This window comes from Drosophila grimshawi, unplaced genomic scaffold (genome assembly GCF_018153295.1).
Source record: "Drosophila grimshawi isolate 15287-2541.00 unplaced genomic scaffold, ASM1815329v1 contig_184, whole genome shotgun sequence".
NCBI classification, from domain to species: Eukaryota; Metazoa; Arthropoda; class Insecta; order Diptera; family Drosophilidae; genus Drosophila; species Drosophila grimshawi.
Genome location: NW_025062956.1, coordinates 550106 through 611053, shown reverse-complemented (window position 1 = coordinate 611053; position 60948 = coordinate 550106). Strand labels below are relative to the sequence as shown.

The 60948-nt window shown below is 38.5% G+C and overlaps 7 protein-coding genes across 7 annotated transcripts in view; 4 read left to right on the top strand and 3 right to left on the bottom strand.

Moving 5' to 3' along the window:
• Positions 1-338: 338 nt before the first annotated feature.
• On the bottom strand, positions 339-2173 carry LOC6559439. Its single transcript, XM_001987817.2, has 3 exons — positions 2139-2173; positions 1831-1918; positions 339-1588 (listed from the first exon to the last, which is right to left on the bottom strand). The coding sequence occupies exons 2-3, from the start codon at positions 1868-1870 to the stop codon at positions 588-590; spliced, it is 1041 nt and encodes a 346-aa protein (XP_001987853.1). The 5' UTR covers positions 1871-1918; positions 2139-2173; the 3' UTR covers positions 339-587.
• A 13917-nt stretch (positions 2174-16090) lies between these two features.
• On the bottom strand, positions 16091-16792 carry LOC116805017. The gene is made up of 3 exons (XM_032734661.1): positions 16696-16792; positions 16423-16641; positions 16091-16366 (listed from the first exon to the last, which is right to left on the bottom strand). The coding sequence occupies exons 1-3, from the start codon at positions 16775-16777 to the stop codon at positions 16227-16229; spliced, it is 441 nt and encodes a 146-aa protein (XP_032590552.1). The 5' UTR covers positions 16778-16792; the 3' UTR covers positions 16091-16226.
• Positions 16793-16947: 155 nt separating this feature from the next.
• Positions 16948-18614, bottom strand: LOC116805006. Its single transcript, XM_032734553.2, has 5 exons — positions 18502-18614; positions 18189-18440; positions 17588-18067; positions 17275-17526; positions 16948-17185 (listed from the first exon to the last, which is right to left on the bottom strand). The coding sequence occupies exons 3-5, from the start codon at positions 17676-17678 to the stop codon at positions 17016-17018; spliced, it is 513 nt and encodes a 170-aa protein (XP_032590444.1). The 5' UTR covers positions 17679-18067; positions 18189-18440; positions 18502-18614; the 3' UTR covers positions 16948-17015.
• Positions 18615-27015: 8401 nt separating this feature from the next.
• On the top strand, positions 27016-27746 carry LOC116805039. Its single transcript, XM_032734767.1, has 3 exons — positions 27016-27121; positions 27189-27437; positions 27505-27746. The coding sequence occupies exons 1-3, from the start codon at positions 27034-27036 to the stop codon at positions 27669-27671; spliced, it is 504 nt and encodes a 167-aa protein (XP_032590658.1). The 5' UTR covers positions 27016-27033; the 3' UTR covers positions 27672-27746.
• A 586-nt stretch (positions 27747-28332) lies between these two features.
• LOC116805034 lies at positions 28333-29289 on the top strand. The gene is made up of 3 exons (XM_032734728.1): positions 28333-28440; positions 28494-28736; positions 28794-29289. Exons 1-3 carry the CDS (start codon positions 28353-28355, stop codon positions 28925-28927), a joined length of 465 nt encoding a protein of 154 aa, XP_032590619.1. The 5' UTR covers positions 28333-28352; the 3' UTR covers positions 28928-29289.
• A 9157-nt stretch (positions 29290-38446) lies between these two features.
• LOC116805019 lies at positions 38447-39830 on the top strand. The gene is made up of 3 exons (XM_032734674.2): positions 38447-38930; positions 39050-39265; positions 39332-39830. Exons 1-3 carry the CDS (start codon positions 38822-38824, stop codon positions 39559-39561), a joined length of 555 nt encoding a protein of 184 aa, XP_032590565.1. The 5' UTR covers positions 38447-38821; the 3' UTR covers positions 39562-39830.
• Positions 39831-54027: 14197 nt separating this feature from the next.
• Positions 54028-60948, top strand: part of LOC6559391 (5-hydroxytryptamine receptor 2B) — a 7442-nt gene continuing 521 nt past the window's right edge. The window contains exons 1-8 of the mRNA XM_001987815.2: positions 54028-54656; positions 57222-57355; positions 57697-57806; positions 57872-58061; positions 58135-58272; positions 59061-59402; positions 59565-60020; positions 60546-60948. The exon at positions 60546-60948 is cut by the window's right edge and continues 521 nt beyond it. Of these exons, the coding sequence (XP_001987851.3) occupies positions 54263-54656; positions 57222-57355; positions 57697-57806; positions 57872-58061; positions 58135-58272; positions 59061-59402; positions 59565-60020; positions 60546-60644 (1863 nt within the window). The 5' untranslated portion in view covers positions 54028-54262 and the 3' untranslated portion in view covers positions 60645-60948. The remainder of the gene's footprint in view (positions 54657-57221; positions 57356-57696; positions 57807-57871; positions 58062-58134; positions 58273-59060; positions 59403-59564; positions 60021-60545) is intronic.

Genomic DNA, 60948 nt, shown 5'->3' with positions numbered 1-60948 from the left:
CTGGAGGTAACTTTGACTTCGGTCCTCTGAATTACTACTGCACTTTGGATAAATTTATAATCAATACTAACTCAATCGCTAGCCATGAATGTTAAGTATAAGTTTACAATGTTAATAAATAATTTACGAGTTTATGCTTCAACGGAACATTTAAATTGCAAGTTTATTGAATTTTGACGCGCCAAAGCGAAACTAAAATGCAACGAACTCCATGAGAACGTCATGCATAACGTTCCCGCTGTACTTTTATTAAATTAAATTCTTAAGCTTTCCAAAATAAATATTCGATCATTTTCGAAATTGGAAATTTCTTATAGCCTTGAATGAAAAGCAGCAAATAATTTTAACTTTTTTTTTAAAATATATTTTAGTTCCTTACACCGCTAAAACCACTTTTTTTGATTAACGGTCGGTGTTGAACTTGAAACCCAAAAACAAACATACATATTGTTGAGCAACAGTGAATAAAGAAATATGAATACCTATCTACAATTTTGCTATCATTTTTCTACAAGCCAAAGTATTTAACTGCTTCTCTAAGAATCCCCTTATATAATGTCCTACACTTCTTCAGTTGTTATTGGTGATTAGATAATATGACACTCGTTTACCAGGACGACATCATCGTCAATGCTTTCACCGTTACTAGTGGCATGATGCTCATGGTGTATGGGGCAGCTGAGAATAAGTTCATTCTCCTTACGACTTGAAAGTTGCTCAACAGACTCCTTCAGCTTTTCCTCCTTAGTGAGCTCTGCACTTGTTTTCTTTCCCATCAGCGATTCACCCTTATCTGAATCCTTATCGCTGAGCTCGATCTCACGTTCACGATCAAATATATCGTGGTTGTTGCGCAACGCATTATCCACAGCGCCGTCGAGGAACTGATAGATCGGTGCATCCATTCGATTACGTTGCACTGACGAGGAGTCTACCATGTCCACATTCAAGTTAGGCTGTAGCATCTGTTGCAACATATACAGAAAGGGCGGCAGCGCCAGCGACGATTTGTGCTTATGATAATGCTTGGGTTTGCTCATTCCACGAATTTGTGCACTTGGATTGGAATCCGCGTTGAGGACCAACACACCACCCATATCGCCAGCTGCATTTCCATAGTTTATGTCATGTTGCATGCTCTCAATTACTACACCGGGTGCCATCAGCTGAAACTCCTTAAGCTCCTGCTTGCCATCTGGCGAGACCAGCTTGTTGAAGTACACATATGGTGGTGCGGCATTTGAAGCGTCAGCATTGTGGTGGTGCACATGATGAGCGCTCTTGGGCTCTTCGCGACGCTTGCAGCGCTGCATACGTCCCCCCGTCAAATATTCACTGGGCTGAAAATCATCCAGCAGCTGCAGCTTTTTCTCAGCAACTGCATCTGCTGCAGCATTTGTGGCTGTGGCAACGTCAGTTTCAGTTTTGTCCGTAGTCTTGACTTGTGGCTTAGCGGCGCCAGCAAATGCCGTCAAGGAAACCAACGGCAACCCGGTGTTGTTGCTACTGTTGTTAGTTACATTGGCCAGGCTATCGGAGCGTTTGATGCGCAATGTTTCTCCAGGCTCAGGCAGCAAAAAGCAGCCAACTAAACGGATGAAATAGACAATAGAGTCTTTGTATTTTAAAATAAAAACAACCACTTCTGCATATCACTCTGATCTGAATATGGAAGTGAAAGTAATCAACACTCTGAAGTCAATGACTATAGGATTTCGAATGCAAGGCTTACTGAGTATTGGCAGAAAACAAATAAAACAATTTGCAGTCATACAGACAGACAAAAGGAGAGCACTCACTATTCAAGTATAAATAAATTGGCATACTTACAGCATATCAGGAGCAAAAGATTGGTCAATATCTTGATCATGATTGCGGCTTCAGAACGTTGATGGCTTGAATGAAATAAGTTAAAGGGCTTCAGGTGTGGAAGAAAATAAATGTGAGTAATTTATCAAAATATTTTCGCATGTTATATTCACCAACAATTTAATTTGTACAATCAAACTATTTTATATAGCTCAAAAACTTTTACTTATTATATTCTCTTAGTATTTCTACATTTTTTTGACCGTTTGAATATTTATTACAATAAAATGCGTGTTGGTTTTTTAAAAATATTTTTCTATCTAACTTACATTTATGTGATGTGCGCGTCACGAAGCCCGTACGTAGAATGATTTGTTTTAGTTTGAAAAGCTTCGTTTTGACAGAGTGCTTTAGAGGAGGTCCAAAGCCTGCTGTGGAAAACTACTCAAATGATTTTTTGTTGGAAATCACGTACAATTTTTTTTTTCGGCACTTTCCATTTCCATTTATAATTCTGCATATGGGTGGCAATATGTAGAAGAGTCAATAGCCACACACGAACACCCACACTAGACACATGGGGCGACCTATTCAAGTGCTGTGAATGGCAGCAGATAAAAATACAACAGCAACAAAAGAATAACAATTCCGCAAATTTTTTTTTGTGTTTTATTTAAGTTTTTCTTTCTGTGCGGCACAAAACAAAACCAAAAAATCGAAAATGTACTATAAAAAAGTTTAGCTTATAAATTTCCAATCAATTTTTGTGCAAAAATCAAACAATAACACGCACAAGTGCCTCACTCATATATTCATAAGCGCACATACTCACTGTAATGTGTATGTATACTGTGCTGTGTATGTGTATGTACCTATTACTTGATTACTAAATATTAGCAGCAAAATTGGAAAATTCTCAGCGATGCGCAAAAGTGCAAACACACAAAACGAAATGCGATACATTTGCCAAATGGCTGAAGCATTTACCAACAAACATTCATATACATACACACACACACATACACATACGCACGCACATACTATATGCCTGCATAACTTATATGGGTACCACACACATTGCCACATCCGTTGGCAACTAATTTTTTGTTAGCGCCGCCCTTAGCGTCTGGCATTAATAATGTAAAGTGCGTGCCTCAAATGTAAATTTTCCAACGCTTGCGATTTCATAAACTTGCGACATTGACGCACAACAAACTTTGCTGTCGAGGCACAGGTGAGATTGCACCAATTGAAATGAGATGAGTTCAGGTGTTGGAAGACGTGGAGGCGGAAGCACTCTGCTTATCAGCTTAAATGTAAATGCCAAGCGATTGGCAGGGGAACTCTCAACTCGCAACTCCAACTTGCCGCCACCATTGGAATTGCAAACGGAATTAAAGCGTCTGTTTCTACTACTGCTCCCAAAGCTCGTTCTCGTTCTGCTGCTTCTGCTTCAGCTGCTGCTGCTGTTACTGTTGCTGTTGCCATTTGCTGCTGCACTGGGATTTGCACATTGTTTACCCGCACGCAACTGCTTATCTGCAAGTTTTGTTGTTGGCGTGTATTTAATATAAGTCGATTGCAGGATTTGCGTACGACAAGCGGTTTAAATATTTAATATGTTCCCAACTTCTGCCTCTATGTATGTTGGGCTTATTTTATGAACAACTCAAACGGTTCAGCAAACCGTTTAATAACCGAATCAAATGTAATAAATGTAATTTAATGTACAATGAAAAACTTTGTTCACTCACACATTTTTAAGCATTTTAGATTGGTACAACATAATGATAGGCGTAAGGCTGGTTTACAAAAATACCACGAAAGCTTAAGAGTAACAAATATAATCAACGAGAGTCTAAAAGTATCGATTAAGCATTTGATTTGAGCAGAAAGAGAGAACAAGAGAACGGATCTGAATAGGCCAGAGGAGAAGATATATAATATATACAATTTTACATTTACATAATAAATATTTTCAGTTATTAAATTTAGTTCTTGTTAATATACATACATGTATATTTTGAGCACATCTTTTGGCTAGTTGTTTACCGAACAACCCAAATAAAAGTGTATTATTGGCCAAACACACTTCAAAGGGGCATCATCAGCTCTTAAGCCAGTGTTTCGAACTCGTTGTCGTTATTTATTAAAGCGACCCATGTTCTCAGTGTGAAGTGAGCATGTGTAGGTTGATTAGGTCCACTAGCGCCTTGAGCCGATTTTGCACGTCGACATGCCAAAGTGGTACACAAAGAGTTGGCCAATAATTGGACGAACTGTCTGAAAGGCAATGCATGATTTGTGGCCGCCAGACAGGATTTGCGGCTGAGGATTTCGTGCGCCTTTGATCTGATGGTTGGCAGGTGGAGCTGCTTACAGCAAAACATTTAATAATACCTTTAGTTAGTTTCACACACCCGCACTCATACACACGACAATTGTGATGCGTATTTCTGCGAACTCTCATTAGTTGATTCATTAATATTCCAATTGTTGATACAAACTTTTGGCTTAGTGACTTTAATTAATAGCAGCCTTTCGCCTCTTAAGTCCTTGATGCGTTGCAGGATCCGGGGCGAGTTGTGTGCCTCGTCCTTTCCGTGTGCAGCCGCCGTAAACTTAATTAAATGTGCAAGCGAGGCGACGCTCTGAGCAGAATGAACCAGCAATAAGCAAGGTTTGAAGTTGGACTTTTCTCTCTACCTGGCATGTGAGAACGACCAACCAGCAACAAAATAACAGCTAAGAGACGGTAGACGAATGACAGCCGGTTGAAATTTGATGAACCATGTTTTAATACCAAAAAACAAAAAAACTATAAATAAAAAAAATAGCAATGGGGAATATGATTGCAAGTGCTTAGATATATGCAGCTGATAGAACTTACCATAAAACTCGCGATTTGCGGTTCAGCGATTACTTTGGTTCTGTGTTTTATTTTTATGGTTAGTTGTTGAGAGTTTACAACCAGTAGCCAGCCACTAAAGGTTGCATATTCAGCTTATGCTAATACTGTGAACATACAGCGAGTTCCAAGCTCGCTCATGAAAATGACTGTCAGTCAAATTGCAAAATGAATATGCAGCTGAAGTATTTTTCAGTTTCGAGTGAGTGGCTTTAGTCGTTCACTCGATTCAAAATGTGGTTTACGCTGATGTATTTAATTTAGGCCATGTGTCCGAGTCTGTTGCTGAGTTAGTTAGCAGAAAATGCAGCTGACCACATTGTGTGAGACTGTGTCTCATTTGATTGGCGACCACGCCCATGACACGCTGGGGCTTAAATCAATTTCAGTTTGCCGCCTTTCGGCTGCCATTGATTTATGGCCATGTGCGGCAAAACTTTACCGAATTATATTTCAATTTCGGCGGAAACAGGAGATGCCAATAACAACGACAATGGGAGGGGGTGAGGGGGCGTGGCAGCAAAGACGTTAGAAACTTTCTGACAATTGACTTAAAAAGTTTTCAAGCCTGCCAAAAATTGAGTGCTTTTGTATACAAATAGGTCGAAATCGGAATGAAAGTGGGGCACACATACGTATAGGAGGTTTTGTGGCTGAAGATCTGATTGGAAGCAGTTTCGCATTTATAAGGCCATCACAATCGTGAAATGTTGACTGCGTCGAGAACGCGGCGGAAGTAAACACATAAAACGGAAATGAAAATTCAATTATTTCGTTCCGATTTGTTCAACGTTTGTATTTTTTTATTTTTTATATTTTGTTTTTGGCTTGTGGCGAATGTCATGCAAAAAGTTGGTTAAATGAAGTTAAGCCAGTAAACGCATTTGGCCCACTGGCATCGCGAACACGTTCATTGAATATGCAGCCAGGCAACATGTCCAACGAACTTTAACCAAATTTCATTTCAGTTGAAATTTTTTCGTTGTGTATTTTTTTTTTTTTTTTTTGCTGTTTAAAAACAGCAACATTTTTGACATCTGTCCCAGGCAGGCGCTCGAACGGGTTCAGCTGTAACAGTTACAAACCGAATTTAACTGCAATTTTTCACAGTCGCTTCAAAAGCAATTACCTCTTATATATATTGAGAGCCTGAAGAAACCATTTCCAGACTTGGCTCTCAAGCTTGAGCTGATTAGCTTCAGTGGTTTACATGGAACTGAGTGTAAGGCAACTCAATATTCCGGCCGATAATCAAGGCCGATGTCAAGCTACCTACTTGGCTGTATCGCCATCTTATCTGGGCAGCAGTTCAGTCAGAGTTAGTGTGTAGCATATACATATGGGTATAAATAGATGCTTGCATCGAAAATGGCGTTGAAATGTTGTTGCAAATAAAATGCTGCTTGCTAACATTTCTTCTCCTTATGCACGCATATCCAGAGCGACATCCCAGCATCCCATTGCAACTCATCCATATCCACATGCCAGACTTTGTCTTTTGTGTGGCATTCTGACGACTGTCAGTTACAGCTGCCAGGCGCGCTTGTGGAAAAAAGCAGATTGTTGTGTAAATTCAACAGAAAAATAAAAATCTTCGGCCACGTCGAATATTTAATACCCGTTCAGACCACGTGCATCCGCTGATATCTAAATTTCGCTACACATTTAAAAAGATAAACGATTATTTCTATGAAGGCTATATCTTATGGGTATCCGATGTTCGGATATCTTGTTAAATAAAAATGTTTCTCATGCAAAAATTAGATTTTCGATTAATTATTCGTTTGGCAACTATATATACTATAATATAGTGATCCAATTTAACCGGCTCCAACAATAAGCTTTAAAACTGATGACTTATAGTCTATTGTCTCTTTAGATGCGTTACAAATTTCAGGATAAAATTGTAATGCCCAAATACCCAAGGTGCTTCCGAGATGGCCGTTCGCTTTGCGACGCTTGTCACTGTGCTCCGTTGCCACGCACGATGCAGATGCTGTAGTTCCAGTCGTCACATTGGCGTATACTCCTTGTGGCACTTGACAAACGTTAATTTTGCTTGACGCACAGGTGATAAATAAATGTCCAGTTAGAAGTGAACTTTAAAGTATACGAACATCTCGTCGTAAAACAAATCTTTAATGACTTTAAAATTGTGTCTGCTTGTCACAAAATGGCCAACTATAAATTGCATTGTTAGACAGGCCAACACTTGAATAATATTCATTTACATTTAAGATGTTATTCAATTTATTGCATTTTAATATGATTTTATAAAGTGTTCAAGTAGCTGTCTAGCCAAATTGCAGTCCATTGCATAACTCAGCCCGGTCATAAACTAAAATATGGCACAGATAGTCAGGCTAGACGAGCTGGCAAGCCGTAACAGTGTCTTCAGCATCGACTCCAGTGCTGTTGTGGTCCCTGCTATGAGTGGGAGCACAACAGGCAACAGACAGTTACTGCTTGGCCATTTGTATGGCGTTATACTAGCATAAAAGCGTGCCTTCTCTCTGGGGGTATATGTGTGTAAGGGTGTGTGCTGATAGCAACCGAAATTGCCACAATTTGCGGCTGTGTACAATTTTGGCCACGCATCAATCTGTGCGCATGTTAACCAAAAAACCATTACAAACAAGCCAATGTCACAGATATATGTTGTTAGAGTTAGCGCGTTAAGGAGAACTACAGAGAGAGAGAGAGAGAGAGAGAGAGAGAGAGAGAGAGAGAGGGAGAGAGAGTGCGAGTGCGCGGGTGGGAAAGCGGACGACACGTGCTGCATAGTATTTCCGTTTCCGGTTGCGCTTTTGTGCTTGAAGATGCCAAGTGCCTAATTTTATTTAATGTGTGCATTTTCCATTAGGCGAGTGGACATTACACGTTGTGTATGCGCAATCATTGTTATCTAAGCAACAGAGACGCCAAATTTTTAGGAGTGGTGCAACCCAATTTAATATTTGAAAAGAGCGAGCGAAAAAGGGTGGGGGAGGGGGAGGGGGAGGTGGAGGTGGAGTAAGACAAAGACGCAAACATTTCTGAAGATTGTTGGTTAGTTTGGCATTCGGCTGTCTTTGACTGGAAACTTAATTAACATTTGATTGATTAAGGTCACATACACAATCACACTTACGCAAACTCACACACACACACACACACACACACTCACGTGACTGCCGTATTTTGTGTGTGTGTGAATTATTGTCTGCATGCAAATGAAAATTTTCAATGCCAGCGGCGTATTTTCTATCCTGATTGTTTAAGCGGTTGTGTGTGTGTGCGTGTTCCAAATTTTAATTAGTATTATAAATTATTGCCAACGGTGTTGCATTAAAAAGTGTGTGAATTCAGTTGCTTCACACACAAGCACACTCACGCACACACACACACATAAATAGTAATTAAACTTGCCCAGACAAACTGGGCGTGGCGCAGTCCCAAATCGATGGAAGCTAATGTCTCATTCCATTCACTCGCTCTATGCAAATATTTCGTTTAAATTTGCATAAAAATCACAAATTTAGTGGAATTGTCATTGACTTGATTGGGCCAATTGAATTGGGCACTGCTTGAAAAGCAGCAGGCAGCAGACTTTGCTCAACTGTTGCTAAGCTACTTAGCAATGGTAGCAACCCCTTCCCATCAAGCCGCCATTTCAACTTTTATCATGTGAGCAGAAAATTGCATTTTTCTTATCACTTCTGCTGCCCATTCAATTGGCGAATGCCAAATGGCAAAGCTATCTGCAAAATATATCAGCAAAGATATCGGCAAGGAAAGAAGGACGGGGGAGCGGAAGCGGGTGCTGGTGCGTGAGCGGGCATGCTTACAAAGGACTAAAAGTGATTTGAGTTTAGTGCATTGAGCACTCGACTGAGATGAAATAACCTTTGGCAACCAATTTAGTCAGTTGCAACAACATTTACCCAAGATGTCACAGAGGGGAAGTTCGCATTGAAATTGAAGCCCAATTTCAATCATCATTTGACGCACTTTATCATATGTATTAAAAATTTATTGATATACGCCAAAAGAGCTATAAAATACTTCAACACAAGAGAGAGCGAAGCAAATACCCCAAATCCCGAAACCCAAAAAAAAGCTAAATTGTAAAGCTAAAACCGAAAGTGAACGTGGAGAAGAAGGAAAAGAAGGAAAGGCGGCGGCAGCCATGGAGAAAATTCAATAAATTGCTTCGCTCGACATAAAATAATGTTGCATTATAGACTCGACCGCCACAGGCAGCATAGCTAAAAAAAAAACCGCCAAATGTTGCCCTGGGGAGCGCGTTACAATGTCGAGCCAAGGATGGCACCAATCAAGCAACAAAAACAACAACAACAAAAATAAGGGACAGACGACAGATACTACGTGTGGTATACTCCAACTGCAATACCCCACCTCCAAAGCACCACTCATGCCTTCGTCTGTCCATCCAAGCAGCCTTTGGTAAGGATTTTCTTTCTATTTTGAGTTTTATTTTTATTTTTTTATAGTAATTCAAATTTAGCTGGGCAGACGAAACAATGACAATCGAAATGGCAATGAAACAGCCAATGCTTGTGGTTTGGTGGGCCGTAATAGGGGAGCGGGTGTGTGTGCACTCGCGGGCCGAGCATCGATTTCTATTTATGTTTTATGGGACGTAAAATGATTGGGCCCCAGAACGGAAGGCGACAATCGACACGAGCCAAAAGACAATGATGTTGCAAAGCGACATCCAAATGCGTATCGAAGTGCAGAAAAATGGCCAACTCAGAATGATCGAGTTAGGGGAAACCCTGTCGAAGATTTTAGCAGTGGGAATTTTAATTTGTCTATAACAACGAAATTTGGTTACTTTTCTTAATCTTGTTTTTTTTTAGGTACATAAGATTGGATTTTGAACAATGTTCTTTTTATTCTCCTCCAAGTCTGTTCACAAGGAGTTAAGGAAACAATTGGGATATTAAATAAATTCGAAAGAAAATATGAATCATTTTCTTTACAGTTATTTTTGTCTTCTCAATTTGTAATAATGGGTATTTAAAGTCTTGATTATTTTCAACTTTAAATTTGTTGTAAAATTATATACCCTCTTCATGCAACTTATAGGGTATACCATGGTGTGGCACGCATCTAAAAACGTCAGATAAAGGCGTGCAATGGGTGGAACCAACGTGGCCGATATCAGCAAATCGTTTGCGACGTTCATTTTGAGGCACGCGGAGCTGCTGTGTAAATTACAGCTTCCGTTCTTTCCCTCTCCATCTCTCTCTCTCTCTCTCTCTCTCTCTCTCTCTCTCTCTCACACTCGCATGCTACAAATAACAGCCGTCTCACTCCATCTTTGGCTTTTTATTTATGTGTTTGGGTTTTGGCTGCCTTTTGTTACTGTTCGCATATCTTGAAAAGTTGGCGTGTGTTGTTGTCACGCCGGCTATCATCTTAACTTGATGTGGTGTTAAGTATTGTTGTTGTTGTTGTACTTGAAATGATGAACTGACAGCTGCTGTGCGCTTGAGTGTGTGAGTGTCTGCGTGTGTGTGAATAATGGCTAGCTTCAAGTGGTAAACGAGCTCTTTAAGTTGCCACTGCTTGTGTCGCCTAGCAAATAGTCGCACAGATTCAAAGTTGTCCATATCTTAACCAGAAAAATTACAGAGAAAAAATAAAATATTTTAAATGTGATTTTAGTTTAGTTCGCTTCGTCATATTTAGAGTTTTTACAATTTTGAATTGAAAATAAATTAAGTCCATCCAGTCCAATCCTGCCAGAAAGTTTCTGCGAGCTGTCTAATGTCTTAAGCTGAGTTCATTAAATTCATTGTTCCGCTTGTATATAATTGAGATTCCCCAAACTTTGCACCAAATTTCGCACATAAATTTCAATGGCGGCAAGTTCATCGATCAAACTGCGACGACGACCATTAATGACTAAATTATTGATGGAAAATCAATCGGAAATAAAGAGGAATTAGCCGATTGCCAAAAATGTAAGAATATGCCCCAATATGCGCATCATTTCAATTTGCTTGGCCAAAATGAGGCTAAGCGGCTTATGTTCCTGTGTTACCCATGTGAGGCAACCAAAGCGGATAGGGCTCGAGTCCCTCCCTTTGTCCCTTAGTCTGCCTATGTGTGTGGGTGTGTTTCTGTGTGTGCAGCTAAGTGAATAAAAATCTTTTTGCACAACTCATTAAACGCAAATTATGCCCCAGAGATGGACGCGGTAAAGAAGGCACATTGGCATTGCCATTGGCTTTGCCCTTTTTCTGTGTTATTTGTTTGCCACGCACACGCCAGGCATACAAATTCAACACACACAAGCATACACTCAAACACACACACACACACGAACACATGCATATATAAAAGCGTGCAAAAGGATTCATGTATACACACAAGTGCGCCAGACGCTGGCTGGTACTTTGGTGTCTGGTCAAAAAGACAATGAACCCTACGGAAAATAAAGAAAAACGTGGCCAACAAAACCACCAACAAAACCACCAACAATAAGACCAACTACAACAAGTGCAAAACAAAAAAGTATTTGCCTTGTACAAGTGAAAAAAGGTAATAAAGTTCACTCCCCAACATTATTTGGATCACAGCTGTGAAGCGCGTGGCTGAGCATGGTAGAAGAAGATACTCTAACCCTCTCCCGAAAAAAAATGTCATATGATAAAATTAATGAAATATATACAGTATATACTTATTAAAAAGTATTATTTCTTTATCTCATTAATTTCATATACCATATAGCTTGCACAATAGTTGCACTCATAAGTTTTTCTTTTATTTTTTTAACAATTTAAGGCATTTACTGTAAAACTGCTCTAGTATTAAATATATCTAAAATCTGATATCGCTCTTTAATAAAGTAAATCTTGTCTGCAACGCTAATTCTCAGTATTGATTATAATTCCTTACGATATTATTAATAATAAAACATATAACATATTGTTTGTTAAATTGAATCATCAGTAATTTTCAAATGTATTCCAAATAAATGCAATTCAATAAATTGAGTCGAAAAATTGACTTTGGATCTTGAGAACTATGTAGTGTGTTTCCTAGTCGAGCACCCCATATTTTCATTCTTGTTCTTTGAGTTTATGTTGCTGTTGTTACCGTGCTTGAGCCTAACAAAGTTTCTGGCCATGGAAACACACGCAGGAAATGGCCAGGCCATAGATAAATAAAACTTGACAGCAATTTATTGTCACACTTAGCACAAGTTGGTAAGTCAGGGGTGTGTACACGCAGGTTGGCGGGGAGAGGGATTGGCTGACGTACATTGTCCATTGTTATGTAAATGGTGCGTAAGTTGCTAACGTAAAAGAAAACAAGTTTTTGGGCGCATTGCGTATACGCAACGTTGCAATTGCCGCTCAATTTGCAAGCAAAGGAAACCGTTGATTTGAAGAAGGCCCAGACTGTTTGCTGTCATTGTTGCTGTCGATTTAATGTCATGGCAAGGACACGACCAGGGACGAGGACAACAACAAGCGGCATGTGGAATGAAAAGGGTGCTGAGTTTTTATTCTGCTTTGTTTTGCAGCGCGTTGCGCTTTCATTATTGGACCACTTGATGGCGCCAGTAAGAGAGCGCATTGTTTTTCAATCTTTACTCTGTGGAGTCCATACAATATTTATAAGCTGAATGCTGTCAGCAACACACAATTACAGACTTCACAGTCGACAGAGTTGTATAAAGAGTTGGAGAGAGAGAGACAGAGAGAGAGAGAGGTAGATCGATGGAACAACAAGGTTACTCTTAGCTCAGAATGTGTGACAATCAATGACAGTTCTGTCGCTTTGCTTCCTGTCATTTCACTTTTCCATCTCCTCTCCTCTCCTTTCCGCTCCTCTGATGTATTTGTCTTGCATTTCCCCTCAGGCCAATGCCGCGCTGCGGCATCATTTGTTGCTTTTTGACGTTTGGCGTGCATTTAGAAAATTGGTATGGGAAAACTATTTTTCAACAGGTAACATGGGCCCACACCCCTTATCACTCACCCGCCCCTCTGGCCGCTCTGGGTTTCTGGCCGGACTACGCGAAGTGCTTGGCAAATACTCGTAGCTCAGTTTTTGCCCTTGTTTGTCAATTGTTGAGTGTTTTATTTTATTTTCTTTTCTTTTTTATTTATTTTTTTTAAATAGCTGGAAAATCAATGGCCTCAGAGAGAACATAGAGTATTAAACTCAGGACTGAAATTGAAATTCCAAGGCAAAAAAGGGAAAAGTTTTTGCTTTTTACATCAGGGCTTATCGGTTTTTTTTCCATATATTTGAAACAAACAAAACAAGCCAACAATAAATTTTGCAGCGCATACTTCAAATGTCAAATGCGGCAGCGATAAAAATTTCTTTATTGTGCCAAAACACACACAGCACAAGAAGAAGAAGAAGAAGGGAATGAATGCTTTTCATTGCATTCCCCTTTTACTGCCTTTGACTTTGACAGTTTTTGCAATTTATATTTATTTTGGCAACTGCAAATATTGCCAAGCAACACACACACACACACATACTAAGCAAGCAACCCCTCAATCAAGACCCCGCACTTCGACCCCGCTCTTTTCACTGACCAATGGACAAGGGACTTGTGCATAAATTAAGATTATCGCGCTCCTGCTGCTTAGCGTGTTAGCCTGTCTTGGCCAAGTTACTGTTGACCTATTAACTGTCAGCTGTCTGCTACCTAATTTATTGCAAATGTCAAAGTCGAATGCTAGGCAGCGAGCTACTCTCTACAACTCCTGGATGACATTCACAATTGTCAAGTTGTCGTTAATTAAAAACTCGCACTTGGCAGCAGCACTGAATGCTGCGAGTGATTCGTGGTAGATAGGACAATCATTAATGTTGGCAATCGGCCGAAATGGCTAACGAAACAAACATGAACAGCTTGCCATATTTTGAGTAACTCGTCAATGGGTTGAAGTTGACAGATAATGAATTTGCTTGGATGCTGAAGCTGTCGCATCACATTCAGCTTCCGCCTCAGACGCTTATATTAAAGTTAAAGTTCAGCTACAGTTATGCTTGAGCCCATTTAAGTTGGCAGTAAGCCCAAAAACAAGCATTATGCGGTTGGCCAAAACGAGACGCCTATTCGGCCAACTGAGAGCTGACCACTAAGCACGGCTCACAAGCCATGTAAATTATTTGCATAAGTACTCGAAGCTCGACCCGGGTCACGAATCGCTCCAGTTGAGTTCATTGCTGGGCTACGGCACGTGCTGGACATATTTAAGCATACACACATTGTGATCATTGCCCGGCCATTAGCTGAGAACGGAGCCAGTCGAGGCTGGTCAGTCCGATGGCCAGTCAGTCGGCCATCGGGGCCTCCTTATTATTTTAATGGCCATTTTACTGTGTCGATTTCAAGTTGTTCTTGCGTTGTGTCATCTCATTCTCAGCCTCACGCTCAGAACCATTCCCATTCTCCCATTTTAATACCAGTTTAATACAATTTTTTATGCTTTGCTTTAGCCAAATAAATACGTGCTCAAATTCTGCCCCAAAAATTACGTTTTATTTCGTTTCAATGATTTGACATATTCCCATCCAGCAGCTACAAATGACGCCGTCTCATTGCACAATATTAAGGCAATAAAATAGTTTTAAAAAAAAATTATTGATAAGCACAGTGATAGAGATAGAAAGAGGAAGAGAGGGAAAGAAACAAAATGTAATAGTAGTGATAACATATTGACACAAATATTGATAAATTAACTGAGAGGCTGATATAGAGAGGGAGAGTGAGTGAATCTACAATTTATTAATGGAATATTTTTTTATTTATTGTAACAAGCTAAAATGTTATTTGATAGATATTCACGAAACATAATGCAATTATCGATAAATTGTGATAAATCTGACCTGCATATGGTATCCGATAACTTATATACCACGCCTATAAGTCTGTAGCCCCTATTGACTGTCAGATTGGCTGGTTTAAGCAGACGGACACATGGTTATGGCTAATTCGACTCGAATTTTGATACTGATGAATAATATATTCATATACTTTGTGTGATCCGACAATTATATATTAAATTGTATATAGATTTATGAAGAAATATATCTATAGAATACATTTACAGTATGTACATGCAATAACAATTCCTTGACAAGTTTTAGCTGAATTTCTGCATTGTAAATATATATAATATACTCGTACAATTATTTCGTCAAAGCATTTTTGTGATTAAAAGCTCTTGTTGTGCTTGCGATAAGCGATAAGTCGCTTAACGATTAGATATGTTTATACAAAATATTTCGAAATGTTTATCATCGTTGAACATGAAACTGTTTGTACAATACTCCCAAAATAATAAATGACGCACTTATTTGAGAGTAAATAGAGATAATCAATATGTCGAATCTTCTTAATGTATTTAAAAACGAATCAAAATAAATATTTGCTCATTTCGTTTAATTTTTTTTAATGGTTTTAAGAAATATTTAATAACAAAGGAAACTTAATTATAACCATAACATTTTAGTATAATTCTGAACATTTTCAGAGTTGTTTGAGGGGTCCATTTTTCTTTTCAAAATATTTCACTTGGGTCTCTTTTCGTATCATCTTTCGCACTCCTGGGATAAATTGGCTAGTTTTTTTTTTTTGTGAGTTTTTGTTACAGTTTGTTGTGAGTTTTGTTGTGTATTAGAAAAGTTATTCAGTTGGTTTGTTTGCAAATGAGCGCATTAAAAAAATGCTGGGTACAAATTAAATTTTGGAATTGAGTAATTTATGCAATTCGCTTTCTGTCACATTTGTACAAAATTTAATGTGATAACATAAGTTCAACATCGGCTGCTGTTTGCTATGAGCCATTGACTTTGTCTCTTTGGGCTTACGAAATGCAAATTGGAGCATCAACAAGTTGGACAAACTTTGGGGCAAGTTTTAAGCGCCAAGTGGCAGGCATCCGCATGGAAACAGACAGTTTTTAATTAAAATAATCACATAAGGGAAATGCGTTGCGTTGATGATGATGCTGCCGCATGCCACTTGCTACTTGCCACTTGCCTCTCTAATTAGCAGCCGCCGATTCTCTCAGTCTGCCTCTTAACTTAGGCAAATAGTCGCATAATTATATATGTGTATATAATATATAAATGTGCGTTCTCAAATCAATTGCTTCGAATACAGTTTCATTACTGTGCTTTCAGGCTTTCAACAATTTGTGGCAGTCGAGCTAATGTTGCATTCGTTCTTGTTACTTTTCATTGAGTTTTTGGGGCACAAATATCCAAATTAGTTTTTGCACCAAACTTTGGTGCTCCATTTGATCGTGTGAATGTGTGTGTGTGTATTGTGTGTGTATGTATGTTTGCTTCTGCCGGCTTCTGTCTATAAACTTTGCCCGCCTGTGATTCAATGTGGCGCAGCCTGTTGTACAGCAACTTTATTTCACTAATTTTCTGTTCACATACGAATAATGCGCTTAGCAATTAATCTAGACAATTTAAATCTGAACTTCTCTTCCCGAATTCAAAATTAAATTATAGTCTAAGTCATATTTAACGGACCTTTTGCCTCATACGAAGATGACAGCTTAGTCTGAAGGACTTCAGTATTTGTTTCTTCAGCTCCAACGGTCAAATCCACATAATGATTGTATATTACGTTCAGTAACGGAGCCATAAAAGCTGCAATAATTTGCGTAAGTCTAAAAAGCCAATTTCTGGTACTGCTTAGAACTCACCTGCACTTGACCAAGGTAAAAGGATGTAAAGAGACGAGTGACCGTGGCACAAGTGCAATAATCCAGCATAGAGCATTGCTATAAAGCAAACTGATGTTATGACCATCCAGAAAAGCATAAACTTATCCAAATGCTGTGGATGGGCTCGCAGTACGCCAAAAAGCAGTACAATAGTTGCAGTAAATTGGAGCACGCGAATTAGCTCCAGTCTCGAATCCCCTGTAAAAAAATAATCTCTGAATTGGGCGCACTTTCAATTTATTTACTACTCACAAGGTAACACATTTGTAACCATTGACAGTCCAAAAACCACAAGCCCAATGGCGATTTGTAAAGCTTGCTTGAATACACTCATTTCAACACAACCATTCAAAGATAACTGAACCATCGATGAACGTACGAACAACATATAATCTAATTCAACAATAATCTAATACTGATATTCTTTTTATACGATTGCACTCATGTTCTCTCTCTCTCTCTCTATATATATATATATTTGCTATCTTATAAACTGCTGTGATCTCATATGTTCAATTTGGCCACTTTATTGCATGTGTGGATTATATATAGTGTAAATACAATATTAACTCTCAATTCAGTATTGACACTGCCAAATTGCCAGTGGTGGCATATGAAGGCGGCAGATCAGTAGAGGTCACTATTCCAATGGTTTCATTTGCCACAGGATTTGACACTGAACTGCTATTTGGTAATTCCTCAAACTCTTGGTATACACAATACATTATGTAGGCCAGAAGCCCTGCAATGAATGTATAGTTGGAGATTATATTATTATTTATTTATTTTCCTTATCATCGGCGGTTATTAATTTATCAATTACCAACTTACCTGTAGCTGCCAACAAAACAAGAAATCCGAGGAACAGTAAGAAAAACGATCCAAAATCGTAAAAATCAAAAAGATCATTGGTAATATATACGATATTACAATAGCAGAGGACGCCTAAGAAGAACGTTGTTATGACCAGCCAGATTAGAAGGAACTTATCCTTATGCTGCGGATTCTTCTTGTAAATACCATAGAGCAACAAAATAGTTGCCAACAGCTGCACTGCTCGCACAATGTCCATTAAGTCTCGCACTACGTGAGAAACATGTATATATTCTTTACTGGAATCATAATTTTTGCATTAGCTCAATACCTTCATAGTCGGGTATTGCAAATGTGGCCAGTGCCAGGCCCATGGCAATCGGGCCACTTGCGATTAGTCTATTGCGCTTGCTTAATAACATTTTAACTCAACGATTTGAAGTCAACTGAAATGATGAAAGTCGGTGCAAATATTTTCAAATATTATTATTCAGCTTATCATTTATCAGGTAAATCCCTCTCTCTTTCTCTCTCTCTCTCTCTCTCTCTCTCTCTCTCTCTCTCTCTCTCTCTCTTTTGTATCGTATAAGGTCTTATGTTCAAATTGTGAGCTTTATTAAATGTATGGAAACGATTGACACTCAATTATGTATTGGGACCACAAAATTGCCAGTGGTCGCATATGAGGGCGGTGGCGCCTTAGTTTCCGCGATCCCATTGTTTTCGATTGACATATGTGTTGTTACTGCGTTGCTATTTGTTAAATCCTCAAACTCTTCATATACACAATGCATCATATAGGCCAGAAGAGCTACAATGAAAGTAGATTAAGATAAGATATTATTATATTTTTTTTATTTATGTTCCTTATTGGCCGTACCACAAGTACTGAAAATCATTTTGGCTTATTAATATAGTAATTAACAATTTACCTGTAGCTGCCAGCAAAGCAAGAAATCCGAGGAGCAGTAGGAAAAAATATCCAAAATCGTAAAAATCGAAAAGATCATTGGTAATATATACGATATTACAATAGCAGAGGACGCCTAAGAAGAACGTTGTTATGACCAGCCAGATTAGAAGGAACTTATCCTTATGCTGCGGATTCTTCTTGTAAATACCATAAAGCAACAAAATAGTTGCCAACAGCTGCACTGCTCGCACAATGTCCATTAAGTCTCGCACTACGTGAGAAACATGTATATATTCTTTACTGGAATCATAATTTTTGCATTAGCTCAATACCTTCATAGTCGGGTATTGCAAATGTGGCCAGTGCCAGGCCCATGGCACTCGGGCCACTTGCGATTAGTTTATTGCGCTTGCTTAATAACATTTTAACTCAACGGTTTGAAGTCAACTGAAATGATGAAAGTCGGTGCAAATATTTTCAAATATTATTATTCAGTCTATCATTTATCAGGTAACTCTCAATCTCTCGCTGCTCTCTCACTCTCTCTCATTTTATCAGCTCTGTCGTGAGTTGGTGGGTTGAGGTGCTTTATCTCAACTCGTCAGGTAAGCGACGGCAGCTTGCAAATAATTACTCATTTTTAGCTGCAATCAGTAATTACTTGGGCAATGAGCAAATTATCTCTAACTATCATGCATAGAACTCATAACAAAATATCGTGTCTGTAATGTATTTAAAGTTAAGAAAGTAAAGATTGGCCATTAAGAATTGATATGACCAGCGAGAAAAGAAGACATATGTCCTTCTGAAGTATGGGACAGAACACGATCACAATCTACAAAGTGTAAATTGGATTAACATATGTACACACATCCTACGCAGTTGCTGCTAGTTTGCTTATTTTATTTACTGGTGTTTTGTGTGTTTAATTAACACACGTGATTATAGTTAATTTTTTTGCTGTCCTTAAGATCATGCTTAAGGGCTTTAGCTGGGTAATAATAACCTTTTGACATCTCGCTTGACCAATAACTCACAAGTTGCATCCATAAGAAATCCAATTGGTCTCACAGACGTTGGCTTTTTCGTTGACGCCAGAACTATGAAAAGTTCATAGAGAAAAATAAATGCATGGCACATTGTTTACACATTCATTCAAGGCTGAACTTTGTTATTTGTACATAGTGAACTTTTGTCTTTTAGGGTTTTAATGGCAATTTCTTTTACATTAAGATAGCTAAGTTCATAAATTGGCTGCCTACAACATTAACAGGTGCAGGATAGGCTTTCACAAATATCGTGAGAGACACAAGTTTTTAAGTTTCATACAGGCAGCAGCAAAAGTTGTCCGCAACTTTTTAGCGAATTGAGTTTTTAATTAAAATTTGTTTTCCTCCAACACACATACTTACACACTTACACGCACAGCTGAGAGCATTTGTGTGTGTGTGTGTATCTCGCATAAGTCATTACACGAATTTTGGCAGCGTCCGTGTCTTCATTGGAATGCGTAATTTATGAATATTTGTAATTAACAGGCCTGCGAAAATCATAATAAATTTCATCTAATTGCATTTTTATGGTGCCAAAATTTTCTTTTCGTGTGAATGAAGCATACAAAGCCTATAAATAACACCCATACTGCTAGACATTTTGGCGCACCTCATTAAATCATGGAAGTGGGCGCGGTTAAATGGTATGTATTACATACCACAACAACTTTGATCAAGTCTTGATGCTCTACAAAATGTTTTAGAAGAGATAGTTGAGTAAATTAAAACAAATGCAAAAGGATTCGTAACTTCTGTAAAAAAAAAAAAAATCAAATTTGTCCTTTCTCTTTTATCTCTTCGTGCAACGTTTTTTGTTTTAGATTTTTAAAAGGCAGTCAGGGCGTTAAATATGACCATATTAAAGAGCCTATAATACGCTTTGATCTTCTGGAATAATCGTTAATCCTTAATTGGCATAGAAAAAATAAAAATTCGGAACACATTTTTTTGTCATAACTACATTTTGTAACAGGATATCACCTAGTCGGTCCGATTTTCCCTGAGTACTTGTATGAGTTATTTTCGTCATTTACTGCTTTTCTTCGGTGCACCTCGATTGTATATTAATTTGCTAGTTTATTAGGCGTGATGGTAAAAATTGAGGAAAACTTTTACCATTAGCGAAAATCTTATCACAATTTTCAGTTACTCATGAATCAAAAGGTGCGCGACGGCAAGTCAAACACTGAAAGAAAGTCGGATAAAAGCCGCAGCACATTGGGGAGCCAAACAGAGAAACCTTCTGTCTCTCTGCCAGTCGGTCTGACAAATGAGCTGGTGCAGCGGTAAAGGGAGCCTTTTCTGGGCAAATAACAGTAGGTGAAGGAAGTGTGATGTTACGAGTTAAACATACATATATCAGCTGCCATTCAAATAAGTTAGGGAAAGGCCCACGAAATGCTGTTCATTTATTTCATTTAAATGCGCATTTAAATCTATTTAAAAGTCCACATGAGCCGGGCACAAAGCCGAAGAGACAGAACCGCTCCTTCTTCAGTTGCAAAATAAAGGGCAAATAAAAGGCAAGGCACAAACTGTGTTCTATTCAGTTAGGTTAGGTTTGGTTCGGTTCAGTTGTATTCAGTTGAGTTCATGTGGGGTACGAGTTCAAGCTCTCAGCATGATTTAACGATAATGAAGGTATTTACGAGTTTAGCCTTAGAGTCTGGCAAAAGCAAAACTCATCATAATGCCGGCTGTAGCAGCAGTAGCAAGAACAGTAAAAGGTTACACATACTACAAACCACACACACACACACACACCTGCGCACACTCACACACACATACACATAAAGAGTCTACCTGATGCTGGCATAGAGTTGTCTTGTTGGTACGTATGTCTTGGCACTTGTAAGATGTTTTGCAAAACTTTTTTTGCTGTCGTCGTTGATAAGGACAATAACAATGACAACTACTCGAAGCGACAGAACCCAAACCAAACACCCAACCAACCTGTCCAGCCCAATGCTGCTGCACAATAGCTAAAAGTTGTACACCTTGCCATAATCGACTTGAGCTGAAACACGTAATCCGGGAAAGGGAATGCCAACGCACATTGTGCGCTAATAAAATTTAATTTGCTATAAAATGTCTTTACACATACGTATACATACATATGTACATATGTATTTGCTCGCATACATATTCTGGAATCTTCTATATGCCATAAAACAAAGTCAACATAATTAAAATGAGTGAAATGAAAATTTAATTTTCCAATTTATGAGCAATGAAGCCATTTTTTAGTGCCTATTAATATTTACCAGCTGCATTGAATTCAAATTAACCGAAAGCCAACTCAAACATGAAAATCTAAGCAATAAAAATGAATATATGCAAAAGCCAAAGCAAAATTCAGTAGCGACTCAAATATGCCCTGTAAAACAGGCATAGATATATAGCTCGTACTCTACTTAAGGCATATAGCATTTATTAATTAATTCATGTCGAGTAATGGAATCGATCTAAACTATGTGCGCGCAAGAATTAGTTTTGTCTTAAGCTTTTTTTTTTTAATCGGGAAGCTAATTTTGGCTTTCTTATACCCTGCACCCATTAAAAATGGGTAAAAAGGGTACAATGGTTTTGTGCAAATGTATGTAACAGGCAGAAGCAAGTATCTCCGAACCCATAAAGTATATATATTCTTGATTATGGTCAACAAGCGAGTCGATATAGCCATCTTCGTCTGTCCGTTTGTCCGTCCGTCCGTCCGTACGTCCGTCCGTCTGTATGAACATGCAGATCTCAGAGAGTATAAGAGCTAGAGACTCTCGCCCACCAGGCGCAGATCAAATTTGCTGTATTTTATCGATAACTGCCTCCGTTTTTCGATTATCGATACATTTAAATTTCCGATAGCAATAAATGCTACAATTTTAAAGGCAGGATCTTCTAATTAATATATAATATGCATATGCATTTTATTGATCATCTTACCAAATTTCATCAAGATCGGATCTCATTTCCATCAGCAGCCGCAAGCATTTAACTATATGCACGTGTTTGTTGGGCTTATGAATAAAAACATGCGCTGCTCGGTTTTTTGACTCTTCAGTGCCTGAGCTTGCTTCCTGCTCACATTCGGGTGCAAAACTTATTATAGGGATATTTGCCAATAGTTTTAGAAAATATTTAACAGCTGGGTTCAGGGTAAATCTTACTCGAGCTCACTCGACTACATCAGTCTTATTTGCTTTTTAATAACTATTTGAGGCAAATTAAAGACACGCAAATGCAATAAAAATCCATTTGATTTAAGTGTAATGGATGCGTTAGACAAGTTTAGCTGATTTCAAACTAATACAATTAAAAGTATTCGTTCCCCATACCTTAGTTATAAAATTGAAATTTTATTTCTTTTGTATGTAACATACTGAACACTTTCCCAGAACAGCGGCTCCTTCCTCGCATCACCCCCAAGCCGACTCTGACTAAGAGTCAGATACAGACTGTCCGTGGCTTTGAGTAATATATATATTTTATGATACATCTGCTTTGCAGCATAAATCCACTTGTCATCATTGTCGTCCCAGCCAAGTTAGCCCTGGAATGAGGCTATGTTTGCAATATATGTGTGTGGATGTTGCTGTTGCTGCCGCGGTTGCCATTGTTGTTGCTCCTGTTGTGGGTAGTTAGCGGGAACAAAGACGGTGCGAGCTTAACCTGCCAGGTCACCAAAATCGTATTATATAGCGGCTGAGCTGGCTGCCAGAGTGGAGCTTGTCGCCTTTTTATATGCAACGTTGCACGTGCCTCGTATTCGCTTTCAAGCGCGAACAATAGTCGACTCCGCGATTGCTGCGCAAATTCGTCAACAATTTGTGGCAGCTGACAAACTTGTCGAAATTATGCTCATTCGCCTGGCTGCTGTGGCACTTGTGGACGCTGTTAATTGCCAAGCGCCTCATTTAGTCAACCCCATGCCCCAAAAACTTATCGAAGTGCTGCTGCTGTTGCAAGTGGCCTCGAGTCCCGACAATAGCTTGAAGTGCGGTTTTTGCTTGACAGCTGGCATGCGCCCAAAAATGCTTTTGGGGTATACCACCTGAACCACATGCATTTCCATTTAATTGTAGTTGCTGTTTTATGTCTGCATTAACGGTAATAATTGGAAAAGACAATGCCAACGGATTTAGTACTGTTATCTAACTCGAACTAGCTGCGGCACATGCGGCGTATAAGCAATGTTTGCTGTATGACTGCTGCGGCTTCAACTTCGGTCTCTACTTTGTAGTTGCACTTGGCGAAATCTAAGTGCCCCAAAATTTAAGAAGAAATTACTAAACAACAGCACAAAGAAGAACACTTATAAATTAGGTACTACACTTATAATAAGGTACTATATTTTGAGCAAGTCATTTTAAGAATACTCAAGCTTCGAATAATTTCGAAATTTGGCTTACATATTAAGTCGTTGAATACATTTTATAAATTACTTGTGGGTTATTAACCTCTACCAAAGGTATTTTATTGATATTGTGCAATGTCCGTCATTCTGTATGTTTGTCTGTCAGCCTGTATGAAACCAACTTTTTTTCACACCCTTAAAGATAGTGACTTGAAGGTTGTTGACGATGTTCTTCAAAGATCGGCATGTGCCACAACCAAACTTGGAAGGAAGATTACTAGATACATTCCCTAATAATTTTTTTGACCAAGCCCACTTCCGCTCCCAAAATTTCCAAAATCGCATATCTCCCGGCATTTAAGAGCTATAGTTACCAAAGGAACTTTACTAGCTTATATCTACCGCAAATCGAACAGTACTTCTGTGCCACACCACCCTGTTTTTTGTTACTTGTTATATGCTGAAATAACTTATGGTATCAAAGTTTTCCGCAGTCGGGTGCGACCGATATCGGACAATTAAATATCTGTCTGAATGAAAGGTAGCATCTATTTTTGTAAAGTGTTATTTGAACTACACATTTACCTTTGCACATTTTCAATTATAATCATTATTAACAGCTAGCTTTTTGCTGAGTTTGGTGCTGGGGGGAAGAGGGGTGGTAGTGTTTTTGGTTTGGTTTTTAACTCACCTGAGCAATGCGCTTGATGCCTGCGCAATTTCCTTTCTGTGCATTGTCCTTGCGCGTTTGCTGTCGCTGATGTTGCTGACGTTGTTGCAGTTATAGTTGTAGTTGTTTTAAGTAGTTTTTTTCCGGGCACTTCTCGTTGTTGTTTCTTTTTTGTCTTTAGTTTTTCTTCTCTTTTTTTGTGTTACTTTCCGTTGTGCCATTTCGCCCAAAGGCGACTTTTAACATTTAATGATGCTGCTTTGTATTTTAATACGCTTTGCTTGCTTGGAAGCTAACCAACACCCACTGCCAGCGCGTGCCATAAGCAGTGCTTTGTAAAAACTTTTAAGTAGACATGGAACGTGGCCAACATGCCCAGCCAGCCCATCACCAACCCCATCCGAAACCAACGAAAACGCCAACCAGCCCATTTGATTTTGTTGTTGTTGCTTTTTGCGCTTTAAGATGTCTACTCAGTTCCAATTTTTTGCGCTGCCTGCTCAGCCTGCCAAGGTGTTTGCAGCAATTTGTGTCACCCGACTCGGATTCGAGCTCCAGTTCTCCTCTTCCTCTTCCACTTCCTCCTCTTTTTCGTTGTCTGTTCTTTTAGTCGTGTCCTTGAAAAGACTGAAGCTGTTGCCACAGCGTGCGGTGCACAGATTGTGCCAATTTAACCTGTTGCTTTTGAGTTGCAGCCCGCTTACGTTTACTTCAGTTCTTCTGGCTCATTTCTTATGGCTGCTTTTTGCTCGTTTCTTGAGAAGACTTCAGCGACTTCAATTTCAAATAAAACTGGAAACTGGTTGTTGTTTTCTTTCTATTCACATTGCCCACGGCTGAGTCGAGGTTTGTCGAAGCAAAGTCGGAAATGAATTGCATTGCAATTTAAGTTCGTTACAGTTTTCATGCAACTGCAACTGCAACTCTGAACTCAAATCGCTTTTGCAATGCCAAAACTTTGCGACACTTCGCACAAAATCACAAGGTAATTGCAATTCGCTGAATTTGTGAACAATTTACAAAATTAAGTTGGCCAAAAGTTGGAAACACAGCCAGGTTAAGCAGAACAAGCAAAGCGTGTGGGAGAGAAGGCATTTGCCGCTGGCATTCTTGCAACTTGGCTAAGAACGTATAACTTAAGACAGGTCGCGTTCAATGCGGTAGTCAGCGCCAACTTATGAGAGTTTTGTTCGCAATGCCACAGCTGTAGAGTTTTCGAGCAAAAGTTTTTGGCAAGTGGACGAACTCAGATCATGACTCAAACTGGGCAAGACGGATTGGCACTTGGGTCAATCTGCCAGAGAATGAACTGTTTCGTCGACATCGTCGACTATTTTCATTTTGCACGTGTGAGCAATGCAAATGCAATCGCTGCTGCTAGACATTACAAATTAATTTCACACGTGACTAAGTCGACATGGCAGCAGGAGAAACATCAGCTTGACAACATTGGGTTCAGCCTGAAGGCGAAAGGCAGCAAACTAACATAACGTAAGTCATATGACATTCAATTACGAAAAGTTGTTGCATGCTGATGAGCAAATGTGCCATATAATGTGCTCCTGCAATGCATAACCTCCCACCTCTACCCTAACCTTTTCAGCACCCCCAAGGATACTGCATGCTCATTGCTGATCCCAAGGGAAGCGTCATTGATGATGTTGATTTTGCAGCTAAGACTGTTGCGTAAGCTGGGCAACAATGGTTCATTTGCATATATATGTGTGTGTGTGAGTGTGCGTCAGTTTGCAGAGCAGTACATTGAACAGAGAAGCCATAGCAAATGGAAAACTTTCGAGTAGTTCACTTGCATAGTTTGTTATTTATTGATTAGATTCAATTGATGAAGTTTTTATCTGATGACTGATATATTTCCATAAAAATTGGTTACGGTTTCAGTTGGTGAAATATAGAGAACATGCTATTAGAAATGCTTGCTTAAAGAATCTATTAAACAGAAACAACTACAATGAGTTGCATAACGCAGTCTATTCCTCTTTTCATACCCTCGTATATATTCTTGGTCATTCTTGAACATCACAAGCCGAGTTGATATAGTCCGTCTATTTGCCTGCTTTTATGTAAGCTTTGATGTTATCTTTATTAAACTTGACATGCGATATATAAAACGATCCTGCGAATGATGAAAAACTTTTTAACCATAGCTTTCAAAGGAATAATTAGTTTGTTCTTTACATATATGGTGCAATTCCGAAAATTTTATTGAGTATGTTACCTTTGGCGTGGCTTAATCATTTTAAAAAATTATTTACAGTTTATACTCAGCTGAATTTACATAATATGAACAACTATCAGAATAATATAAAAATACAGACGTATGTCGGACTAATTATGTCCAGTTTTTACAGACAACCTTAACGCGGCGCTTCAAAAAGTCGACTCCCTTGTTCGGCTGCTCTTTTACGACTCGTGTTCGATTAATACGCCTTTATTTATATTATCAATTATTTCACCACCCAAAGAGTGTCAAAGTGCACGATCACCAAAATGTCACTCGCTCACAGACGGCAGCCGCTTAAATATTTATTTTGTATGCAAGCTACACTTTAATGTCACTTTCACTCCTCCTTACATATAGGAATAAAGAGTAAGCAATAATACACTTTCATAAAGCACTTTATACGTTAGCTTTTGTTTACATTCGGCAATCATGAAAATGAAATGTCTCTGGAATTCTCCATAAATACGCGCAACGCAAAAGCTGAAAAATACAGAAGCCCCAAGTAGCAAAGTATTTTGGAATCAGTATGTCTGGAATCGTTTTGGTAAAATGTTGTTGAACGCTCGAAAACCGCAAATTTCAATTTGCCTCTTAGTCATGGGACTGGCGCTGGCTACAAGAGTGCTGCCATTTCAATGTGACTAGAAAATTGATTATTTATTAAACGTATATCTAGCCATTGTGATATTCCTGTGGATTTACAGCTAGGACCGATAATCTGGATAGAGTACACGTACTGCAGCTTGTGGCAACTGTAGTACTGGTCTTTGGTGTCCTGAAGGCGCATCAGCAGCATAAGGCCAACCTCATGCTCTTCTGGCTGTTGTCCACAGCAGTATTAATTTTCACTACATGGATTTATGGAATCCTTGAATTTTTTGACACATATCATCTCTGGAGTAATTGGATCTGGAATGCGCTATTGGTGATCACATTCACATGGTCAGTTTCTGGTGAGTATTATATTGCACGCACATTATAACATATCAAGCCCAGAAAACATTTATTAAACCTTTTCAGCTGTCTTCAGCTACATATTCATTATGATGTATGATCAATATGTGGAGTTAACACAGGGAAAAGTTCCCCAAACAGATGAGGCTGAGCCGATCAAAGAAGAACCCTCCAAATTGAATGGTCAAGTAACAGTACTAATTACGCATCCAAAATATTCACCAAACGCTTAAATATTCAATTCAATGCTTGCAATTATAAATATGTATACAAACGTGTGAATAAAATGTTGTTTATTTGCTGGAAAATGTGTATGCAATGAAATGGAAGGCAAACAAATAATTTAAATGAGAAAGAAAAAGAGAGCGAAAGCAAGGGCGAGACCAAGAGAGAAGGAGAGACAGCATAAGAGAGGTGTCTATGTTTTGGAGGCTAGCCACCGAGCAATGTTAGCAATGCATTCGTATTCTTCCAAATTGTTTATTTACATAGTTAACTTTTGCCCGAAATTCTAATAACAGAGGCAATTCCAAATTTGGGATGTATTTGTTTAGTGCTAGGGTATCTTTCAGTCCAAAGCATTCTTACTTCATGTGTTGCTGTTATGTATCAAGTAGATAAACTGTGTTATCGAAAATTGTCAGTGATTACATAGAATAAATCACTGATAACTGATTATTTTTGATAATACCCTGAACTTGTGCAGAAATAGACCTCTCCAACTTTAACAAACAGTAAAATTACTGACACCAAAAAAAAAAAGTATTACAGATATCGTATGCTTAGATATGATTACAGGGTATTTTCTAGCGTATCACTCTTCCATTTAATAACTGACTATTATTGCCATATTAGCACCTCACCTTGCGATGCTTGAATTTAGTATTTAGTTGTTGCAAAGCCTTTCGGGTGAAATGTTCCTAAGCAAGCGAAATACACAAGTGTCAATTGGACTCGCAGTTATGGCTCTGGCCCTAGCTACGACTGTTCTAAAATATCGCTGTATGCACATTAAAATATATATATTTTCTTCAATATAAAAAGTTTTCTTTCAGATCGCTTTTTTGATTGTTTGGCTTTTGTGAGAGCAACTCAGTTGACGGCCACAGTAGCTCTGATCTTTGGTGTTGTGCGGGCAAATCCACAGCATAAGGCAAAATTTTTGCTGTTCTGGTTAAGTTTGACAGCAGTGTTCCTCACTGCCTTATTCTATATGGCTGTTGACCTGTTAAGCGAATTCGACTTCCGATATTCTATATGGTATTTAACTGCCTTATTTCTGCCTTTGCCAGCTGCAGGTGAGTCAGTGAAATTCTCATGAAATGCCTGATAATAATTGAAGCTATAAATTACAGCTGGTGTTGCGTACTTGATGAATATCATATATAAAGACTATACCGAATTAACCATACAAACGGTTACCGAAAGCAAGCAACCGCCTTCTTATGATTCCAGCTTACAAACCTTGTTGGTCTCATTGGGATCGTAGTCGAGTATTCTATTAGAGCTTGAATATTATTGGAGTGTACACTTTCTTTAAACAATAATATATTTATAAAGCAAAGCAAATCGAGTTTTTTTTGCAAGCTCATTAAAGACAGTATTTTTAAATACATCGACTGTAAAAATGTTAATCTTTGACCTTATTTCGCATATTCTTTATGGAACTCTCTCCAGCTTTAATCAAATTTTCAATACTAAAATAGCTTCGAGAAATCTCTGAGCTTGTTTAACTGTAAATTACATTATAAAACGTGTTTTTTTTTTGAGTATTTGTTTATACTAGAGACGAAAACTTTGTCTTTTAGTTTCCTTCAACCAATAAAGTTAACATACAACGAATGTCTTAAAATAAATACGCTTAACCGTTTGCTGCATTTATGATGAGTTGCAACCTCATAAGAAATTTTAGTTCTAGATATTTTCCTTCACTATTAGCTTTGGCTAGACACAAAAACTTTGTGATGTGGTCTGAAGTGAATGAAACTGAAAGACAAACAAAGTAGTTTAGTTTATTTTAACAAATCACATAAGCGATTAATGCCTGTGTTGTAAATGAGAACTAATAAATCAGTAATACAAATTTATTTGTAGGACTGCTGACATTGACAGTAAGATTAGTCGCACATTTCAACTGGATTAAAAAGGAAATCGAGCTGTCTACCAGTGTGTATGTGATTTACTTAATGCAATTTAATTGTTGCATTCAGCCAGCAACAGTTAGTGCCGTCCAGTAGAAGGATGCTCGTTAGCAGAAGCTGGACACCTGTTTAGCTTGCACTGGCTGTGACACTAACACTGACACTGACAGTTCACACACCTCGTTAAAATTGCCACAATGTGTCAAGAGCGCTTTGTGCAGTGGTCTTTATGTTTGGTTAGCTGCTGCTTAAGGGCTAACCAAAATAATTGAAAACTGTGTAATGGCCAAGCATACTTAAACTGCTTATATCGCCAGTTGGATTAACAGCAGCAATGAAAGCAACGTGTTTCGTTTTTAATAAAAACTTCAGATTTCCCTTCTTTTTTGTGGTATTTTCTCCTTCGTTTGCAATAGCGAAAATGAGAAAATGGAAAAAATGTGGCAAACATGAAATATGAGCAATAAATAACGGTCGGGGCATACGTCCATCAAAGTTCTTGAGCAGAGAGTCTGGACGACCCATCTATTTGCCACTACTTGCAATAAAGCAGGCCATCACTTCTGTACACCCCACTGCCCGCCCACCCCGACCCCAACGCGTAGCTGAGTTGCCTGAGGCGTAACGTTGACGTTGGAAAATTAAAATTACACAGCACAACTTGCAGTGTACAAATACAAAAGTATGCGAAAAGCCATCGAAAAGAAAAGCACCGAAGCAAGAGCTCAAGCAAAAACAAACTGAGAAAGCCGGAAACAGCGTCCATTGGCGCTGGCGGCCACAATTATTATTTTTATCCCTATGTTGAAGTTCGCATCGGCATTAAGTCAACAAGCAGCCGTTCAGATTATTTTCATTCTTCAACATAGACTGCAAAAGCTCTCTCTGGAAATATTGGCAATTTTTCATTTACAAATTGAATGTTGGCCAGTGAAATTTGAAATAACTCAATTATTTTAGTGAATTTGACAGCATTTTATCATAGAAATAAAATATCAATGTCTCATTTCACTAAAATGAACAGAAAAAGGCGACCGATAACAAAGCCATTCCCACTAAATTTGTCTGAAATAATTATAACAAAATAGGCATAAAAAAAGTCTTGAATTTGATAACTGTCAAAAAAGTTTGACGCTGATAACAATAAAAAAACTCGACTCGTTATCTACCTTGTTCTGATAATTTGACAATCTTGACTCAGAAAGGTCGCAAACACGATTAGTAGTCGCTTATACCCCCACTTAACTTTAGCTAGCCATAAAAATGAGCACTCAAAGTGCTGAGCTATGAAATTAATATGCCAAATTTTGATTTATTTTTGGGCCCGCGGGCAAACGGTCCTCAATTCAGTGCCCAAACCAATACTCATCAGTGTCAAGTTGGCGTAGTCGTAAAGTATTCGACTATATTATATCCTGCACTGAGCGATAAATTAGCTTCGTAGTTAATAATTAAATGTTCATAGTCGGACTCGTTCCATCTCTCTAAAATATATCAAATTCAATTTAAAAAATAGATTAAGTATATTCAATTTTAAAATGTAGCTGAGAGACTCCATTGGAATATCTTGAAAAACTACTGCTTGTACACATTTTATGACAATACTTTAACACTCTCTGCAAGGGTGGAATAAAAATATGCTACTTGAAACCCTTAACAGTGCTCAGCTTGCACATAGTGCGCCCAATTAGCCAACAATGGACGCCAAAATGGATGCGAATGTAAATGGGAATGTGAAGGCGAGTTGTGCGCAGTGCTCTGGAGCAGTAGCATCATTGCCAACAGGTGACTCATAGTTGAAGCAGCATCTAGGCGGCAGTAACTCGGGGGCAGCACTTAAAATTTAAAGCGTTTGAAGTGTAATTGCGCGGTTGCCGTTAGCGAGTCGCTTGTTAAAGTGACGTCAAAAAAAGTGACAAGCATACACAACCATTAAAATACCCAGCAAATAAAATAATATTTCGAATACCTGAAAATATAATTTAAATTAAAAACTCAGCACTTTGCGTCACATCAACTAATAATTCCACCTTAAGGTCTGGACTTCTGCCTAAGGACATGAAGAACATTGTGGCAGCTGCAGCTGTCATGTGGCAGCAAGGTAACCAGCAAGTGCATTAATTAACATTTCAATGGCGAACGCTGCGCAAAATATATTCATGGCATTTAACAAAAAGTACCTTAAGGGATGTTAAACAGCGTGCAGATATGCAACACGAGAGCTGCGAGCAACTGCCGCATAATTCAACTTTCGAGTGTGCGTCCAGCAGCCACAAAAAGTGCTACATGCAGCCGAAAATAAGCAAGTAAAGCAAAAAATTTGAGTTCATCCCAAATGAAAGTACACTCAACAAAAAACTTTCGCACAGCCATTTCCTACATTAACTGACTTATTTGAAATTATAAAATAAATATTTTATAATGTAAGCATTTCACGTTCTGTTGTGATTCAATATTCAATGCAATTGAAAATGTTCTCTTTGTTTAGGTAATAAAAAATGTATTCGACTTGAATATAAATTTTACACTATTATTGTTTTATGCATTATTTTTATTTTTTTGTGCACATATTGAATGAGGCAGCTTTTCGCTGTTTGCTTATCCCCAGCTAAAGCCTATGGTTGCCACTAATTGACACCTGTGATGCCTTCAAAAATTCGAGTTGGTGTTACAGGGATTGTGGTGTGTGGGGGTGTTTTGGATTGGGGTTGGCTGACTGGTCAGCATCCGTGGCTAACCTAAACAAACGAAAACGAGACGAAATAATGCAAATAATACGTCTTGTGCCGAGTTGCTTTCGGTTTTTTGGGCAATCAAGTGTATGATAAATGTGAAAAAAATGTGCTTTCAAAGCGGTGTCAGAAATTAAAAATAAACAAATTTGTATGCACAATAACAGTAAGAAAAACAAGGCACAACAGAAAAGGACGAAGAGCAGCTGCTCTTTTTTTAATGTTTTCGTTTTGAGTGTGAGGCATTTAAGTATTAGTTAAGATTACTATTAAGCACATACATATGTTACATACGAAAATAGTTTTGGATAGCACTGTTGCCGTCTCTGTCTCTCTCTCTCTCTCTCTCTCTCTCTCTTTCTCTCAAATTCTATTTCGCTGTCTATATCTCTATGTCTCTCTTAGCCATCAATTCGCCGTGGACGTGTCTGAAGCTTGTCATTTTAGTAATTAATATTTACCTCTCATTGTTTCAGATATGGTCCCGGGAAACTTTTTTGATTTTCTTTTGTTTCTTGCTATTCTTGCTTTGTGTTCTGTTTTTTATACCCTGAATCCATTAAAAATGGGTAAAAGCGGTATGATGGTTTTGTGCAAAACTATATAATAGGCAGAAGGAAGCATCTCAAAACCCAAATTCTCATTTTGATCCCATTACTATTTAGCAGACGCAAGCATGTGTGAGAAACGGGCAGCGTGTGATACGCCCCTGATATATACAATAAATAAATGAGACTTTGTTTTTTTAACCCTCAGTACCTGTTGCTGTTGTAAGAAATGAGAACGATTCCACTCATTCTTACAAAAACTTCAAATCATTTTAAGGGTAAATATGTCAATGAAACGTAAATAATATATTTAACAGATAAGTTGAGGGTATCTCGTGGTCGAGCTCACACGGCTGCAGTATTCTTACTTGTTTTATTTTTATATATTTTCTGTTGTTGGTATTTTTTGTAATTTTCTTTTTTGCTGCGCGTAGACTTACAAATTACGCACTAATTAAGCGGCTTTTGCTGCGGCCTCGTCTATTTTTCAATGCCATTCGTTCACTTAACGAACAGAAACCTGAAGGATCCGGGCTCACACTAAGCGACTGGGCATTTGGGTTGGCTCAGCTTTTGATTATGCTGATCAGGACGAAGTGTGCAACTTGCCGAATGCCACATTAGGCGACAAAAGTTAATGTGCATAATTAATTTTCTTCTGCACATTGCTGAGGCTTCGTTTTGACCCATTCTGTGCGCCTTTCTATGCCCTTGAAGAGGGTATTACACTCGTGTAGCGTAACGTGAAACTCAGTGTGTCAGATATCTATATACTTTATATTCGTTATCAGCTTCCATAGCTTCGTACGTTTGTCTGTTAGTCCCTGTGACTGCAAGTGACCTGCAAGGGCATGTACTCTTCGGCGGGCCAACAATAGCTGTTCTTTCTTAATTTGTTGCCATTGTTGTTTTGTTTTGGCCCGAGCATAAATCAAATTGAACTGAGCTGTCAACGGTATTCAAATACGTACATTTACCAACTCTCGGTGAAAGCTGAGAGAACTAGAGAGGGGTAGGGTAGGGTAGGTAGGGGTATAGGGAGTGTGCCGACAATTAAGCTACCAAGTAGCGCACGTGAGTCACAAAAGCCGCAGCTGATGGCAGCCAGCTTCAAATTCATCATATGCACTGTGTAACATTTTTAATTGGCTGTGAAATTAAATTTCAAGCCACGCACACCTGCCACTCTACACCCAAAAAGAGAGCCAAGTTAGGGTGGAGTGATTGGGTAAGTTGCAACACGGCTTGTAATTTTGTATGGTGTAGGCAGCAAACTCAATTGGCATAACATTGTGCGCAATAAACAACTTCATTTGCCAAATTTACTACCGGATAATTGAATAGCTTCCAGCAGCGACATAGACAAAAAAAATTCACCCCGCACCTCAGCGGGTGGCATAAGTAGGCACTTGGGGAGAGGGGAGAGGTGAGGGTACTGCTGTCTTTACATGCTCGAAGCTCGTATAACATGCAAATGGCAAATTCAATAAACTCAATGCCAGGCAACAAATAGACCAAATTATTGCAAGCCTACAAACAAACCAACGTGCAACATGGCCCTGCCACGACAAAGCCAACTCAACTGAGCCACTTAGGGCACAAAAAATTCCAATGCCAATGCCAATGCTATTCTCATTGCCATTACCATTGCCATTGCCATTGCCATTGCCCCTGGCTGTGGCTCTGGCTGTGGCAATACCAAGTAAATTGAACGACAAAAGTGCGTGCAATTGGCAGGCATATTGCCAGCTAGAGTCCCGAATCCTCGCTCCCTAAGTTCTGTGTCTCTGCTCCACTCAGCGCAAGTTGTGGCCACATGTTGTGGCCATAAGTCGAGGGGGTCGTATGCGTAACGTAAAACAGTTAGAATGGCTGGCAAAGATAGCAATCCAAAAGATACACACGTATCTAAAAAGTTGGTAAGCAACTTGAGGAATGAGCCATCGTGTTGATATCTTTTTCTTTTCAGGCATATGTAATGACATTTTTCAGACAACACATATTAAATGTATAAATTATCCTGCAAAAATATTTCAGAATACTAAATTATTGTAAACATATTACAATTCTTTTCGAATACTCTGTTTTAAATTGTTGAAATATGTTTGAATATCGCAGCAACGATTAATACTTAATATCGCTATATCGATTAGTATCGAAGATCTGGTCACACATGAATTGTCTTTCTTTCCTTCTGCGTTGTATTTTTCCTAAGTTCAAAAAGTTGCTCTCAATTCTTCAACAAGTAAAGACGCACTCGCTTATAATAAAGATAATCCATAATCAGAAACTGCGTTTAACTCTTAATTTTTTCCACGCCATTTACAGCATAAATCTTGCATAATATAATATACTTATATTTTAAAATGTAATACCATGTATTTCGAATATTCTATTTAGGTTTCAAAGCTGCGAAAATATAATTAATAATAACCAAACAAAACATTTCGAGTTTTAGTCTATTTTTTTCAATAGCATTTATATTTTAAACATTAATCAAACTGTTGAAATGTTATAAAACATTAATTTGAAAAAGATACGGATAATAACAGGAAATTAAAACAATTGTGAAACAAAGTGAAAAGTTTTAAAAAAGTCAAGACAAAACAAAATGCTGCAATACACTTCAACTTTCAGTTTTAATTAAAACTAAAAGTTGAGGTGTATTTGCAGCATTTTTTTGTTTTGACTTTTTCAATGTTTTCAATTTGTTTTACTACAGTCATTTGACACTTGGGGTTCCGCGGCCTATTAATAAATTTCCCGGCTGGGAATTAACTCTTACAGTCTTACAGCTGACCAAAACTTCTGGCTCTCCAGGCCAAATTGTGTCGCATTTGTCAACTGTCAGAGCGATGTCAAGCAAAGGGCCAAGCTCAACGCTGCCAAAGCACCGTCATGGGATTCAAAACTGGCCAGGAACAGGAGCAGTAGCAGCAGCAGCTGAGCGGGGGCTACCCCGAAAATGTTGTGTTCGGTAAATGTGAGAGATTTTGATTTTGTCGCTGGACGAGCTTCCTGTGTGAATAACACAGGAAATTGTTTGGCGGAGGGTAGAGTTCGAACGCAGGGTGTTCATTGGTTGCATATGTCGAGTGTGCATTCAGATGGCTTTAGGTTACCTGCTTGTTTTTATACTCTGGCAACGAAGCTGAATTAGTATATTGGTTTTGTGCAATTTCCGTCTAGAGTCTTTAAACTTGAGTCATAGGCTTCTTAGTTCCAGTGTCAGACAAAGTGCTGAAATTGAAGGTGCTACGTCCACAGGGTACTTCAAATTCGACAAAATCGATAAAACCACAATTTTAATAGATGGAGTCACCGCACTTAAAGCGACGATTGCTGGTGTCCCCTATGAAGGATCGACACATAAATTTCCAAGGTATTCCTCCCTAAAAATCTGAAATGTAGCAATTTTTAAGCTAGAGTCACAAAATTTTCAAAGTGCCCGGTAACTTCCCCTAAAGATCAATTAAACCGACATACCTGATAGTATAAGCCGATAAAATCATTTTCACCACTTTTGAAATTTATTTTGAATTTATATCACCTTTCGAAAAGCTGAAACAAAACTTGAAACTTCCTTCAAAGATTGGTAAAAAATGTGTATCAGAGTATTTCGCAGTCGGTTACTCCCAAATGCAACGTTCTCTCTTGTTCTTTTTTGTGCCTTTCTTGTAGCTGTCGACGCTGCTGATTTTGTTATTGTTGTTGCTGCAACTCATAAATAATTCAAATAATTTACACGCTTACTTAAACGCCTGCCTGCCACTATTTGCGTGTGTGCGTGTGTGTGTATGTGTTGGTTTGGTATACCATTATGTGTGGTTCATTGGTTTGTGGCACACGCCGCACTCCAATGCAACCAGTCGAAGCAAAGCATAGCAATCAACTAGGACCGTTGCTGCAGTCGATGTTGTTGTTCCTGCTATTTCTGCTTTTGCAGTTAACTAAAGTGAACTCAACTAAACTTTTTGCTGAACACCTACACACACACCGACACTCACGCACACACACACGCTCAAACATACTGCTGACTGTTGTTTGATGCCGTGGTTTGCTTTTTCATATCATGCTTTGAGTTGTTGTTGCTGTTTTGGTCGCTATTCATTAAAATGGCAAAAAAAAACCGCCACATTTTGTAATATCACAGTTCATGTATGTATTTATTGTATATATCTATCTGAGCAGCATGGCCTGGAACGCGTCATTTGAAAGTTAAGCCTGAACATTTAATTTATTGCATACTCATAAATAAAATATATGAATATATAACATATATAATAATCGATAAAGTGTTTCTATTGCTGATGGGCTCAAATTTTTCACATTTTATAGCTCTTCATGCTGCGTTGCTTGACTACAGGGTATAATGAAAATGCGCAATTGAAGAACTCTTTGTGCACTCAAGCTTATAGCAAGCAACTGGTCTCTCAGCTCAGTCACTGATTATGGCTTCAATAACAATATCATTTTTGAGTACACCACGAACACGTTCTCATACACTCACGTACATGGGGCATAAGCGCTAACTCGTGTTGCAACAAGAGTGTTGATGATAATACCAAGTTTTGTCCATATTAATAAATGTTTTTGTTTTATACATATATATATATATATATATATATATATAATATAATTACAACTGTAAGCAATAATTAGTGTTGGATTTTAAACGAGGTTCGAGCTATTCGGCAAGTGTGTTTAGAATTCAGCCTAAGGAACTCAATTAACAATTCCATTTCCAGAAATTAATTATGTTCCACATTCGAAACTCTCGCTCTCCGCTTGCTGCTGAGCAACATGTTTGCCAGTCCACGTCAAGCCTTCGTTCTGGGTAAGTGATCAACGCTCGCGGCTCGCGAGCTTTTTCACCATTTACTTATCACCAAAAGCGACTATGAAAATTGTGCTCATTTTTGGTATGCAAGTAATGTGGTGAGATGTGTAATGAAGAAATGGAATTCTGTATATATACTTTATAACTTTATTTCAGATGTGAGGTTTCAGATTTGTAGTATTCTTTCATGCTCAAGTGCGATCTTTCGGCTAATTTTATTTTTAATAGGCAGTAAATAATTTTACAGTCAGCTTAACAGATCTTTGAGTCTAACATTAAATCTGTTTCCACAACACTTGTGTCAATAATATTAATGGAAATGGTTTACTTAAAAACCTGCAAAGTGCTAATCACCAAGCATCAACAAACATTTGAAGCAGCTAACATAAACGTAATTATCGATTGATTGCAATTATGCTCAACAGACGAATCACAGAGTATCAAATCAATCACTGGAAGGGGTGCAATGATTAGATTCTGACGTATGTATGTGGAACTCTTTTAGTACTCCTTCCTTGCCTCTTACCTCAACTGGAACTCATTAAGTGCTTTGGTCAGCCAAGCATGCCATAAGGGAAGATGAATAATCAATTCACAAACTTAATACATTAATTATGATTGACATTTATGAATTAATTAAGATTGAATAGAATAAATACTTTTAATATATTTGATATACGAATATATGATAGTCATCACATGCATTTCAATCAACTTTCAGTTTTCAATTAAAAACTCGTCTCTCTTAACACATTTGCTCGTTGTTGTTGGGCTGCAACTGGCTGTCTAAAATGGGTTCCACAGCACGTGCTCGCCTTATTATTTATCTTTCTGACTCTCTGTCTCTTTGCTGGCGCTCTCTCCCAAGTGCGCTCTCCCGTTCTCCCTCTCGCGCTGCTGACCAAAACACACAATACGGTCGCCAGTATACGCTGAACCCTCGTTCTGGGCGAGCGGTCTCGGGTTTGGGTTCGCGCTTGTTTATGCCGTTGTAAGAGCGAACCGATATTAAACGCCACACACACGCTCGCACACCACACACACTGACACACGCACGCACAAATATACACACACACACACACACACACACACACACACATAAATATACAAACTCACACCAAGATGTGCAAATTTTTGGACTTGGGCCTTGGCATTTCCATAATCAATGTTTTCTACTCGCTAACATATTTTTTAATGTGGTGCGTGGCGCAGCAGCATACCATTGACAATGGTAAGCTATAGTTATAGACTTTTCCATTTTACATTGTTTTTAATAGCCAGCTGTTGTGTTGTTGTTGTTATTGATAATTGCTTTTCGCTTTGCTGCTGCTGCGTGTTATTTCTCATTAGACATCGAGCCATTTGTTTGGCTGAGTGTTTACACTTTCAACATATTCCTCAATGTATATCTCTTTCTGGGCCTGCGGAAGAGAGATCGCCTGGCAGTCATAATATGGTTCTCTTTCACGCTGCTCTGGTTCGTGCCTAAACTGTATGATCACAAGAGGGGTTGTCGACTGGACGAGCGGGGCTCAACGTACCAAGTGTTCAATCTAATTGTGGAAGGTAAGTACCTACTCACTCACAATATTTTATGTACAACTCAGAAATAATTTATAAACCATTCGACAGGCTATGTGACTATCTCGTTGCTTGTCCTCATTGTGGCTTACATATATTTTCCCAAGTGGGGGCATAAGACAAATCCAGATCCACACGAAATTCAAATGTTAGAGTTGACCATGGCAACCCTTGCCACCGAGCAGGAAAAACAAAAATGCATGCCAAAAATCTGCAGCAATTTGGATCCACAGGTCAGCAGCTTTGAGTTCCATCGGGCTGCTGACGTCAGCGACGATTAGCATGTGGTACAAATGTACCAAGCGAAACTGCAGCATTCCCGCACAATATTCGACGCAATATTTTATTTCTGAAAATGGTGTCGTAAATTCCACAAGCGTTCCAAAACAGCAAACACATATATTTACTAACTATGGATTATGGACTATACATAAGCAAACATATATTGTTAAATTGTTAATTTTTTTAGGGTACATATTCAAATGGTAGACAATAAATTAAGTGCGACATGCTGTCGCAATTTATCATGCACAATTTAAATATTTAATTTTGTTTAAATGTTAAGTGTTGGATTAAACTGGAAAAATCAATAGAAAAAATATAATTAATGTTAAAAAAAAGTGAGCTCAACTACGAGATACCCTCAACACAGTAGTTAAATATATGAGCATGAGCATAGTTATTGTAGAGCCCATGTATTTGAGCAACTGTATCAGATCAATAATATATTTATGCATATATACATATATATATATATAAATTTCAATATAAATCCTTTGCCTTTAAAATGGTGAATTTTATTGATATCGGAAATCGATATGATATGAGATCCTCTTGGGCGTAGTCAACGTGTTTTGTATGCTATTTGAAGGGTATTAGGATAAACAATATACATTTCAAATATGGTTACTCTAGCTTTCAAATTGTGTGAGACATGATTAGATTTAGAAATGTAGCTTTAGCGATTATAGATATAAAATCCCATTGACAGCTTATCTTTTAATAAAAAAAAGTAAATAAGTTTTGCGCATGGATGCTCTAAGAGATCCAGAAGACATAACAACATTGTAGATTCTAAAATGGGGAAACAGATTTAAATAACTTGTTATATATTTTTATATATTATTATTATTATGGAACTTATTTTAATAAGAGTATTCCTTAAATAAATCTTAAAAAAAAAACACTGAAATCTGTGAAATTTACTTCACTAACACATTTGGTGGGCATTGTGCCAAAGGGCTTTGCAAGATGGGTGAAAAAATAGAATAGAAAACAATCAAACGAACAAACTGCTAAATGAAGGGGAACTTAACTAACTTTGTCTTTGTTGCTTGTGTTGTAGTTGTTGTTGTCTATTGGCTGTGAGGGCGTCGCAGGAGCAAAGGGATAACGATCAAAGCGTTCGATTGAGTGTGTCAATAAATTCCTGCCAGGCGCCCGAGTGCAGCACATTTGTTCGGCCAGCAGCGATAAATAGTTTCCACCAAACCGAAACAGTCCTTCCTATCTCCCATTCCCCCTTCCCTCACACAACCATGTTCAACGCTGAGCATCTCTAGAGCTTTTTGCCAAAAAGTTTCAGTGTGAATTTAGTGCGGCTCATTAAGCTGACCGGCCACGCTGCACGTCCTGCCTTGGCGCAGGACAACGTCACTCATGTGTGTATTTCTCTCTCTCTCTCTCTCTCTCTCTCTCTCGCTCTGTGTGTATGTGTGTGTGGCAATGGCTTTTAGTTGGAACTTCATTATGTGGCAATAATGGACAGGAAATTGTTTGCGCCATTGTCATTCGCCGTACGAGATCAAACATTTTCACCATTTTTCAATCGATTCGGCTTTCTTTTCTCTTCTTTTCATTTGATTTTATTTATGTTTTCGTTTGGTTTTAAATGAGTGCGATCATTAAGAAAATTAATGCGGGGGGGCATTCATTAAAAGTGTCAAAGTGCGCACATTAAAATGTCATATAAAACTCGGTAAGAGCTTCTTGGCCAGCTTTTTTGGTTGGTTTTGGACCTGAAGCCTTGTGCCTTGTGCCTTGCGCCTTGCGCCTGGTGACTTTGTCTCTCGATTTTATTAACAAACACACATTAAAGACACATAAAATGTGGCAGCAACTTTCTTTAACGCTGCTCATAAAAAGTATTACACACACACACACACATCTACATTTATAGTGCATGTTGTTGTCTCGTGGCATCTCGTAAAACTAAACCGCAATTCATCAGTAAATTCCTTTTTCAACTGGTCGATAACAGCTTGTTGTTGTCATACCCTGAACACATTAAAAATGGGTAAAAGGGAGAATAAGTGTTTTGTGCAAAAGTATGTAACAGGCAAAAGGAAGCATGTCCGACCCAATTAAGTATATATATATCCTCAGGATCAGGATCGGAATCAAAAGCCGAGTTGATAAAGCCATGCCGCTGCTACAATTTTTAAGGCAAAGGATTCTAATTAATATAAAATATGCACATGGTACATATGCTTATGCACATTGAACTGTTCGAATTAAATTCAAATCGGATAAGAAACACCCAAGTTATAGTTATTTTACTCTACAGTAACTGAGTCGGCTACAAAAAATGAGAGCACTTCTAGGTATTCAGTGTGTGAAACTGTTAAGGGAAATTATGGCAATAAAAATAGAATAATATGTTAAACAGCTGAGCTTAGGGTATCTCGTAGTTTATCTCACCCTACTGCAGCATTCTTACTTGTTAGTGTGTTGTTGTTGTTGTGCCACACACATATGCGACTGTTTGGTTCAGTTCTGCTGTGTTTTGTTGGCCACACAATAACTGCAAGTAATTTAGTGCGCCGACTGAAAATATGCTACAGTTTTATGCGCCATAAAATGGCAAAAATTGTTTTTATTATATGTAATTATTATGTTATGCATGTGTGTGTGTGTGTGTGTGTGTGTGTGTATCAAGTTTATTGCTATTGCCGTATATGTTGCTGAAAATGAACTTATGATGCTCGTCATGTTTCATACCCCCTCCAACCACGTTTGCACACTTTAAAATTGAAACTCATTGTCGCTTATCAGTTTTGGCAGCTTATCTGTCGCACATTTAGAAAGCTCGAATTATTAAGATTATGTTCTTAAAATTTCGCTATTTGAAGCAATGGCACAAAGTCAACAAACTTCAGCTGCAATTGGCCTTGCAACAGCAGCAATTGAGAGAAGCTCGTTTGCTCCTGCGTGGAAAATGGGGGAAAGACTCATTTTCTGGATTGATATAAAACTGAAACGGCTTCATAACCATATTTTAAAAGTAAAACACTTACAAGAGTTAGCTTTGTGAGAGAGTTCTGAATGCAATTTCTTTAAAATATTAAATAAGACTCACAGATACCGAATTGAATCAGAAATTAATTGTGAAAGCATTCGGAATTTAGCAAAAAAAAATTTGTAATGAAAATAGCTTATTTTGCTACAGTGCAACTAGAGTAAGTGGTAAGTTGGTAAGTTGGTCACAGGGGTCGACTTGATGTCACGCACTGGCAATGGCAAAGCTTTCTCGTTCTAAATGCTTCTCAGCACGCACAACACACACATCGGCATACACACACACACTCTCACAATGCAGAAATATTTTGCAACTGCAACACATTACGTGCTACGAGGGTTTTTTTAAACTGTGATTGCATTACGGCTTTAACTTTCTGGCTCATTGGGATGATGTGGATACTTATTAAATACATTGCTTAAAACTGTCATTTGCACATTGCATATACACCAGAAAATTTAATATTATTTGATTTAAATTTTGATTTTTAACCGTCTCAAATTATTTTACAAAATTTTCACGTATTTTGTTTGTAAGAAAGTTTCAAAAGATAGGCAACACTGCAACTCTAAACTCAGCACTTATTTTAGATAAATAGTTACAGCATCAAGGCTTAGTCCTTATACACCCAGTCAAGTCATTCAATGCTTGAATATAAACATATATCATCGACACGCTTCGTATGCGTAATGCCAAGTATTTTTGTGCCGTTTTGTTGTTGGGGGCGTGCTTAGTTTATAGTACAGCGAACAATTGGAACAATCAAAGTTTTATTGTTGTGCAAATATTGAATAAGGAAATGTTAAAGTGGACGGCGACTCAAGTGCCACAAGGAGGCGTGACCTCACATAAGCCACAAAGGCAGCGCCCAACTTAAAAGACAATCACAAAAGGCCGCACGCAAAAAGAATGAAATTCAGTCAAGACCGAGACCGAGATAGAAAGAGAGAGAGAGAGTGTAAGAGGGTGAGGAAGGGAGAGGTGTTGAGTGGGGGGCAGCATGGGCGTGAGGGTTTGCTGCTGCTGACCAGCAAATGAATGGACGGCATAATAATTGCAGACGTTGGGCAGCGACCAAAATGTCACGTACTAGCAATAAACCGCTGCTAATTTACGATGCGCCTGGACTCGAGGCCAATAACGAAAATCCGACCGGAAATCAAATGGCAAACGAAGCGCTCACTGCCGTCTAAGCAGCCACTTGACCAAGTGGCGAAGTTAATGCATGCACTGAGAAAATGCCATTCTCCAAAAATAGCGGCAAACGTGGTACCTAATTCAAAATTCTTTTTCGAAGTTGTATGCTCAGCCAACCATCAGAAAACGAAGCTACTTCTGTATCAGCTAAAACATTTTAATAACCATAATATGAATTGTTTAAAATTTAAGCATTTTTACTCAACAACACCTCGAACGAGTATGTATTACAGGCAATTTATGTTTCCACTGTAAATGGCTGCACAATAATATTAAATGTCATCCGTTAACACAATTACACGAAGTATGGAGAACCTTCGTTGAAATTTGTCTAATCTATTAAACCGTATACTCATTAAATAAGTGTAAAATGTATGTAACAAAAAGAAAGCATTTCAGACTACACATTGAATAGATTATTGATTAGCCTAGAAAGAAGAGTCTGCCAGTCTGCCTGTGTGTCTATCCTTCATTCTGTCCATCTTTCTTAATGAACGCGCTCAAATCATAGACTATAACAGCCTTTGTAATTTGGAATATAAGTCCTCTTATACCATACGCAGATTAAGACTTAATTTTATTAATAATTTCATATGTCACCAAATAACGAATCGATAGCAGATAGCAATATAACTAAAATTCAAAAGATATAACTTTCTAGTCGGGGACGTGCTTGCTCTGGTAAAAATTTATCATGTGTACAAATATCATCCACCGCAGAAAATCGTAAATTATTATTGACATACATTACAATACAATTAAATAGTTATTTAAATTATTAAATATTGTATGGTTAGAGCAAGACATATAAGACTTATGAAATAACAAAATTAGGGTATAGGCTGTCTTTTACTCGATGAATACATTCTTATTTGTCTCTGTTAGTGTATATAAAAAAAAAAAAATAAATAATAGCATTGTATTTTCTACTTTGGCAATCCACTAGTAGTTTTGCGTATTGCAAAAACTGAAATGTCTTTTGAAAACTATTCCGCCATTTAAAAACTTTTTTCTGTATTTAAAATGCTCCACAAAAAGGCAAATAATTTTTGACAGAGCTTATTTATTCACCTTTACAACCAATTATACGATATTATACAGTTATGAAGTATATACATAAGTACCTGAGTACAAGTATATGCCATAGCATTCGACAACTTATACGCTTAGTTTGGTTTAGTGACTGAGATTTTGTCATCATATCAATTTTTGGAGTATTGTATACTAACGTGCTCCGGCTGTTCAGCCGACAGATTTTTCTGCTTGTTTGACAGCTTAATTTCCTTGAACAAAGAATAAATGCCCGTAAAAATGTAGATGTGGTAGTTAGTTCTGCCTAAAAACTTAGGGGTTCATATATGATAAATAAAAATACTGCGCCCGATATTTGCAAAAGCAAGACAGACAACTATGTCAATTAATCGACTTACCCAGTATACAAGTTGTTATAAATGCACCAATGAAGTTATGATTGTTGTTATTTATCGTCGGCGAGCTTAAGAAAAAGAATAACCCCCATATCTTGGTTATGAACCCCACTACAGAAGCGATCAACCAGGGCAGCAACATCAAATGACGCTCCTGCATAAGAGAACGAGGGATGAGCACAATTGAGCACAAGAATTTCCAAGCGTGTGCAAATAGAACAAAGATTAACGGATCTATTTACGTTAGCAGTCTCCTCTTACCTTTAAGGTGCCCAAAATTAGGAAGACCGATGAGAACAAATTCAGCATTACAAAAGCCAATAACATAAATACGTCATCTGCATAGGTTTGATTTTATAAAGCTCGAATGCTCTTATACAGACTATAGACTTCATACTGTTCTCTCTTACTCGGGAAATTTGTAATAGTTGTGTCATTGACACTCACATCTCTTTCAAAATTCGTCACATGGAATAAGGTGCGGCACAATAGAATTACATTCCCAACTGAGAACGCAGCTCCAATGCAACCGACGACGATGCCAGCAGTTTTGAGACGCATGCAACAGAGGCTTTGCAACATTTTGACACTTTTTGCCTGTGTTTTAATTTCCAACTTTAAACAAGTGTTATCGCAGCTAAAGTCGTGAATGTACGGATTTCACAAATGAAAATATACCCAATGCCTTGTTGATAGTACTTATGTATACTTATGCTTCTTGGAATGCGCATTCGATTATAACCACACTGTGAATGTTAGATAACCCTTGACCTAGTTTAATTAAATAATAAATAAATGCATTTCTTGATGTCAAAACATAATACACATGCCAATGTGCCAGGCAAATGCCAAAAAGTAGAATATATACATTCTCATACTCAGTTCATACGAATTCATCTCCGGTTAAACCTTTATAATTTTTGGTCTATCTATATTCATACATTCATGTATATATTATGGTATGTAGTTTCATATGTTTGTACTTAATGAAAATTGAGTGTGAACTTATGCATAACCGCGCCTCGACCGTTTATCCTCTACCGTTCGCTTCAACCGACCGAATTTCGATGCTCTTCATATATCGATACTCTTTTGATATTGCTACTGCCTCGATTACTTGCTCTCAATAGTATCGACGCAATGGCAACAAGGTTGCAAGATAGATTTAGAGTCATCTCGTCTGTTTCTTTCGAATATGAAAACCCACATGAATATGCATATCATAAATATCATACATAAAAAAAGAAAAGAAGAAAAATAAAGAAATACTCCGATGCCAATAATATTTCTTATTGCCACTAGATATTCGAAATAACACACAGCTTTGGGACAGCACATGACGAAGCCAGCATTGTTGACGCACATGCATTTTCATTCATTTAAATAATTGTGAAATTTTAAAAACCAAAACTATACGTTATTTCGACTGTCAATACGGTGTTTGGACAAAGACTGTTTACGATTTTGCAATTCCCTTTTCGGCCGATCCCGTTAAAAATAAGCGATATTTCTTTTGTCGTGCATTTTGTCTATAGCATTGGTAACCATATTCTGTTGAAATCGTGTCAGTGCCAGAAATTATGGCATAAATAAGTAATATTATGAAAAATATGAGCTATTAAAATATGCGTTGGTATATTATAGCCCACAGATTGGGAAACCGATCGATTTTCGAATAGATTAATGTCTAGACACCTTGGAGGATCCACTTCCGAGCGTATAACGTGAAAACCCTGTGGGCAGCCAAATCAAATAGATATGCTCAGACAAAGGTAGACTGAGACTAAGGGGTCTAATTAAGTATAGTATAAAGCTAAACCCCAAAATTTGGGTCAGATCCGTAAATAAGACAATAATAAAATCCTTTTTTTTTCGCAAAAGATGTTGGCAAATATGAATTTTTTCTTGTGTCCACACACTTTATTGACATACTGTATGTCTACAGCATGACTACACATACATGTTTACATAACTTAATTTCTTTAAAATCATACAAAATTATAACAGGTATCCTATAGACAGTGAGCACATTTTTTATACTTTGATACCGAAGGAATGGTTTTGTGCAATGTCCGTCGTGCTGTGTGCCCGTCTGTACGAACGCAACTTTTTTCGATACCCTTAGAGATAGGGACTTGAAACTTGTCAGTCAAAGTGTAAAAATTGGAGTACTACGTCCACTGAGGGGCTAGGTAATCGATAAAATCAATATTCGCAAATCGAGAAAGTCACATATCTCCCACAATTGTAAGGCTAAAGTCACTAAATTTGGTTAGTAGGTTGTTGGCGATGTCCTTTAAAGACGGCATATACGACGCCCACCTCCGCCGCCCCAAGGCCTTTCTTTCACAATTTGTAAGCTAAAACCACAAAATTTTAAAAGTACGTTACTGGCAACTCGCTTAAGGGATCAATAAAAAATGGATGGCCACGCCCACTCCGCCTCCTTGAACGATACACCTGTTAATGTAAATCGATAAAATATTCAGACAATCTGAAAGCTAGAGTTACCAAATCTGAAAGGTTTATTGGTAGTAAAACCAAAAATCCGAAAAAAAATATTTTAAACCACGACCACCCCGCACACAAAAACCGATAAGAGTCTATATCTCCCGCAATTTAAGAGTTACAGTTACAAAACTTATAAGGAAGATTGCTTAGTTTACACTTTTTTTGGCCATTCCCACTCTTGCGTCCAAAATTTCCAGACGCCTATATCACCCGCAATTTTTTAGCTACAATTACCAAACTTGGAAGGAAGATTACTAGGAACATTCTCTAATAATTTTTTTGACCAAGCCCACTTCCGATCTCAAAATTTCCATAATCCCATATCTCCCGTCATTTAAGAGCTACAGTTACCAAAGGAACGTATACTAGCTTATATCTACCGCAAATTGAACAGTACTTCTTGGCCACACCCAACTTATGTTATCAAAGTCAGACTGCAAGGTTCTCTCTTATTTGTTTTTATTTTATTGCGATTTTTTCATCATACATATACAAATATAGTTCTTGACAGATCGATAGATGCAGCTGTATATGTTTAGTACAAATTATAATTGTCAAAAAGCGATTATACTAACAATATAAGCGAAATCGATTACCGATACAAATGATAGCCACAATTGATCTTTTTGAAAGTGTGGCAACAGATTCGGAAAAAATAATAATAGAAGTAAAACAGATAAATATGCTGCTCCTTTTACATTAAATACGATTAATTAACATTAATTTTCATTTTTCAATATTTAAATAATAACCGACTGAAGCGATTTATGTAAATAATAAATAACATGTCAACCTAAAATAAAAGTCGCCTACACGCGAATATGGAATTAACATGAAAAAAGTTCCGTTTACTTTTAATTTCAGATGTGGGAATGTACATGGCACATGTTTTCTTCTCAGTGTAGTAATGATTAAATTGGACAATTGGGTTCTTGGGTGCTTTTGGTCTTGTGGGGCACGTTACGGTGGTTGCATAGAAATGGCCTTCAAAGCGAACACGAAAATCGCAAAATGCCAATAACGTCGCATAGTAGACTTGGCTTAATGCGCATTAGATGAAGGACGCACAGGAAATGAAGGCCAAAAGAACACAAAAAAGAAGACGAAAAAAGAAAAACTGATTCTCTCAGTAGGCAACATTAGGGGCGTGGCACTGTGTCCAGTTGCGGCCATGCCGCTTTGCATTAGCCATATTAAAAATTGCTTAAATGCACAGTTCACAGCCGCTGTGCCAAAAGCGGCATTGTTGAGACTTGCAAAATGTAAATAATTATGGAGAACGGGGTAGGTTACCTACAGAGATTGTTTGTCTCCGTTATTGCTTCATTGATGCAGAAACGGGATCCGAACAGTTACTGCTGGCATAAGTTACTTGATTATGCGAATTTCGGTTTGCACTTCAATGATTTAATTGCCGCAACAAACGGAACAAAATGTTGTTGTTGCAGCAGCCTTCAACAGGCAGCCTTACGCTTAAGAGATTCGAGTTCGAAAATGGTGGCGCTCTTAAATTGGTGTGTAGACTTTTAGGGTATAAGAGATCGGAGTGATTAGGGCAAGGCGCAGGCGCTAGGAAAATCGACAGGAAATCAGCTGGTACGGCTGCTGCTGTTGCCATTTGGCCAGAAACGGCCACATTGAGGCAGTTTGTCAATAGTTATGCTTGGGTATAGGTTAAAGACGCATGTGCCGCCAGACAGCAACAGGACATTAAAGTGCCCACAAACACACACATAAGACTGAAATCATTTAGTAATCATCATGCAAATTCAGTTAGTAAACGTGACGCGATAACCAAAGTGCTCTAGCTAAACGAGAAACCCAATCAAAAACAAAAACAAAATCAAAATCAAAGCCAAAATCAAAATCAAAGTCAAACTCAAGAATCAAAATTAAAGCCAAGTTCGAAGCTTAAAGCTAACCAGTTGGAAATGTGAAACGTTAAAAATCGGCATAATTAGGACGAATAAAAAAACACAAACTCTAAAAAAAAATTATATAAAATAAAATCAGTAGCTGACACAAAAACACAAACACAAACAAAAACACAACCACACACACATCATACATTTGCTTGAATTGCGGTTGAGGTTTGTTGTTGTTGGCTGTTCTGTGGCACGGTTGTTGTTTTTGTTGTTGTTATTGTTGTTGTTGCGACATTCGGCATTAATATTTATGTTGACGAATTTACCTGCGGCGCTGCAGCGTCGCTAATGAAGCGCACAAAATGAATGTGAAAGGACATAATTATGATTATGTGTGAGTATGAAGAATATACATTTTTAAATATGTATATTTAACTTGACGTCAAGGTTATCAGCCAAGCAAACCCACTCTTCACACCATTATATTTCGAAGAGCTGAGCACTGATCACATCTCTGGAGAAATTGAGCAAATATTTTATATTTGTCTTTCGTTAGCTGCCAAGTAAATTGTTAAGTATTGACAGACTGATAGCGGCATTCCAACTTGCTTAAGGCTGCATTAGGCTTTGTCGGTTAAGGGAAATTGCATGACCCCAGGTTAAACAGCTGGACAAAGTTTAGAAGGCAGTATGCGCTTTAGTTGATTAGTTCAATTATGAACTCGCTGTCTCTCTCTCTCTCTATGTCGAAATCAGAGTGGTATTTCAATGCCGACTTCACCGTCTTTATTCGCCGACCAGTGCAATTAGTAAAGACATCACTATAAACTTTACAGATACCATGTTGAAAAGTTGGCCAACGTTCGCCTGAGTGCAGATTGTTGTCAGTCACATTCCATTGTCAGTGTCAGAAAGTTTCTGGCCATAATATCAGTTGATTTCAATTTAAGATCAAGCATTATGTCTGACCTGTATGTCAGCAAGGAAGTGGGTGGGGGGAGGGTGGGGGGGTTAAACTGTCATTTGGCAACAAGAGATATGTATTTGAACAATTTGCAGCATTTACATACATAGAAATTGTATATGATATTTGGCTTGCAAGCGCTTTACTTTGGAGTGCTTTGCTAAATATAATATACATATTTAATTAAAACATTTTACGGAATAAATAGCCAGTGCTAATTGGCACATTGTAGTCAGTACATAGGACCCAGTCAGAGGATTCACAAGTTGATGACAATGGAAACCAGCAAATAGAATTAAAATTGTGGGCAACATATTTTCAAATGTCCACACAAGTAGACTGAGAAGGATTAGGAAGCAGGAGACAGATTGGGTTGAGAGATGATGTGTATGTACAGAGGCTAGCAAAAGATTATGCTGATACAAGGACAACGTGGGGGATGGAGACCTGCGGGCTTGGTAGCATAAAAGGCGCTGCCAGTTTCAGGCATTCAACACAAAACTTTTTGTATATTTATTAGAATAAGAATTAATTCAAGTGTGAGCGAGTGTGTGCTGGTGTGAGCTTGCAAGTGTGTGTGTGTATACAAGGCAGCGAGAAAGGATTCCGAATCCAGGATTGTAGCTGCGAAGCAAACGTGCTGCTACCGCGCAATTTTCAGACTTAGTTGCAAGCGTCAGCAAAATGTGTGTATATATTTTGTATTTCATTTTTGTTTGTCCTTTTCATTCTGCTGCTGACAAGCGTCTCGCCCCCGCCGCTCCTCCTCGTGTACCTTTAGTTCATTGTATTTTGTATTTTTTTTGTTACGCACAAAAAGTTGATACAGCCATAGAGCGGTAGCAGCAACCAAACAAGGCAAAAACCATCAGCAAACCACTGGCAATTCATAATTAAAAACGATTCGGAAAATGTGGGCAACAACTAGAAACCGTATAAAAAAATAAAACAAAATCGAAAATACGAAAAAAAAAAACAAAAAAAGAAAAAAGAAAAGTTAGCTCTGCGCATCTGATAAACATTTTGTGCATTTATTAATAGCCGAACGAGCAAAGCAAGGCGATGCATATGTGAATTGGGGGCATGCTTAGGGGTCGCAAGCGGTTACCTTGACTATGAAAATATTTCTCACACATGAGCTGCTTGGGCGCATCGCCCTGCTGCTGCAGCTGTTGTTGCAACAACTGCTCACTGACCTCCATCTTCCCAGCCGCTTAGCAACATTAATATTGTAGCCTGTCTATGCAAACTGTCACATAAGCAGCCATAAGCAAACCATCCACACATGAGGTAGCGTTTTTAAGCCCAGTGGCAACTACTTAAAATGCAACTGAGAGGGCTGCTTCATGGAAATGAGAAATGTAGTTGTCAACAAGTTTAACAGTAAGTGTGTGGTTTTATAAAGCAGTTAGCCTAGAAGGTACATAGAATACGGCAACAACGGAGAAACGAACAAAGACATTTGCAACAAGAAACCTGGGCAAAGGCACTAGGTTCAGAATGTTCTTTAATCACAAACGATTAAGCAAGTAATATCAATATCTCTCGACAGACCACTGTTGTCTAAGTGGTCACTTTGCTAAGCTAGGTATAATCAATAGCGAATGCTGCAGATTTTGCGACAATCAGGAGCAATCCTCGAAACACATCATAGCAGATTGTGTCGCATTAGCCAGAAGAATATGCAATTGACTCGGGAAATACGTCTGTAACTCAGAAGAGATAGAATAGAAAGTTCTAAAGGGTACACAAAATATCTAACTAGGGTCGGTGGTCGGCACTGCTCAAAGATTATGAAATCCGTAAACCTCGTCATCACTGCCGAATTTTTCAATAAGATCGAATTGGCATCTACATTTGCATATGGTCCTAAGCTCATAAGTTTACTTCTTTTTTGGATTCTTTGCTGACAATAAAATTTATATTTAATGCTTTTGAAAAGTCTTCCTAATTCAAAAATGAATGCAGCAAGCCAGGACTAATTAAATGTAAGAACTCAATAGGCGCACCTCGCTGTCCTCCGAGTTGGTTTACTCTGTCTATGTGTATCTTGTGCTGCCTGCAACCGCACACATTAAACTGTGAATGTGTGTGCTATACACAGACACACAAACCCACACATGCAAAAGCAGTGATGAGTGAATGTGTTTGCTTAGTGTTTTTTTGAAAGTTGCTTGGGTGGCTGCGCGCACTGCACCTTGACAGAGACAAAGGTCACCTAATGTGTTGCATTCTATTCTTATGCACACAAAAGGGCAAGTGGTGCCACCTCATATACACTTGGACAGAGAGAGAGAGAGAGTAAGAGAGAGAGAGGCGGGTAGAGAGAAAGAGAGAGAGAGAGAGAGAGGGCGACGAGCGAGCGGCAGAGGCACTATATGTATATTAAATAATAACACTATTGTAAAACTTGTCACTCTCGTGTTTATTGTTTTAAACAAACATGCAAAAGTTTAATGATACCGTCCCTTCTTGTTCGACCAGTTTTAATTATGAAACGGTGGTGTTCTCAGCTCCGAGCGAAACTCCCGCGGCGACTCATAGGGAAGGCGTCTATTGGAGTCCGATCGGAATCGAGTCTGGCTGGCCGCAGGTGGCAGCTCTTGTAGCAGACACAACAGTAGCAGCAGCGCCGATAGAATTTGTTTTACTCCCAGCAACATTGTGAAATGAACTAAAGCGCTGATTGCGCAAAGCGGGCGATAATCAATAGAGGCAGCGATAATAATAAGATGGGGTCAGTCGTCGAAAGAGAGTGTGCTGACGCAGTTAGTAAATATGCTGCTACACTGCACAACAAATTCAATATAGAACACTAGCAGCAAAAAGAATAATAGAAAATGTTTTGGAAAACTGTTAGACCAAACTGACCGAAGTTGAAAAATAGTGGTTTCAAAATTCATGCTCTGTACAATTACAGAAAAATGTTGTTATGGGCTTCTGGTAAATTTTTGTCTGAGCTACCAAAAATGTATTTTATAATATTTATGTGGGGCGGGAAATATCTTTTATTTAATTATAAATTATAATTTAAATGTATTAAATATGCGTTTGATTCTCCTAGAAGCTGGACTTAGTATGCAGCTATAAATAAATTATGTGAGATTGTGAGAACATTTATGCTTTCAAAATAATAAATCGAATTAAGTGAACTTTAAAATGGATTTATTTGAGGTATTTTTTTTTTTTTTTTTTGATTTTGCTATTTTTGTCTCGTTATGTTCTAAGCTCTGTGTGAGTCTTTTTTTCTTGTGAGTGTTGTTTTTCATCCATGCTTTTTGCGCTCTGTTTTTTTGCCATTTAACTGAAAGTCTTTCTCACTCCCGCCATTTCAGTTTACGTGTTAAGTGCTTGGCAAGCACGATTAAGGCGCTTTATCACCCGCAACAACGGCAGCAACACGAACGACAAGCACACCAGCAGCACCAGAAGCAGCACCAGCAGCAGCAGCAGAAGCAACAACAACTGAACCAAAATCAACAGCAACAGCTGCGACGCCAGCAACGGCAACATCAGCAGCAAAGACGCTTACGGCGAACCTTGTCGCAGCAGCGGCAGCAACAGCAACATCAACAGCAGCACCACCAGAAGCTCCAACAACTGTTTTAAGCACTCGCACATACATTGGCGCGCCCATTGGCAAAAAACGGGCGTTTGGTAACAAGTAGCAACAGCAAAGAATATAAGGCAAAAAAAGCAACCAAATATACAGTACACATTATGTTGGGCGCAATGACAACGCCAGCGACATTGCTCGAGTTTGGGGCAATTGGTGATGTGCCAAGCATTTTGGAAATAGAACTGCCAGCAATATTGTTCAACGAGAGTCTCTTCATTGAACTGAATGGCAGCCTCACGCAGCTCGATGGCAATAGCATTGTCAACCAGAGCAGCTGGAACATCAGCGGCGGCAACATCGTTGGCAGCAGCAACAAGAGCCTAAACAACGGCAGCAGCAATAACAGCAGCAGTAGCAATGCAAGTATCAACATTACCCAACTGGAGGAGGAGCAACGTGCCGCCAATGAGCGTGCCGCAGCTGAGTTTTGGCTGCTGGTCAAAATGATAGCCATGGCCGTTGTGCTGGGCCTAATGATACTCGTCACCATTATAGGCAAGTACTTAACAGCAACAAATAAAAAAATAAATAAGGAAAACAAACTCTATCAAAATTACATTCAAGTCTTGAAGCACCATCTGTCGATTTGCTTGAACGAATGGGAATGAGAATGGGGGCGTGGGCGTGGCGTGCTGCCTCATTTTGAGGCGTTAAAATTATTCTCAAATTTATGCCGCCGGGGAATTTTGTGGAAAATGTTTAGATATCGCCATCGAAGTGAACTGTAAATGAAGTAAAATTTATGATGCAGAAGATTTTTATTGCGCTCCTTGAAAATGTTATTGATTTTCGGCTTAGAAAAATGATTTGCTGCCTGATGCCACCAGCTGGAGTTTGGTTGTAGAGGTTCATGGGGTTGGGGTTTGGGCTGAGTGGCAAGGGTAACTTTAGATTAGAGTGCATTAAAAAGCTTTATGATAAACGTCGCACCTAGACGCAGCTGATGGGTCATGGGTACAGAGCACATAGCAAAAGATTCGCTTTGGAGGCCAAGCCAACAAGGTCACACGACATGCAACAACCTACAGAGACAACAACTATGACAACGGCGAAAAAAGTTTAAAAATTCTCTGCGTTTTTGTTGTCGTTTTCTTCTTATTTGTTGTACACTTGCGTATTAATAAAATAAATTTGTCACGGGATATGTACCGTCCGGAAGCAGATATTTCTGAACTATATACTATATATTCGTTATCAACGATTTTATACATTTTGGATCTCTCTCTTTATGCTAAAACAATTTTTAGTTTTCCTGCAGCCGGGTCCGAACTATTCACTAATGAATAATCAATTTATAAAAGTTAAATACATAATATTAATAATATATAGACAGCAAATATTGTTGATTAGAATTTAAAATTATTTTCAATCGATTTCCTATGTTATATATTTATATTTAAAATTAGGTAGATTCAGTTTAGGGCTGCTGTCGGCATTGGGAAGACTCCCCCGCCATAATTTGGCTGTTTGTGTTACCGCAAAGACTATATCCCCTTTTGTTCCATCTCCTGCTGTGGGTGTACATAATTAATTGAATAAAGCCAGTTGCCTATTTGAACATTTACAGAACTGTTGCCGGACATTGACAGAGGAAATAATTGGCATTTATTTAGTTAAATTTAATTTGATTTATTTTCATATTTATTTCACTTATATATTTTGCTTAAGATATGCTTAAAATGTTTCCTCAAATATCAGATTTTCATATCTATAGACACTGGTCTGCAAGAGCTTGTAGATATGTAGTTCCTTTGCTTTTGATGTTGTTGGCATCGAGAAACGACAAATGAGAAGCTATTAAAATCGTGGCAATGCGTCAAATCGAAACTATGCATGCACACACACATAAGGATCTTTAAACGGAGAACATCTGCGGCACACGCTGCGTATTCGCAACATCGTGATACAGAGCCAAGAGCAAAGGGATGGGGGCATATGCAAATGCATAACTGGCACGAGCCAAGCGACGACAAAACGTTTTGATAACCTGCAGACAAGCACTGGGACTCAGCACTGAGCACAATAACAGAGACAGCAATGATAGCCCAATGCCCAAACAGACAATTGCTAGGCAACTAGGAACGAAGAACGGGGAAGTCAAGGAGAGACGCTTTTGGATGCCTCACTGGCAATTACAATTTGCCAACTTGCATCATTTGCATCACACTGGAATAGATAGAGTCGGCAACTACCCCATCGCCCACAGCAAACCCTACATGCTCTGCTGGCATGTGCTATAGAATGCACAATTGCGTGCTATTAGGGGCTGCGGTAAGGGCATGGACAGCTCTTTGGCAAGGGTAGTCGCAGTTATAGTTGCTGAATTCAGTCGCTGATTGATTTCAGCATAGCTAGGCTGTTCGATTCAATGTCATCTACGCCATGACTACTTGATAGCATTTGATATGTTTAACCAGCAGACAGTTGCATTAAACATGCATTTTAATTAACAGTTTTAAATATTCCCAAGATGTCAATTAAAATAGATGCATTTTATATTTAATGGCTGGATGTGATTGTGAGTTTGTCGAGCTCAAGAGCAATTACACATCTCCAGAAATTGTATTGTAAAAATGTCTTGGGAAAAGATTATCTAAAAACTGTGCACTCTTCGAGCAATATTTTTATTGCTAAATATTCCGGAAGAAGTTTAATCAGCTTAGTTGAAATTGTAATTGATATTGAAAATATTTCAACTAAGTGCGTTATGTTCGAGCGAGCATTGAGCATTAAATTAATATCATTCTTTTAAACTTTTTCTTAGCGGGTACAAAATGAAAAGCTTTTTTATTTGCTTAAGAAATTTAGCAAGTAGAGAGTAGTTTAAAGACTTTCAAAGTTAAAAATTTAAATGTTTGTTTATTATTTGGTGAATTTATATATTTCAAATCCTGTCAGAATTCGTCTTCAGGGAGAGATTAACAGCGACCATTCAGTCAGCTGAGAAGTATTTTTAGGTATAATTAAAAATATTACAAATATATATAAAGTACTGATAATTACTTTATAAATTTATATAAATTTATTTTTTCACCTTATTCGCTTGCTTTCTGGGTTCAGGTAACGTATTTGTGATTGCCGCCATTATTCTTGAACGCAACTTGCAGAATGTTGCTAATTATTTGGTCGCATCTCTGGCAGTTGCTGATTTGTTTGTTGCCTGCCTCGTCATGCCGCTTGGCGCCGTCTACGAGGTAAGTTGATATTGCTGCTGTTCTTGTTGCTGTTGTAGCTGTTGTTGAAGCTGCTTTTGTTGTCGCGAGCAGTTGCAACAACTTCTGCAGCACAAACTTCATTACCCTAATGGAAACATGGAATGAAAGGCGTGCAAATGAAATTACGAGTTGACTTTGCCTAACAGCCAAGAGAGCTAAGTGTGTTGTAGTGTGTGTGCGTGTGTATGCTTAATGAACCGTTTCGCGTTGTTAATTATTTCAATTGCGTCATCGTGCTAGCAATGACATAATTTAATTGCATTCGCCCGCTCTCAAATTCATATTCACACTATCATTTATCACACAATAAACACATAAAGATTAGCAATGGCTGGATCTTGGGTCCGGAGCTCTGTGACATTTGGACATCATGCGATGTGCTGTGCTGCACCGCATCCATACTACACCTGGTCGCCATAGCAGCGGACAGGTGAGTAGAGCAATTATATGTTAACACTCTTGGCTCGTGTCTCCAATATATTGACAAACACACAGATACTGGACCGTTACGAATATTGATTACAACAATTTGCGAACACCTCGTCGAGTCTTTATTATGATATTCTGCGTATGGTTTGCCGCTTTAATTGTCTCGCTGGCGCCTCAGTTTGGCTGGAAGGATCCGGACTATATGAAGCGCATCGAGGAGCAGCATTGCATGGTTTCGCAGGATGTGGCCTATCAGGTACCTTTGGAAACATTACTCACATAAATTGTTTTCATTTTGCTTTAATTCATTTTGTCTGCATTGTCTGCAGATATTTGCCACATGTTGCACCTTCTATGTGCCGCTACTGGTCATTTTGTTTTTGTACTGGAAAATCTATTTAATTGCCAGGAAGCGGATTCAGCGTCGCACGCAAAAGTCGTTCAATGTTACGCTGACGGAGACCGAGGTGAGTTATCCACATGCATACAGGTAACTCTCAAAAAAGAACATTTCATTTACAAATAAAGTGATAAATAGCTGTTAGCTACGACTTGACTAATGTTACGCATACGCAGCGAGTGCCGTCTAATGAAATTTGAGCCAGGCATAATGAGCGTGTCATTAACCGAAACAATAATGCGAATCCTTTGCTACCCATTAGGGTAGACCCAAGTGAGCACTTGAAAGCAGACAAAAAGCTCGCAGCCAGCGATTTATGCAGCGTGTATATGTGTGTGTGTGTGTTTGGGCGTGGCAAATGTGCGGTTGTTGTATAGTTGTATAGTGCAAACGTAGAGCTAAAAGCAAAATGTGCCTCGGGGGAGCAACTTGAAATGCTTTAGACAGCTTCTAAATCAAACACGAAAATAGCGCAAAATGAGTAGGGATGGGGAATGGAAAGGATAAATAAATATCCCCGAAAAGCAGAAGATTGTATACTCTAGCAGATCGACGTAAAACTTTTAATAGCTAGATTATATGGTAATTTTGACACAAGAGTTCAATCTCTAAGCATCAGTTATAATGGCCCCTATACGATATGGCCGTATAGTTCGGATAACATTCTAGTATTACTGATTTATTTATTCAATAATAATTTCAATTTCCCCTCAACGGTAAATACTTTCCGTAAAACAGATAAATGTCCCCCAACATCTAAAGATAGTTTTATTTCAATGCCTTACACATTAATTGACACAATACCCTCTCCTTGAAAGCTCTTAATTGTAGTAATGTAATAATTAAATTTCGCAGTGTGATTCGACGACCCGTGATTTTCAAAAGGGGCGTTGCAAGCGGCGTCTGGCGAAACGAACGAAGAATCGAGAGCATGAACTGGAAGACACGGAGAATGGTACGGAACAGCTGCAGCGACGGACGCGGAAACGCATGAAGATCTGCTTTGGTCGCAACTCAAATACGGCTGGTATAAATGCCGGCTCCGAGGGTGCTGTTGCGCGTTCAATGGCCGCTATTGCCGTTGACTTTGCCAGCTTGGCGATAACGCGCGAGGAGACGGAGTTCAGCACCAGTAACTATGACAACAAGAGCCATGCGGGCACTGAGCTGACCACAATTTCCAGCGATGCGGATGATGTAAGTGCTCGGGGGTAACTCCTCCTCTGCTGGTCACCTGTTCAACAAAATGGAGCTAATTGTTTGTGTTTTTTTACATTTGTGTGCACTTTTCAATTCATTTCCATTGTTTTGCAATTTCTCTTCCTCTCTTTCTCTCTCTATGGGGATGGGTCTCTGCAGTACCGCACAAGCAATGCTAACGAAATCATAACGCTCTCACAGCAGGTGGCAAGTGCCACACAGCAGCATCTAATAGCATCTCATTTGAATGCCATTACGCCGCTGGCGCAGTCCATCGCAATGGGTGGTTTGGCCAGCAACAAGCAGCAGACAGAAGATGGAACAGTAGCTGGAACAGGACCTGGCAATGCCAGCAGTCCCATTGCTGGAAAGGGTGTGCTGGTCAGCATTGCTAATCCCCACCAGAAGCTGGCCAAGCGAAGACTGCTGTTGGAGGCGAAACGGGAGCGGAAGGCAGCCCAAACATTGGCCATCATCACCGGCGCCTTTGTCATCTGCTGGCTGCCCTTCTTTGTTATGGCTCTTACAATGAGCCTGTGCAAGGACTGCGAAATTCATCCGGCTGTTGCATCACTCTTCCTCTGGCTCGGCTACCTCAACTCCACACTGAATCCGGTACGTAAACGAATGTAGTGCAAGGCGAAATAGCGAACGATTTGTCCATCTGTCCACCTTGCAATACGTCAATATGACAAGCATTGTGGGCAAGGGCAAGGGCAAGGAGAGTGCTCTTTGAGTGAGTGTAACAAATGAGGCAAGTCTGAGTAACTCTGCTTAGATGATTGATCACCTACGCCTTCCCATTTGAAACATGCGTAGCTATAACAGCTGTTCTTTTTTTTTGATCAGGTTTGGGCTTTTTAGCATTAAGGGCAACAAAATAAACTAAATTAATTGACAAGCTAAATCAAATAGTTGTTCAACAAAAAAGCTACATACTTGAGGGAGAGGGGCTTTTGGCAAAGGTTTAGTGTTGTATTTCAGCACTTTCTTAGCTTAATGAATTGGTGGAAATAAATGCATACTTTTCAGAATATAGCTAGTCGTTACGCTATATTTATTTAGAATTTACTTATAATCTCTAAAATTCATTAAATCCATTTCCTTTCTCTTTCACTATTTCTTAATGCACTTACACAGGTCATCTATACCATCTTCAATCCAGAATTTCGACGCGCCTTTAAGCGAATTTTATTGGGACGGAAGCATGCGGCTCGAGCCCGCAGTGCGAAAATTTGATTTCAACTGAAAACCAACGAGGACCAGTATCTGTAAGCCCCATTGAAAGGTGAAAGTGAAAGTTACTAGAAACTAATTAATATCAACCCGCACAAAGTCCAATCAAAGAGACTCGCACAGATTTCAACTCACAGACCAGCTGGTAAAGTGGTATGTAAATAAATACTAAATAAGAAAAGTAGTGAAAATGGATGTGGAATTGACAGTGGCATTGCATTAGATACCAGATTAGTTAGTTAGGCATAGACTCTAGACATTAGCTGTAGTGCGTTTAACGAAGTTTTAACAGTGACAATCCCAAGTA

Coding starts and splice junctions, on each gene's coding strand:
- LOC116805019 (XM_032734674.2), top strand. CDS start 38,822: ATGTGCAAATTTTTGGACTTGGGCCTTGGCATTTCCATAATCAATGTT. Junction 38,931..39,049: donor GCAGCATACCATTGACAATG/GTAAGCTATAGT, acceptor ATTTCTCATTAG/ACATCGAGCCATTTGTTTGG. Junction 39,266..39,331: donor GTTCAATCTAATTGTGGAAG/GTAAGTACCTAC, acceptor ACCATTCGACAG/GCTATGTGACTATCTCGTTG.
- LOC116805017 (XM_032734661.1), bottom strand. CDS start 16,777: ATGAGTGTATTCAAGCAAGCTTTACAAATCGCCATTGGGCTTGTGGTT. Junction 16,642..16,695: donor GGTTACAAATGTGTTACCTT/GTGAGTAGTAAA, acceptor ATTTTTTTACAG/GGGATTCGAGACTGGAGCTA. Junction 16,367..16,422: donor TTTACCTTGGTCAAGTGCAG/GTGAGTTCTAAG, acceptor AAATTATTGCAG/CTTTTATGGCTCCGTTACTG.
- LOC116805034 (XM_032734728.1), top strand. CDS start 28,353: ATGTTCCTAAGCAAGCGAAATACACAAGTGTCAATTGGACTCGCAGTT. Junction 28,441..28,493: donor GACTGTTCTAAAATATCGCT/GTATGCACATTA, acceptor GTTTTCTTTCAG/ATCGCTTTTTTGATTGTTTG. Junction 28,737..28,793: donor TCTGCCTTTGCCAGCTGCAG/GTGAGTCAGTGA, acceptor TATAAATTACAG/CTGGTGTTGCGTACTTGATG.
- LOC6559439 (XM_001987817.2), bottom strand. CDS start 1,870: ATGATCAAGATATTGACCAATCTTTTGCTCCTGATATGCT. Junction 1,589..1,830: donor TCTTTTGCTCCTGATATGCT/GTAAGTATGCCA, acceptor TCATCCGTTTAG/TTGGCTGCTTTTTGCTGCCT.
- LOC116805039 (XM_032734767.1), top strand. CDS start 27,034: ATGTTGTTGAACGCTCGAAAACCGCAAATTTCAATTTGCCTCTTAGTC. Junction 27,122..27,188: donor AAGAGTGCTGCCATTTCAAT/GTGACTAGAAAA, acceptor GTGGATTTACAG/CTAGGACCGATAATCTGGAT. Junction 27,438..27,504: donor ATTCACATGGTCAGTTTCTG/GTGAGTATTATA, acceptor AAACCTTTTCAG/CTGTCTTCAGCTACATATTC.
- LOC116805006 (XM_032734553.2), bottom strand. CDS start 17,678: ATGTTATTAAGCAAGCGCAATAGACTAATCGCAAGTGGCCCGATTGCC. Junction 17,527..17,587: donor TGCAATACCCGACTATGAAG/GTATTGAGCTAA, acceptor TTTCTCACGTAG/TGCGAGACTTAATGGACATT. Junction 17,186..17,274: donor TGTTTTGTTGGCAGCTACAG/GTAAGTTGGTAA, acceptor CATTCATTGCAG/GGCTTCTGGCCTACATAATG.